Source organism: Leucoraja erinacea, chromosome 26 (assembly GCF_028641065.1).
Source record: "Leucoraja erinacea ecotype New England chromosome 26, Leri_hhj_1, whole genome shotgun sequence".
Lineage (NCBI taxonomy): Eukaryota > Metazoa > Chordata > Chondrichthyes > Rajiformes > Rajidae > Leucoraja > Leucoraja erinaceus.
The window spans coordinates 29,424,354-29,492,004 of record NC_073402.1 but is presented as its reverse complement, the minus strand read 5'-3'; the positions used below and the strand labels follow the sequence as shown (position 1 = coordinate 29,492,004).

Below are 67,651 nucleotides of genomic sequence, written 5' to 3'. Positions count from 1 at the left end.
GTCTACCTTCGATTTTCCAGCATCTGCAGTTCCTTCTTAAACAGGTGAAGGATCGAACATTTAGTGCAAATTAAAGTCCAGTGAAGTTCAATAAAAGATCGCCCGAGGGTCTCCAATGAGGCGGACGGCAGCTCAGGACCGCTCTCTAGTTTGTGGTAGGATGGTTCAGTTGCCTGATAACAGCTGGGAAGAAACTGTCCCCGAATCTGGAGGTGTGTGCGTTTTCACACTTCTGTACCTCTTGCCTGATTTTTTTTAAACCCCTGTCCCACTGTACGAGTTCATTCCAAGAGCTCTCTCCCGACTTTGCCCTGATTCGAACTCGGAGATTTACGGTAATGGCCGCTCGTCGGTACTCGGGGCACTCGTGGACATTTTTCAACATGTTGAAAAGTCTTCACGAGTCTTCCCGTGCTTGCCTGCCATTAGCAAGCCTTCCCGCGCACCTGCCGTTAGCGTTACGAGCCGCTAAGAGACGCCCCCCCGAGCTCCGACGTACCCGCTACGTTCATTCTCCGTGCTTACCACGAGTTTGATTTTTTAAAAACTTGGTAGAGCTCTTGGAATGAACTCGTACAGTGGGACAGGGCTATAATATTCTGGATGGAGCTCTTCACACATGGAGAACAATTGTCAGGACAGCATGTATCAGGCCAAGAGGCGTGATGGTAATGAAGAACCGAGCTCTATTTTAGCATTGCTAATCTATTTAAGGAGTATATTAATGTATATCATGTATCAAGTGGAGTTGTTCTAACTGATTATACTGCTGGACCTAGACATAGAGTCAGACAACATCAGTAAATGCATGGATGATATTTAATAGGAGAGAGAAATTATATCATCTGAGGACACAAAGTGCTGGAGTAACTCAGTGGTTACAAATAAAAGAGTCTCAACCCGAAAACGTCACCCATTCCTTCTCCCCAGAGATGCTGCCTGTCCTGCTGAGTTACTCCAGCATTTTGCATCTATCTTCGGTTTAAACCAGCACCTGCAGTTCCTTCCGACACATAAGGCTCCATATTAACGTGCCATATAGATTTGCAAAATGTTCTTTCATTTCTAGTAATGCAAGTTTATTGAGTCCAGAAACACAATGCAAGTGTGTTTAGAAGTTAAAAAAAAAACAGTTACTGACTTATTAGGAGAAACAATTGCTCAATAATTTCAATTATATTGCAGATCACAAAAGAAATTAAGATTTTCTTCCTTAATTCTTGGAAAATATACTTTCAATTATTTTTATAAATGAATTAATGGTTCAGTCTCGACACGAAACGTCACCCGTTCCTTCTCTCCAGAGATGCTGCCTGTCCCGCTGAGTTACTACAGCTTTTTGTGTCTATCTTCATCTGAAGTGATAGGTGTATACAGGTGAGGGAGCTTTGAATGGCAGCTGGGAGGAGTGAGTGACCAAGGCTAGAGTTACTCCAGCACTTAGAGTCATAGAGTGATACAGTGTGGAAACAGGCCCTTCGGCCCAACTTACCCACACCGGCCAACATGTCCCATCTACACTAGTCCCACCTGCCTACGTTTGGTCCATATCCCTCCAAACCTGTCCTGTCCATGTACCTGAAGAAGGGTTTCGGCCCGAAACGTCGCCTGTTTCCTTCGCTCCATAGATGCTGCTGCACCCGCTGAGTTTCTCCAGCAATTTTGTGTACCATGTACCTGACTAACTGTTTCTTAAACGTTGGGTTAGTCCCAGCCTCAACACCCCTGTTAGATCACCCCCCATCCACCTGCGCTCCATGGAATAGAGTCCCAGCCTACTCAACCTCTCCCTGTAGCTCACACCCTCTAGTGCTGGCAACATCCTCGTAAATCTTCTCTGAACCCTTTCAAGCTGGACAATATCGCTCCCATAAACGGTGCCCAGAACTGAACACAATACTCAACATGCGGTCTCACCAACGTCTTGTACAACCTCAACATGACTCCCCCCAACATCTAACTCAGGGGGGGGGGGGGGGGGGGGTTGGGGGGGTGTGGGGGGGAGGTTCTCAAGATTCCAGCATCTGCAATTCCTCTGTTTCAGATCTCCAACCAGCCAGATTGGCTGAAACGGCTTGTCTCGCTCCAGCAACTAACGTAGACCCTAGGTGCATTTTATAATTGTTCTAGCAGAAGCAATCCAAACGGTACGGTTCTCTGGCTAGCAGCTGTTGTTATACCAGCAGGCTGCAGGCTGCAACATCAGAAAGGTAGACTGGTGCCCCTATGCAGCATTATCTCTCCTACGGTGCAGAGCCTTCTGCTGAGCAGGCCCAAGTGCTTGTAGACATGTACCTAGTAATGTGGAACGAGACTGTGAAAGGACTCCCACTACTGTCATGGATTTTCACAAATAGCAGCAGTAATGAAGCATAAAACTCCTTTCCACTGGTTAACAGAATATTTATAGTTCATGCTAAGAAACTTGATTTTATTTGTTGATAATAAACATAATTTTTTCTAAACCCGCTGCCACATTTCATTACACTGCCTATAATTATGTACTCGCTGGAGCCAGGCGCCAGGATCAACTTGTCACCCTTGTGGCAAGGTCTGAGCGGGCGGGTAGCACACTGCTGGCACAGGGTGGCACAGACAGCCACGGACATCACTGCCACGACAAAGCCCAGGGTATAACCGTGCCAATACTGCCACCAACTCCACACGCTGGGTACAGCACCCTGCTGTGTGGCCTGGAATATCCTGCGCACCTGGCAGCAGGAACACGGCAAGATCCCACACACACCACTGCAGCCCACACGCACCACTGCATCTAACACACACCACTGCAGCTAACACACACACCACTGCAGCCCACACACACACCACTGCATCCCCCACACACACCACTGCAGCTAACACACACACCACTGCAGCCCACATGCACTACTGCAGCCCACACACACACCACTGCATCTAACACACACACTGCAACTAACACACACACTGCAACTAACACACACACTGCATCTAACACACACACTGCAGCCCACACACACCACTGCATCTAACACACACACTGCAGCCCACACACACCACTGCATCTAACACACACACTGCAGCCCACACACACCACTGCAGCCCACACACCACTGCAGCTAGTTTTATTACTACTTTACGGAAACCCTCTCTCCACTTTTACCTCTTTTTCTCTCTCTCTCCTTTTTCTTTCTTTTCTCTTTCTCTCTTTATCTCTCAATTTTTCCTTTTCCCTCACTCTTTCACTCTCTCTCTCTCTTTTTCGCCCTCTCTGGTTCTCTCTCTCTCTGTCATTTTTTCTCATCCACTTTCTCTTTATCTTTCACTTTCTCCCTCTCCCTCTCTCTCTCTTTCCTCTCGTTCTCTCCCCCCCCCCCCTCTATATATATATATATATCTATATTACTAAATCTCTGATCTTGACCATTTTTGGCCGACTTTTTCCGTCGATGAAAAATGAGAGAGATCTTAATGTTTTTACAAAACTCCCCATTCTCTCTGCTGCCCCCGCTGGCAGCAGGGGCAGGGGCTATAAAACCAGGAAGTGTTGTGCCTCACTCAGTCTCTGCCAGACCCAGGAAGCGAGAGGGTCTGGCAGAGACTGAGCAGCGAATAACATTGAACGCACGTCTACTCCACGGTGAGTCCCCTCGATGAGGCTGTAAAGTTGCTGCAGCCCTTTTTTAAAAGTTTGTGTTCACAAAATGAATTTTGGTGGTCGGGTGTCTGCAGCCCAATTGTTTGCCTTGGCTTGGCTTTTAAAATCGTTGCAACAGTTGGATGCCTGCCCAAGCATCCATACGGCCCACAATGTCTATACTAGCCCTCTGGAAACCAGTACCTTCGGCCCGCAACACCTATACTAGCGCAACAAACAGCCCCCCCCCCCCCCCCAATGGTGAGCAGTATTGGAATTGGAGGAGGGGTGGAATATTGCGTTGGTGACCAGCCCTCCCATGTGATGCTGGGACCCAATGGGTCCCACTTAGTCTAGTATATATATATATATATATATATCTCCTCTTTCTCTCCCTCTCTCCATCCTTCCAATCCACCTCTGTCCTTAGATCTAAACACCATGTAAACAGGTCCTGCAGCCCATCTAGTCCACACCAACCATGTTGGTATATTGGACTAGTGCGCATGGCCCTTTACATTCTTGTGGTGTTTCCCACACACACCCCCCCCCCCCCCCCCCAAACCCTTAACAATCTTATGTTTCAATAATGAAATTCAGCCATGATCATATTGAATGGCGGTGCAGGCTCGAAGGGCCGAATGGCCTACTCCTGCACCTAATTTCTATGTTTCTAATAAGATCCCCTCTCATCCTTCTAAACTCCAGAGTGTACAAGCCCAGCCGCTCCATTCTCTCAGCATATGACAGTCCTGCCATCCTGGGAATTAACCTTGTAAACCTACGCTGCACTCCCTCAATAGCAAGAATGTCCTTCCTCAAATTAGGGGACCAAAACTGCACACAATACTCCAGGTGAATCACCTGACTGTTTTTTCTCCTGACTGGTTAGCACGCAACAAAAGCGTTTCACTGTACCTCGGTACACGTGACAATAAACTAAACTAAACAAAAGTAATTGCTGGAGTAAATGTCGCCCATTCCTTCTCTCCAGAGACGCTGCCTGTCCCGCTGAGTTACTCCAGCATTTTGTGTCTATCTTGGGTGTAAACCAGCGTTTGCAGTTCCTTCCTAAACTAAACCAAACCTGATTAATGTATGATCAATATCAAAGGACAATGGGCGTGAGTCAATGATGGGAGTGTGCCATTTGTAAGACAATTTATTTCGTAGGAACCCACACGAGATGCAAGTTGAGTGAGTTCCTGGTGAATGTTAGACTCTCCCACAGCCCACTGTCTCCACCTCTTCCTTTCTTTCCTCCTCCCCCCCCCCCCCCCCCCCACATCAGTCTGAAGAAGGGTCTCGACCCAAAACGTCACCTATTCCTTCGCTCCATAGACGCTGCCTCACCCGCTGAGTTTCTCCAGCATTTTTGTCTACCTTCGATTTTTCCAGCATCTGCAGCTCTTTCTTAAACATTGTGTAGAATGTTGGTGTGCCGAAAAATGTCATTCTAATCCAGGCATTAAAACGTTCAATAGACAATAGACAATAGACAATAGGTGCAGGAGTAGGCCATTTGGCCCTTCGAGCCAGCACCGCCATTCAATGTGATCATGGCTGATCATCCCCAATCAGTACCCCGTTCCTGCCTTCTCCCCATATCCCCTGACTCCGCTATTTTTAAGAGCCCTATCTAGCTCTCTCTTGAAAGCAGTCGGCGTATCCGGGGCAGAAATGTGACTGGAGGAAGAATAATTTGACCTGCGTCGAATCCATCTGGACGATTCATGCTCGGAGCTGGAGCTGGAGCCGAAAATCTGCTCTAATCCTCGGAGGTTATGAGCTGCGGTTAATGAGGCCATGTCTTTGGTGTGGAATCAGATGTGATCGATGGCAGATGACAGGGGGTAGCGTAACACAGTCGGGACATTTACCGCGCAGATAAAACAGCTTTACACGCGGCCTATCCTCCTTTAATCAGGATTAACCAACAAGAGCCCCCCATGAGTTACTGTTCAGCCTTAAAAGAAGGTAATGCTATCTGGAGTTTTTTGTGTGTGATCTGTGCATGGGAAGTTACTTTAGTAAAATTTGATTGGATTCAAAGCTGGATTAAAAGATTATTGATTTGAGTCTAATTTTATAGTCCAAGACCATTATGGGACTTTACTGGCCTGTGTTAGTCAGATCCCTCGAACCAGAGAAACACAGAAACATGGAAAATAGGTGCAGGAGTAGGCCATTCGCCCTTCGAGCCAGCACCGCCATTCAATATGGTCATGGCTGATCATTCAAAACCCCTTAGCCCCTAAGAGCTCTATCTAACTCCCTCTTGAAAACATCCAGTGAATTAGCCCCCACCGCAGATAATTATTTTTCACACAGAGAGTGGTGAGTCTGTGGAATTCTCTGCCTCAGAGGGCGCTGGAGGCCGGTTCTCTGGATACTTTCAAAAGATCGCTAGATAGTGCTCTTAAAAATAGCGGAGCCAGGGGATATGGGGAGAAGGCAGGAACGGGGTACTGATTGGAGATGATCAGCCATGATCACATTGAATGGCTCGAAGGGCCGAATGGCCTACTCCTGCACCTATTGTCTATTGTTTATTGTCTAATTCCACAGATTGAAAACCAGAGGTTTAAGATAGGGGGGAGGGGAGGGGGAAAGATTTAATTGGAACCTGAGGGGCAACATTTTTACATATAAGGTGGTAGTCATATGGAACAAACTGCCTACGGAGGTCGTTGAGGCTGGCACTACAACACCATTTAGATAGTCACCTGGGCAGGTACATGAATAGGACAGGTTTGGAGTGATATGGGCCAAATGCAGGCAAGTGGAACTAGTGTAGATGGGACATGTTGGTCGGCGCAAGCAAGTTGGGCCGAAGGACCTGTTTCCACCCTGTAGGAGCCATAGTCATCGAGACACACACTGTGGAAGCAGGTCCTTCAGCCCAACTTGCCCACAACAACCAATCCATCTACTAATCTGACTGAATCACTATAGTAAGCAAAGACCCTACAGCGAGCAAGATGGCCCACTCGACGAAAAATATGTAATACGGTCATGGGCAGATTCACGGGTCATTTTCGGCCCCATTTCCGTAACCGGCTTCCGTCTCCGCACCAAGGATCCCGTAGCGGAGCAAGGATACTGGCGCGGAGACGGAGGCCGGTTACGGAAACATCCTCGTAAAAATAAAAGTTATTTGGTAAAAATCTTCCCCTCATTTTCAGAATTTTAATTTATTAACACAAACTGTTCCCCCGCAACGTTGATTACACTGCGGGTCGGGTCGGGTCGGGTCGGGTCGGGTCGGGTCGGGTCGGGTCCGCTTACTGAAATGGATGAAAAAAAGGCCCACGTTCCGCTCCGTTGCGTACTACACGTCAGCCCATTGTCTCCCCCGATCAGTCTCAAGAAGGGTTTCGGCCCGAAACGTTGCCTATCTCCTTCGCTCCATAGATGCTGCTGCACCCGCTGAGTTTCTCCAGCACTTTTGTGTACAGCCCATTGCATTTAGCAGGAGTGGTCTATCTTGCTCCGCTGTAGGATCTTTGGTTAGGAGAACTGGGATGGGGGAGGGGATGGAGAGAGAGAGATAGCAAGGGCTACCTGAAGTTCGAGAAGTCAATGTTCACACCGCTAGACTAAAATCTTTCTCAAAGTAATTGCAGCCGCATCGGAAGTGAGGACATGCTCCAGCTACCAGTCTCGCAACACTCTGAAACGGAGGCGACTCTCTTAATTGTTTATAAACTCAGTTTTAGTAGTATTATAACAGGCACTGCAGGGTGTTGTGTCTGTACTCTGCGAGCTGCCTGAGTCTGTTTGATAATCATTTGGGTCGCCCTGCTGCACAAACGACTGTTTCTGTATGTTTGTTACCAGCTCATTCAATCAACTCCTCCTCCACACCACTGACTGCTGCTTTACTAGGGATAAAAATCCAGCACATAGCTCCGATTCCCAACCTCCCCGCTGAGTTTATGCAAAAACCTCTATTACAGCTTCGTGTTCTGTTTGATGTGCTGTGCCAGCATCATTTATTTCAGCGCGTATGATAAATATTGTGGTTAGAAATCTACATTAAATGCTGAACGGATCTGTCTTCCAGAAGGAAATAATGCAATCCCTTTGAAGTCGATGGTAAAGACTTTGCCTCCTTTCACCATAATGGATGATAATCAATGCTAAAGGATTTGCTCCTCTCCATGTTAGTGCAGAGGAGCGCTGCTGCTGCTGCTGCTGCTGCGGCCCGACCGGAGAGTCGGAGGCTGCAACTGCGGGTCTGCGGACGGCGGCACCGGGAGCCCGCGGGTCCCTGGAGGGAGACCGCTTTTCAGGGCTCTCGCAACGGCGACTTCTCCCGCCCGAGTTGCGGGGTCGAAGAGCTCCTGGAGCGGGGCCTGACATCACCGCCCCGCGCGGCTTGGAATGGCCGTGGGACTCTGCGAGCGCACGCCGGGGGCTCCAACACCAAGACCCGGTGTGCGACCTCGCACCACCCAGCGTGGCTTTAATGGCCGCAAGACAATCGCCATCGCCAGCCGGGGGCTTTGACTTTGATTCTGACATCGGGGGGGGGGGGGGGGGGGGGGAGAGTGCAGTGGAGAGATAAGTTTATTTGGCCTTCCATCACAGCAATGTCATGGATGTTTATGTAAATTATGTTGTGTCTGGGGTCTATTTGTTTGTAATGTATGGCTGCAGAAACGGCATTTCGTTTGGACCTCAAGGGGTCCAAATGACAATTAAATGTATCTTGTATCTTGTAGTGAGGCCACAGTTGGAAAACTGTTTAAGAAGGAACTGCAGATGCTGGAAAATCGCAGGTACACAAAAATGCTGGAGAAACTCAGCGGGTGCAACAGCATCTATGGAGCGAAGGAAATAGGCAACGTTTCGGGCCGAAACCCTGAAGGAAGTAGGCAACGTTTTGGACCGAAACCCTGAAGGAAATAGGCAACGTTTCGGGACGAAACCCGGAAGGGTTTCGGCCCGAAACGTTACCTATTTCCTTCGCTCCATAGATGCTGCTGCACCCGCTGAGTTTCTCCACCATTTCTGTCGACCTTCACGGAATCATTTAGTTTAGTTTAGAGATACAGCGCGGAACCAGGCCCTTCGTCCCCACCGAGTCCAAACCGACCAGCGATCCCTGCGCACTAACACTATCCTACACACACTAGGGACAAGGTTCACATTTACACCAAGCCAAGTAACCTACAAAGCCCGCACGTCTTTGGAGCGTGGGAGGAAACCGGCGATCTCGGAGAAAACTCACGGGGAGAACGTTACAAACTCCGTGCCGACAGCGCCCGTAGTCAGGATCGAACCCGGGTCTCTGGCGCCGTGAGGCAGCAACTCTACCGCTGCGCCACCGAGCCGCCCATTCGACAAATAGACTATTTACCTTTTACTCCAAATAAAGATCTTCAAATATATTAGAAGCCACAAACATGCAGTTGTGGGATTAGAATTAACTCATATAATACATTGGAGAAGATTCTGTCTGAAAATGAGAAGGATGTTCAGCTATTACTGCTGTAACTGTTCACTGGTGTAACTCCTTCATCCTTCCTTATCCGGGCAAAAATCCGGCAGCTAAAAGTCTGAAGAAGGGTCTCGACCCGAAACGTCACCCATTCCTTCTCTCCAGAGATGCTGCCTGCCCCATTGAGTTACTCCAGCATTTTGTGTCTATCTTCGGCTTAAACCAGCATCTGCAGTTCCTTCCTACACTTATCATTTGCCAGGCTTTGTCCTGCCCCCAGCTCCCTTTTCCAGCTATCTCCCCCCCCCCTCCCCCCCCCCTCCCCTACTCCAAACAGCCTGAAGAAGGGTCCCAACATGAAATAGGCACAAAAAGCTGGAGTAACTCAGCGGGTCAGGCAGCATCTCTCTGGAGAGAAGGAGACATGGAGATATTTCTACACACAATACATTTGTAAATTGGCATCTGAATTTTGAAATGTTAAGCTAATGTTAGGATGAGAAACATAGAAACATAGAAATTAGGTGCAGGAGTAGGCCATTCGGCCCTTCATCCAACTCAGTATCCCATCCCTGCCTTCTCTCCATACCCCCTGATCCCCTTAGCCACAAGGGCCACATCTAACTCCCTCTTAAATATAGCCAATGAAGTGGCCTCAACTACCCTCTGTGGCAGAGAGTTCCAGAGATTCATCACTCTCTGCGTGAGGAGGGATCTCAGTGAAACATACTGAATAGGGAAAGGCCTGGATAGAGCGGATGTGGAGAAAACCTTCCCACTAGCGAGAGAGTCTAGGATCAGAGAACACAGCCTCAGAATAAAAAGACATACCTTCTAATGGGAGATGAGGAGGAATTTCTTTATCCAGTGGGTGGTGAATCTGTGGAATTCATTGTCATAGATGGCTGTGGAGGGCAAGTGATTGGGTATTTTTAAAAGCAGAGATAGCTAGGTCCCCAAGAAAGTGTCCCGACCCGAAACGTCACCCTTCCTTTATCTCCAAAGATGCTGCCTGACCCGCTAGACCCGGTGTCATGGGGTCTCACAGCTTGGAAACAGGCCCTTCGGCCCACCTTGCCCACACCGGGCCAACATATCCCATCTACACCCGTCCCACCTGCCTGCATTTGGCCCATACCCCTTTAAACCTCTCCTATCCATATATACCTCCCGAACCAGTCTGTACAAGGGTCTCAACCCACAACGTCACCCATTCCTTCTCTCCACAGATGCTGCCCGACCCGCTGAGTTACTCCAGGTTTTTTGGGTCTATCTTCGGTGTAAAGGTTTAGTATGCATCTTCCATCCGATGAAAAAGAAAAGTAAAATAAATAAATAAGCTGTGTGTCGTGACCATCCGAGGGAGACAGTCCAGGGGGGGTGGGGGGCACTCAGCAGGGCCGGTTCAGAGCCGCTATAGCTCTTGGAATGAAGCTGTTTCTGAGTCTGGAGGTTCGGGCGTAGAAGGCCTTGTAACGTCTGCCGGAGGGAAGTAGTTGGAACAGTCCATTACAAGGGTGTGAGGAGTCTTTATGGATGCTGACGGCCTTCCTGAGGCACCATGTGTGGTAGATGCCCTCCAAGGCTGGTAGCTGTGTCCCAATAATCCTCTACGCTCTGTGGACGACGCGCTGAAGAGCTCTCCTCTCCGCCTCCGTGCAGCTGAGATACCACACAGAGATGCCATACGTTAATATGCTCTCTGTGATGCAGTGGTCAGCAGCTTTCAGGGCAGACCAGTCTTTTTTAATGTCCTCAGGAAGAACAGTCGTTGCTGTGCCTTCTTGACCAGCGCAGCGGTGTTGGTGGACCATGTGAGGTCCTCTGAAATGTGAGTGCCCAGAAACTTAAAGCTGGACACTCTCTCCACACTGTCCCCGTAGATGGAGATTGGGGCGTATTCTCCATTATGGGACCTCCTGAAGTCAATGATCAGCTCCTTGGTCTTGGAGGTGTTTAGTGACAAGTTGTTACGTGCGCACCAGTCCACCAGGTTCTGAGGTCCTCATAAATGAAGAGTCGGCCTGTCCGCGTGAATTCCTCACATAAACCTGGCAAATATCACAAGTAAAATACTAATTATCAGCTTATGAATGTATTGGTATAACCACAGCAGGCTGTGATGTTATACAGATCAGTAAGATGGATGGATCGGGCTTCTCCATGGCAGCAGGGAGACACTTGAGTGGAGATGGTGGGCAGATTTTTAAGCAATCTTTCCTCTGGGCTTCCAACCCAAATTGATCAAGTGCTGGCGATTTGTACATCGCTTCTGCAGCTGTATGCGGGCTAATTGAATAGTGAGAGCCTTTATCGCCACACTGCCCTGTCCCTCAATGAGTACTGTTTATCATTCACTTCTCTCGATTGGAGATATGGAGTTGGGGCTGGCAGTGGAAGCTCACTCCAGTTGTATCAAACGCATAAAGTAATGAATCACTCAAGGGCCTGTCCCCACTTGGTCATCATTTGCACGCCATTTACACCAAAGACCCTACAGCGAGCAAGATAGTCCACTCGATGAAACAGACGTAGTACGGTCATGGGCAGATTCATGGGTCATTTTCGGCCCCATTTCCGTAACCGGCTTCCGTCTCCGCACCAAAGATCCCGTAGCGGAGCAAAGATACTGGCGCGGAGACGGAGGCCGGTTACGGAAACATCCTCGTAAAAATAAAAGTTATTTGGGAAAAATCTTCTCCTCATTTTCAGAATTATAATTTATTAACACAAACTGTTCCCCCGCAACGTTGATTACACTGCGGGTCGGGTCGGGTCGGGTCCGGTTACTGAAATGGATGAAAAAAAGGCCCACGTTCCGCTCCGTTGCGTACTACACGTCAGCCCATTGCATTTAGCAGGAGTGGTCTATCTTGCTCCGCTATAGGATCTTTGGTTTACACGACCTGAGTAGCGCGGGACGGGCGAACGGAGTGGCGTGGAGGAGTGTGGAGTTGCGCGCGGTATCGTGCAGCGCCCCAGGATTTCGTTCTGCACAAAATCTTCACGCGCCACCGGCCTGTCGCATAAATGACGGCCAAGTGGGACAGCCCTTCACTCTTAGTGCTTCTAATAACGTTAATGCCAATGCTGGATAATATATACTCGCGCTTTCATCGCACCTTGCAAACTTCCAAAAAGCCAATCAGGGTAGTTTAGTTTAATTTAGTTTAGTTTAGAGATACAGGTACAGCGCGGAAACTGGCCTTCGTGCCGACCAGTGATCCCCGCACATTGTTGTGGGTCTGTGGAATTTTCTGCTTCAGAGGGCGGTGGAGGCAGGTTCTCTGGATACTTTCAAGAGAGAGCTAGATAGGGCTCTTAAAGATAGCGGAGGCAGGGGATATGGGGAGAAGGCAGGAACGGGGTACTGATTGGGGATGGTCAACCCGTGACTTGCGAGGGTTTTCTCCGAGATCTTCAGTTTCCTCCCACACTCTAAAGACGTACAGGTTTGTAAATTAATTGGCTTGGTGTAATTGCAAACTGTCGCTAATGTGTGCAGGATAGTGTTAGTGTGCGTGGATCGCTGGTTGCTGTGGATTCGGTGGGCCGAATGGCCTGTTTCTTCTAACCTAAACTAAACTCAACTACAAAATTATATAATTTGTAGCATTGAAAGAGATAAAATCCCATTAGGTTAAATGTTCAGAGCCAGAACTATGTACAGCCTTGGGGCTTGTTGATGAGGATGGAGGATTGCAGCATTACATTTTAAATAAGGGGCTGAAATTCTAATCTAGTCCTGGGTTAAACAAGGATAATGGCTTCTACCCTTTGATAACTCATTCGCACACCTTGCACTTCCTTATCTCTGAATCTCCCCCTCCCCCGACTCTCAGTCTGAAGAAGGGTCTTGACCTGAAACGTTGCCCATTCCTTCTCTCCAGAGATGCTGCACAAACTCTATACACAGACAGTACCAGAAGTTACCAGGAGTGGCACGGTGGCACAGCGGTAGAGTTGCTGCCTCACAGCGCCAGAGATCCATGTTCGATCCTGACCTCGGGTGCTGTCTGTACGGAGTTTGTACCTTTTCACACAGAGAGGTTGTGTGCGGGGGTCGTGTGTTGCGGAGAGTGGTGAATCTCTGGAACTCTCTGCCACAGAAGGTAGTTGAGGCCAGTTCATTGGCTTTATTTAAGAGGGAGTTAGATGTGGCCCTTGTGGCTAAAGGGATCAGGGTGTATGGAGAGAAGGCAGGTACGGGATACTGAGTTGGATGATCAGCCATGATCATATTGAATGGCGGTGCAGGCTCGAAGGGCTGAATGGCCTACTCCTGCACCTATTTTCTATGTTTCTATGTTTCTATGTTTCCCGTGGCCCACGTGGGTTTTCTCCGGGTGTTCCAGTTTCCTCCCACACTCCAAAGACGTGCAGGTTTGTAAGATGAATGGGCTTGGTATAAATGTTTAAAAAAATCTCCCCAGGATGGTGTTAATGTGCGGGGGGTCGCTGGTCGGCGCGGACTCAGAGGGCCGAAAGGCTGGTTTCAGCGCTGTATCTCTGAAACAAAATGAGAGGTCAGGATTGATCCCGGGTCTCTTGCGCTGCGAGGCAGCAGCTCCACCCGCTGCGACACCACCGTGACATCAAGCGTCAGATCGCTGACAGGCTGTTGGACGAACAGCGCAGACACACAGGAAATTAATTGCTCACAGAAGTATTAGCAAATCCATCTGTCCCTACTGCTCCCGCCTGCAACCATGTACAACACTCACCCACCCTTGTTCAAAAAAAATACTGCTCCCATTGAAAATCTCCCCCAAAGGCCCGCGTGAGTCAAGAGCTTCCCGGACGGTAAATCGAATGTTTTGTGCATCTCTGACTGAAATAAGTGGGGAAAAATAGAGCGTAAATCGATGAAAGATATGGTGGTGAAGGATATGAACAAATTCTTGGCTCCGATTCACTTCTCGTGCCTTTGCCACCTGTTTATTCTCCGAGTCTTTGGTTTCACAGATGATGGCCAATATTTACATGTTGTAAATCCTTTCCAGTTGATGCCGTGCATCTGTAATCGCTGTGTTTTTCAGAATGTTTCACTAATTTGTTTTTATATAATAGGTCTCAGTCGAGGCCTCCATTTATTTCCAAACATCTGTTCCCTCTGATTCTTCCGCTGGTAGCCAAGGCACATTAATACTGTCGACAATGATTACATTGGATTTGCTCTCTTGTCAATTCCCTCGGAAGGATTTGCGTCTAAAGATCGCTCATCAGCTACAAGTGTTTCAGCTCGTTGTACACACTTAGCCGCAAAGCGATTCCAATCTCCACGTCGGCGCGTGACTCCATTCGGGGGAGGCTAGAAGCTGCCTTACTCCACCCATATGCTTATCGAGAACCTCCCTCGCCTGTATCTACCTATCACTCGACAGGCTTTCTCCACCCACCCCATCCTCTCTTCCAGCTTTCTGTGCAGTTGTACAGAGCCCTACTGGGACCACACCTGGAGTATTGTGTGCAGTTTTGGTAACCCCTAATTTGAGGAAGGACATTCTTGCTATTGAGGGAGTGCAGCGTAGATTTACAAGGTTAATTCCCGGGATGGCGGGGCTGTCATATGCTGAGAGAATGGAGCAGCTGGGCTTGTACACTCTGGAGTTTAGAAGGATGAGAGGGTATCTCATTGACACATATAAGATTGTTAAGGGCGTGGACACACTAGAGGCAGGAAACATGTTCCCGATGTTGGGGGAGTCCAAAACGCTGCCCGTCCATGTTCTCCACAGATGCTGCCTGACCCGCTGAGTTACTCCAGCACTCTGTGAAACGTCACCTATCCATGTTCACCTGCCTGATCTCCAGCACTGTTCACCTATCCATGTTCCCCACAGATGCTGCCTGACCCGCTGAGTTATGGTGCAGCAGCATCTATGGAGCTAAGGAAATAGGCAACTTTTCGGGCCGAAATCCTTCTGGAAATAGGCAACGTTTCGGGCCGAAACCCTTACGGGTTTCGGCCCGAAACGTTGCCTATTTCCTTAGCTCCATAGATGCTGCCTGACCCGCTGAGTTACTCCAGCACTCTGTGAAACGTCACCTATCCATGTTCTCCACAGATGCTGCCTGACCCGCTGAGTTACTCCAGCACTCTGTGAAACGTCACCTATCCATGTTCCCCACAGATGCTGCCTGACCCGCTGAGTTATTCCAGCACTCTGTGAAACGTCACCTATCCGTGTTCTCCACAGATGCTGCCTGACCCGCTGAGTTACTCCAGCACTCTGTGAAACGTCACCTATCCATGTTCCCCACAGATGCTGCCTGACCCGCTGAGTTACTCCAGCACTCTGTGAAACGTCACCTATCCATGTTCTCCACAGATGCTCCCTGACCCGCTGAGTTACTCCAGCACTCTGTGTCTCCAGTTAGGTTTCGGTTTATTATTGGGACAGTGAAAAGCTTTGTTCCGCATGGTTTTCAATCAGATCAAATAATCTGCCCGTCCCGCTGAGTTACTCCAGCATTTTGTGAATATTTGTTTGACGGTGGGGTATTTCTCCCGGCCTCCAGAAGGAGCTTCATCATGTATGCTGTCGTTGTGAGATTCTCCATAGCCTGGTGGTGGCTCAGGGAGGAAGCAGGAGGCTGCACGGTGCTGTGATAATCAACCCTTCATGACAAGTACCTTCCAAGGACCCACTAATTGTAGCATTAGAGAGAATTAGCAGCTCTTATTGAAACCAACATGAAAATGTAGCTCTTTCTCCCCAGAGTCTCCCCGTCCCAAGGACTAAGCTGTGGTCCAAGGTGAACTATGTCAATGACTAAAGTGCTGCACTCACTCCATGCTCAGCATTAGACAGCAACGGATGGCCTGGAGTCAAGAGTGTCTCATTGTACAGACAGACAGACAGACAGACAGACAGACAGACAGACAGACAGACAGACAGACAGACAGACAGACAAGCAGACAGACAGACAGACAGACAGACAGACAGACAGCCAAGCAGACAGGCAGACAGACAGACAGACAGACAGACAGACAGACAGACAGACAGTGGGTTTGAAGACGGGGGGGAGGAAACTAGTTTAGTTTAGAGATACAGTGTAGAAACAGGCCCTTCGGCCCACCAGCGATCCCCATAAATTAGTACTAGCCCACACACTAGGGACAATTTACCATCTTTACCAAAGTCAATTAACCTGCACATCATTGAAGTGTGGGAGGAAACTGGAGCACCCGGAGCAAATCCACGCAGGTCCCAGGGAGTCAGGATCAAACCCGGGTCTCTGGTGCCGTGAGGCAGCAACTCTACCGCTGCGCCACCGTGCCGCCCATTAATGTCTCCAAAGAGACATCAATGTACTTTGAGGGTTTTTCCAACGTTGAACAGTAAAATGTTGCCACAAAGAACTGCAAGTGCTGGTGCAGGAAATAAAAGCGCGTCATTTAGAAATGGATTCAATTGCCAAAGTGCTCCCTCTGCCTTTGCAGGTTGTCGAATCTTGGGCAGCGCATGTGGCTGATGCATTTCCTGCTTAATTACATGGACTAGGTTTCAAAGAACGACCTTCATCTTCTGTACATTGCAAGTTCTTGTAAAAAGTTTTCTTGTCTCCCTTCTTTCCATCCGATATTTGACCTGGCGTTTGGTGTGAACTGGTTTTTGTGGAGGAAGGAACTGCAGATGCTGGTTTACACCGAATGTGGACACAGAGTGCTGGAGTAACTCAGCGGTTCAGGCAGCACATCTGGAGAAAAGGAATAGGTGACGTTTCGGGTCATTAGTTCATAAGGTCATAAGTTATAGGAGCAGAATCAGGCCATTCGGCCCATCAGGTCTACTCCACCATTCAATCATAGCTGATCTATCTCTCCCACTCAACCCCATTCTCCTGCCTTCTCCCCGTAACCTCAGACACCCGTCTTCAAACTGCAACTGGGTTTTGCATTGTTTGTGTATGTGTGTGAGAGGGATGTGAACCAAACTCGGGTAAATGGATTTGTGTTAGAATGGGCTGCTTGGTCAGTGTGGGCAAGTTGGGCCGAAGGGCCTGTTTCCACGTTGTGTGACTGTTTGATTCTTTGTTGTGTGTGTGTGTGTGTGTGTGTGTGTGTGTGTGTGTGTGTGTGTGTGTGTGTGTGTGTGTGTGTGTGTGTGTGTGTGTGTGTGTGTGTGTGTGTGTGTGTGTGTGTGTGTGTGTGTGTGTGTGTGTGTGTGTGTGTGTGTGTGTGTGTGTGTATGTGAATGTGAGTGTGTGTGTGTGTGTGTGTGTATGTGTGTGTGTGTGTGTGAATGTGTGTGTGTGTGTGTGTGTATATATGTGTGTGCATGTGTGTGAGAATGTGTGTGTGAATGTGTGTGTGTGTGTGTGTATGTGTGTGTGAATGTGTATGTGTGTGTGAATGTGTGAGTGCATGGGTGTTTGATGTGTGTGTGTACATATCCCTGTACATGCATGCATACATGTATATTCCAGTGTGCGTGTACATGTGCATCCTGTGCACGTATGACCCCGGTGTATGTGAACACACAGTTCATCTTTGAATGTGAAATTAATGGCAGGCAGCTAATGAATATTCAGACTGTGTGCTGGTTTCATCATTAAAGCTGACTGCTATTTCAGAAATAAAAGGGTTGAAGCTAAATGACTTTTTTCTGCCTTTGAGAATCTATTAGTCTAATTGCACACGAGACACTTGGCTGCTCCGATTTTTGCCCAAAGATCCTTCATTCGGACAGCGCTCTGACAAGCTAATTTTCTTAATACAGACTACATAATGATGTTTGCTTAAAAACCAGGACATTTGATAAATGTTTAATCCTATAAATATGTCATTGCTCTGTTACAATTCGTCAGATTTTTTTTCGGTTGAAAATTTCAAACGAGGAATGGCCGATTTATCCAGAGATTGTTGGTTGCATAGAAAATAGGTGGAGAAGGAGGCCATTTGGCCCTTCGAACCAGCACCGCCATTCATGGTGATCATGGCTGATCGTCCACAATCAGTAACCCGTGCCTGCCGTCACCCCGTATCCCTTAATTCCACTAGCCCCTAGAGCTAAATCTAACTCTCTCTTAAATCCATCCAGTGACTTGGCCTCCACTGCCCTCTGTGGCAGAGAATTCACACATTTCCACAACTCTCTGGGTGAAAACGTTTTTTCTCACCTCAGTTTTAAATGGCCTCCCCTTATTCTAAGAATGTGTGGCCCCTGGTTCTGGACTCACCCAACATTGGGAACATTTTTCCTGCATCTAGCTTGTCCAGTCCTTTTATAATTATATAATTTTATACGTTTCCATAAGAGCTAAAAAATCTTCATGTCTTAAATCTGAGTGTCTTGATTATCAACAAATAACATGGTTTAGTTTAGTTTAGTTTAGTGTTAATAGTTTATTGTTAAAATATTCATTGACTTGGTCTCCACAGCCACCTGATCCTGTTCTATGTTCTATTTAGAATCTGAAACTTTAACTAGTTTTTTTCTCCACAGATGCTGCCTGACCTGCGGAGTGATTCTTGAATTTTTTTGTTTCTAAATCAGATGTGCAGAGTCTGCAGAGGTTTTATTTTTGATTTTCAAAGATTTCAAAGGTCCTTTTAATAAATACTATATTGATCCCCTCAGGGCAGCAATTCAGATGTCCATGAAGCCCCCAACCAACAAACCCACACATTCAAAACTAACGCAGACAGAAAATACAATGTGGACACTACCTGAGAGCAATAAATACTTAAAAAGACCAATAATTAACAATTAAAAATAAAAACATGCAAGAATGCATCCCCCTACAGCCTAGCGGTCCGAATTGTAAAAATCTAATGGCTGCAGGGGTGAAGGATCTCCTGAACCGCTCCGTTCTACAGGGCAGGGAGAGGAGCTGGTTGTTGTTCTGAGTGCTCTTTTGACTCTCCAGAATTACATGGAGGGGATGCCCGGGGTTTTTCAGTCACATGTGCAGTGATATGTGAATTACCATACAGCCATAGGGAATAAATGCACCAGAGGTGAAATACAACATCTAATCATTCGGTGACCAGCGATCTCCCAGGGTAGAAGATTCTAAAACTAGCATTGGTATCATGTGGGCCGAATGGCCTGTTCCTGTGCTGTACTGTTCAGTTGCGTTGAGTTTAGTTTATTGTAATGTGTACCGAGGTACAGTGAAAAGCTTTTTGTTGCGTGCGATCCAGTCAGCGGAAAGCCAATTCACGATTACAATCGAGCCGTCCACAGTGTACAGATACATGTTGAAGGGAATAACCTTAATAACATTGAGTACAAGATGATGTCTGATCAAAGATAGTCCGAGGATCGCCAGTGAGCTAGATAGTAGCTCTGGCTTGCTCGCTAGTTGTAGGTAGGATGGTTCAGTTGCCCGATAACAGCTGGGAAGAAACTGCCCCTGAATCTGGATTCACACTTCTGTAGTTTTGTGTTCTGTAGCTTTGTGTAGGAAGGAATACTGGTTTAAACTAAAGATAAATGTAAAATGCTGGAGTAACTCAGTGGCACAGGCGGCATCTCAGGAGAAAAGCAACAGGTGACGTTTCGGGTCGAGACCCTTCTTCAGACTGTCCATGTACCTGTCCTCAGGCATTCTGTGTTCTATAATTGCAGAGCATGTTTCCAGGCACAGATACAGAGATATTTTCTGGCAACAGATATCACCTATTATTAACCCAACATGTTCTTCTAATTCTGTTAACACGGTAGTCACGGTGTCACGGTGGCGCAGCGGTAGAGTTGCCGCCTTACAGCGAATGCAGCGCCGGAGACCCGGGTTCGATCCCGACTACGGGTGCTGTCTGTACGGAGTTTGCACGTTCTGCATTGGTTTTCTCCGAGATCTTCGGTTTCCTCCCACATTCCAAAGACGTGCAGGTTTGTAGGTTAATTCGCTTGGAAAATGTAAAAATAAATGTCCCCCAGTGTGTGTAGGATGGTGTTAGTGTGCGGGGATCGCTGGTCGGCACGGACACGGTGGGCCGAAGGGCCTGTTTCCGTGCTGTATCTCTAAACTAAACTAACAACTAGGGAGCAGTCCTGATCTACTAGCTACCTCCTTGGTGAACCTCGGATTATCTTTGATCGGACTTTACTGGGTTTTATCTTGCACCAGTAAACCTTATTCATGTCCATGGTATTCTTATACTGTGTACATGTACAGAGTGAGTGACTCGATTGGAATGCTTAAGAAAGAACTGCAGATGCTGGAAATATCGAAGGTAGACAAAAATTCTGGAGGAACTCAGCGGGTGAGGCAGCATCTATGGAGCGAAGGAATGGGTGACGTTTCGGGTCGAGACCCTCTTCAGACTGATGTAGGGGTGGGGGGGGGGGCGAGAAGAAGAAAGGAAGAGGCGGAGACAGTGGGCTGTGGGAGAGCTGGGTAGGGGCGGGGAAAGAGGGAGAAAGCAGGGACTACCTGAAATTGGAGAAGTCAATGTTCAAGTCAACAGTCTATCCAGTCTGTCTTATGAAGAAAGACTGGATAGACTTGGTTTATACACTCTAGAATTTAGGAGATTGAGAGGGGATCTTATAGAAACTTACAAAATTCTTAAGGGGTTGGACAGGCTAGATGCAGGAAGATTGCTCCCGATGTTGGGGCAGTCCAGGACAAGGGGTCACAGCTTAAGGATAAGGGGGAAATCCTTTAAAACCGAGACGAGAAGAACTTTTTTCACACAGAGAGTGGTGAATCTCTGGAACTCTCTGCCGCAGAGGGTAGTCGAGGCCACAGTTCATTGGCTATATTTAAGAGGGAGTTAGATGTGGCCCTTGTGGCTAAGGGGATCAGGTGGTATGGAGAGAAGGCAGGTACGGGATACTGAGTTGAATGATCAGCCATGATCACATTGAATGGCGGTGCAGGCTCGAAGGGCCGAATGGCCTACTCCTGCACCTAATTTCTATGTTTCTATGTTTCTATACCCGCTGGAGTGTAAACTACCCAAGCAGAATATGAGGTGCTGCTCCTCCAATTTGCGGTGGGACTCACTCTGGCCTTGGAGGAGGCCCAGGACAGGAAGGTCGGATTGGGATTGGGAATGGGAATGGGAGGGGGAGTTGAAGTGCTGAGCCACCGGGAGATCGGGTTGGTTATTGCGAACCGTGCGGAGGTGTTGGGCGAAGCGATCGCCAAGCCTGCGCTTGGTCTCACCGTTGCAGAGCAGCTGACACCTAAAGCACGTGCGTTGTCTTTCTTCAGACAGGCTAGCACACAACCAAAAGCTTTCCACCGTACCTCGATACACGTGACACTAAACTGAACTGCACTGAGCATTCACCGCTGCAGCAGATGGTGAGCTTTGACAAGGGGGATGGGCACATTCCTGCCCATTGCTTCCCTGCCCACCTACAATAGGGCGGTTAATAGTCTCGATAACAGCTGAGGAAACACCCACACTGACTTGCACTGTTTCACAGGCCCATACACATTACTGCTCAGTAATACCAAGAGGATAACCCCTGTAATGTTTTTGTTCAAGAAGGAACTGCAGATAGATGCTGGAGAAAATCGAAGGTAGACAAAATTGCTGGAGAAACTCAGCGGGTGCAGCAGCATCTATGGAGCGAAGGAAATAGGCAACGTTTCGGGACGAAACCCTTCAGGAAGGAAATAGGTTCAAAGGAAATAGGCGTTTCGGGCCGAAACCCTTCAGGAAGGAAATAGGCGGCGTTTCGGGACGAAACCCTTCAGGAAGGAAATAGGCAACGTTTCGGGACGAAACCCTTCAGGAAGGAAATAGGTAACGTTTCGGGCCGAAACCCTTCAGGAAGGAAATAGGTAACGTTTCGGGACGAAACCCTTCAGGAAGGAAATAGGCAACGTTTCGGGCCGAAACCCTTCAGGAAGGAAATAGGCAACGTTTCGGGACGAAACCCTTCAGGAAGGAAATAGGCAACGTTTCGGGATTCAGGAAAAATAGGCCCTTCAGGAAGGAAATAGGCAACGTTTCGGGATGAAACCCTTCAGGAAGGAAATAGGCAACGTTTCAGGACGAAACCCTTCAGGAAGGAAATAGGCAACGTTTCGGGCCGAAACCCTTCAGGAAGGAAATAGGCAACGTTTCGGGACGAAACCTTTCAGGAAGGAAATAGGTAACGTTTCGATTTCCTTCGCTCACATAGATGTTGCCGCACCCGCTGAGTTTCTCCAGCACTTTTGTCTACCTATAATATTTTATTGGCAATGCACATGGCTCGATGCCGCAGATAGGATCGGTTTAGTTTAGAGATACAGTGTGGACACAGGCCCTTCGGCAAGTTGATCGGCCAGCCTCTGTGCTAGCCATCTCCGACTGAACCGCCATGTGATCGTGACGGGCACAAGCAGCTGGAGCGACTCAGCGGGACAGGCAGCATCTCTGTGGAGAAGGAATGGGTGACGTTCCGGGTCGAGACCCTTCTTCAGACTAGTTAGGGAAAAGGGAAATGAAAGATCTCCTATTTCACTTGGGCAGTGGTATGAATATTGATTTATCCAACTTCAAGTAATCGCTGCGGAATTCCCTCTCTCTCTCCATCCCTCCCCCACCCAAGTTGCACCAGCTTCTCGTTCTCACCCAACACACAGCTAACAATGGCCTGTTTCCTTTATATCGCGGTTACTTTTTTGCATATCTTTCATTCATTTGTTCGTTATCTCTCTACATTACTGTCTATATCTCTCGTTTCCCATTTCCCTAACCAGTCTGAAGAAATGTCACCCATTCCTTCTCTCCTGAGTAACCGCTGAGTTACTCCAGTACTTTGTGTTTTCTTTTATAAACCAGCATCTGCATTTCCTCGAAGATAGACACAAAATGCTGGAGTTACTCAGCGGGACAGGCTGGAGAGAAGGAATGGGTGACATTTCGGGTCGAGAGCCTTCTTTAGACTCAATGGGTGACGTTTCAGGTCGAGACTCCTTTCCAGAGATGCTGCCTGTCCCACTGAGATACTCCAGCTTCTTGTGTCTATCTTCGGTTTAAACCAGCATCTGCAGTTCCTTCCACCACAATGCGATCATGTTAATGGCTTTGTGTGCAAACAGTGACCCCCTGTGCCGAAACAAGGAACTGCAAACAAAATGTGTAGGAAGGAACTGCAGAAATCTGAAGAAGGGTCTCGAGCTGAAACGTCACCCATTCCTTCTCTCCAGAGATGCTGCCTGCCCCGCTGAGTTACTCCAGCTTTTTGTGTCCATCTTTGAGGAAATGCAGATGCTGGTTTATAAATGAAAACACAAAGTACTGGAGTAACTCAGCGTTTCAGGCAGCAAGAGTCAGGTCAAGAGTGTTTTATTTGTCATATGTCCCAAAATGGAACGATAAATTCTTACTTGCAGCAGCACAACAGATATATGTATGTATAGGGTTGCTCGGTGGCTGTGGTAGAGTTGCTGCCTCACAGCGCCAATGACCCAGGTTCGAATCGGACTATGGGTGCTGTCTGTACGGAGTTTGTACGTTCTCCCCGTGACCTGCGTGGGTTTTCTCCGAGATCTTCGGTTTCCTCCCACACGCGCAGGTTTGTAGGTTAATTAGCTTCAGTAAAACTGTAAATTGTCCTTAGCGTGTGTAGGATAGTGTTAGTGTGCGGGGGATATGGGGAGAAGGCAGGAACGGGGTACTGATTTGGGGATGATCAGCCATGATCACATTGAATGGCGGTGCTGGCTTGAAGGGCCGAATGGCCTACTCCTGCACCTATTGTCTATTGTCTATCACTGGTCGGCACAGACTCGGTGGGTTGAAGGGCCTGTTTCTGGGCTGGAGCCCTAAACTAAACTAAATATAAATGCTGATTTTTTTTAAAAAATATATATAAAACAGACAAATAAATAAACAATAATAATGCAAAGTCAAAGATGCTCCCAAGTTTATATAGATCAGAGCGTATTTGGAGGTTGTTGTGTTTAATAGCCTGATGGCTGGAGGAAAAAAGCTGTTCCTGAACCTGGGCGTTACAGTTTTCTGGCTCCTGTACCTTCTTCCCGCTGGCAGGGGTGAAATGAGCGTGTGGCCAGGATGGTGTGGGGTCTCTGATGATGCTGGATGCCTTTTTGAGGCAGCGACTCCTGTAGATCCCTTCGATCCATGCCCCACCACCGTGCCGGAGATGCTCCAAGCACCGCTGATCCTATTATGTGTAGGAAGGAACTGTGGATAGTATAGCTGAACGGATCAGGCAGGAACTGTAGATAGAGTAACGCAACGAGACAGGCAGCATCTCTGGAGAAAAGGAATAGGTAACGTTTTGGGTCGAGACCCTTCTTCAGATCGGCCTTTTTTGGCCTTTTCACCTCTGGTCTTTACCCAACCTCACCTGTATCCATCTAACACTTGCCTGTAAAAGACGCAGAGTGCTGGAGTAACTCATCGGGTCAGGCAGCATCTCTGGCGAACATGGATAGGCGATGGTAAACAAAAATGCTGGAGAAACTCAGCGGGTGCGGCAGCATCTATGGAGCGAAGGAAATAGGCAACGTTTTTCGGGCCCAAAACTTTCAGGAAGGAAATAGGAAACGTTGCCTATTTCCTTCGCTCCATAGATGCTGCTGCACCCGCTGAGTTTCTCCAGCATTTTTGTCTACCATCGACTTTTCCAGCATCTGCAGTTCTTCCTTAAACATGGATAGGTGATGGGTTAGGGTCGGGACCTTTCTTCAGACTGGGTCTTGCCCCGAAATGTCACCTATCCATGTCCTCCAGAGTTGCTGCCTGACACTCAGACCTACTCCAGCAGCGTGTGTGTGTGTTTCATTACTTCATCGATCCTTCCAGATATTGTCTGGGATCTAATTATTACCACGATTATCACTTACAGATTTCAGATAGGGAGGAAATGTAATTACCATTGAAAGCAGCAATTAAACCTGCCATTAAAACTGTAAATAGGAAGGTAATTGTTCTGGCAATATGTAAAAGCATCTGTGTGAAAATTTACAGCACAGTGGCTGATAAGCCATAAGATCGTAAGTGATAGTAGAATTAGGCCATTAGGCCCATCAAGTCTACTCCTCCATTCAATCATGGCTGATCTATCTCTCCCTCCTAATCCCATTCTCCTGCCTTCTCCCCATAACCCCTAACACCCGTACTAATGGGGATCATGAGCAAACAAACCTCCACTGATCAAGAATCTATCTATCTCTGCCTTAAATATATCCACTGACTTGTGGCCTCCACAGCCGTCTGTGGCAAAGAATTCCACAGATTCACCACCCTCTGGCTAAAGAAATTCCTCCTCATCTCCTTTCTTAAAGAACGTCCTTTACCTCCGAGGCTGTGACCTCTGGTCCTAGACTCTCCCACTAGTGGATACATCCTCTCCACATCCATTCTGTCCATGTAAAGGAGCAGGATGGACAGGAGTGGTTTGAACATTGACTTCACTAATTTCAGGCAGTCCTTACGTTCTTCCTCCCCTTCTCAGCTCTCCCTCAGCCCACTGGCTCCACCTCTTCCTTTCTTCCTCCCGCCTCCCCCCCCCCCCCCCCCCCTCCCTACCCCCTCTCTCACATCAGTCTGAAGCAAAGATCCTACAGCGAGCAAGATGGATCACTCGACGAAAAAGACGTAGTACGGTCATGGGCAGATTCACGGGTAATTTTCGGCCCCATTTCCGTAACCGGCTTCCGTCTCCGCACCAAAGATCCCGTAGCGGAGCAAAGATACTAGTGCGGAGACGGAAGCCGGTTACGGAAACATCCTCGTAAAAATAAAAGTTATTTGGTAAAAATCTTCTCCTCATTTTCAGAATTATAATTTATTAACACAAACTGTTCCCCCGCAACGTTGATTACACTGCGGGTCGGGTCGGGTCGGGTCGGGTACTGAAATGGATGAAAAAAAGGCCCATGTTCCGCTCCGTTGCGTACTACACGTCAGCCCATTGCATTTAGCAGGAGTGGTCTATCTTGCTCCGCTATAGGATCTTTGGTCTGAAGAAGGGTTTTGACCCGAAGCGTTGCCTATTTCCTTCGCTCCACAGATGCTGCTGCACCCGCTGAGTTTCTCCAGCACTTTTGTCTGCCTTCGATTTTCCAGCATCTGTAGTTCCTTCTTAAAGGAGCAGGAATGTTGTTTGTGTCGACCTCAGCAATATCAGTTGACTGGAGTGGGGACAGGACATTCATCTGATGCTGGATATTATCCAAGAGCCTGATTCCCGTCTGTACCTTCCCTGACTTCTATTACATGTGTAACTGGTTTTACAGATTTACGGCTTGTGAATAAGCACTTAAGAGGAATCCAGAGAAGACAAATTGCAGCTGTACAAGTTTTAGATTCAAAGTCAAATTCAAGATGAGTGTGGGTGAGATTACAAAACGCCCTTGTTGCAGCCCGGGAAAGTAAAATATTAACGCTGCAACCGTTAGAGAGGCGATGAGAAGCCAAGTGCTGAAGAGGAAATCACTGTACTGATATTATCTGCTTAATGAAAAGAAGGCAGCAGCGAATTATAGGTGTACCGTTGGAGGGTTAAGGGATCATTCGCTGGTATTTAGCTTGTGTGACAGACAGCAGGAACTGCAGATGCTGGTTTACACCAAAGACAAGCACAAAATACTGGAGTAACTCAGCGGGTCAGGCAGCGTCTACTGGAGAAAAGGAATGCGTGACGTTTCGGGTCGAGACCCTTCTTCAGACTGAGAGAAGGCAGACGGCTGTGGAGGCCAAGTCAATGGATATTTCTAAGGTGGAGATTGATGAGTTTGGGTGTCAGGGGTTATGGGGAAACTTTATTTCAATCCCTTACTTTGCCGGAGTTGCGATTGTTTTACGGATCGTATCTCCGGTCCCTCTGCGGCCGAACATCATGGAGCTGGCGGCCTCGCTCGGGACTGACGTTGAGCCCCACCGCGGGGACGTGGACTTGGATCGGAGCTGATCCCCTGCCTGCGATTGACGCTCCAACCGCGGCCAGTGGGTTTCAACATCGCGGAGCTCGCAGTCTCGGGTAGAGACCGATGTCGGGAAGCTCCAGAGTCGCAGAAGGTTCGACTAGCCCCGACACGGGGTCCGATGGCCCGGCGCGGGGGAGCTGACATCCCCCCCCGATACAGGAGCTTGATCGCCCCGACAAGGAGGCCTGCCGCCGGCTACGGGAGTCAAGATCGTCCCGTCAACGGAAGGCTCGAGGCCCCCGACCGCGGGAGAACAACGGGAAGAGATTGAATTTTGTAGGTTAACTGGCTTGGGTTTGTGTACTTTCCCAATGTTTGCGGAACAGTTAGACACGTGCATGGATAGGACTGATTTGGAGGGATATGAGCCAAAGAAAGACAGGCTGGAATATTGTAGATGGGACATGTGGGCTGGTGTGGGCAAGTTGGGCCGAAGGGCCTGTTTCCACGCTGTACGACTCCTTGACTCTAATGTTCCTATGAACTAAATCTGGAATCAAAGTGGGTTGTAAAATTCCCAGGAATGATTGGGTTAACATATGATGAGTGTTTGTCGGTGCTGGGCCTGGAGCTCGCTGGAATTTAGAAGGATGAGGTGTCCCCTCATTGAAATTTACCGAATAGTGAAAGGCCTGGATAGAGTGGATGTGGAGAGGATGTTTCCACTAGTGGGAGAGTCTAGGACCAGAGGGCACAGCGTCAGAATTAAAGGACATACGTTTTGAATGGAGAGAGGAGGAGGAATTCTTCAGTAAGAGGGTGGTGAATCTGTGGAATTCTTTGCTGTGGGGGCCGCCAATGGATATTTTTAAAGAGGAGATTGACAGATTCTTGATTAGCAAGAGTGTCAAAGGTTATGGGGAGAAGGCAGAAGAATGGGGTTTGGAGAGGGAAGGATAGATCAGCCATGATGGAATGGCAGAGTGGACTCGATGGGCCGAATGGCATAATTCTGCTCCTATCACCTATGAACTTACGAACTTCTGAAACTCACACAGGCACAGGTAGAAGCCACAAACTCATAGCAGGGAGCTGTACAAGTGATGAATGAGGCCGCACTATGAGGCAGCAGCTCTACCCGCTGCAGTTCCTTCTGGGATCTGGATCTGGGCCTGGATGTAGTACGCTGAAAACCCCTAGGTAGACCATCACTCAGCACTGGACAATATTTTTCTTACATTTATGAAGCCAATTAACAACCAGGTTCAGGAATAGCTACTTCCCCACAGCCATCAGGCTATTAAACCTGGCTCGGACACAACTCTGAACATTAATAGCCCATTATCTGTTATTTGAACTTCATCAGTTTATTTATTCATGTGTGCATATATTTATATTATGGTATATGGACACACTGATCTGTTTTGTAGTCAATGCCTACTATGTTCTGTTGTGCTGAAGCAAAGCAAGAATTTCATTGTCCTATCAGTAGGTATGTTACAAAACCTACCTGAATCGCCATTGGGAATCTGCCCTCAGCCATGTCGGCGATTTTGGCACTGTTTGGAGGGGGCGGGTTTAAAACGCGATTTTTACTAGGCTGTACTAATCGCAGATGTTCAGCCTAGTAAATCATTAACGAAAAATCGCTGCAAGACCCGGTCGCAAAAGGTATTATTAGTTTTATAGGCCTCGATAATATAGTTATGATAAATTTAAAATTACTGTTTTATTCCGCGACCTCTCGCAGCCCCAGGGTTTTATAGAGCAAACAATTAAAGGTATGTACCTTATTTTTACATTAAATGGGGCATATATATAACCCTGTAATTAAAGTTATCTATAGCGAGTGGTTCATTTTGGGCTTTTTATATCCCGCAGTATTTTTCTCGGCATTTGAGGGCACTAATCCAGCGCGCTGTCAACATTCTAAACCAGCGCGTTCACAGAAACCCACTGGAAAGCCGATTTAAATGGGCATTTATTTACAGCAATTGAACACTAAATTCCTTCCATTTGGCCTATAAATTAATGTAAATTAGATATAAAAATCATGTTATATTGTGAATTATTTGTGAATAATCTTTGGACACTTAGGCTATTTAAAAATGTTAATCTTTCCTTAAGAAATGGCCTGTTGACTATCCAAGATCACAGCTTTTTTGTAATGTCCATTGAAAATCAATAGGGAACAAGATGCTAATTTCCGAGTATGAAAATGGCCATAACTTTTTTAATACTTGAGATATGAAAGTGAATTTGGTGTCAAATTAAACTTATTGTTATGCTTTATCTGATGGGATAAATTGCAGACTTGATTTTTAAAATCTCAAAATTTTGTAACATTGCTACTTTCAGAGACACGTGACAATAAATTCTCTTGAATCTTGAATCTTGAACCTACAAACCCGCACGTCTTTGGAGTGTGGGAGGAAACCGAAGATCGCGGAGAAAACCCACGCAGGTCACGGGGAGAACGTGCAAACCCGCTCACCTCTGGCAGTGCTCTCCATCTGAACAGTGAGGGGACCGGCTCAAGAGCAAAGATCATAGAGTGGAGCGGTTCAACGGTCGATGGATAACAGGACAGCGGGCAGTGGAGCTTACTCCTGTGTCAGCGCAAACAAGGGAGCAATTGAGGTTACTCACACTGACACATGGAGTAAGCTCCACCGCCCGCTGTCCTGTTATCCATCGCCCGCTGACCCGCTCTTGATCCCCGACCCCCTCCTTCTCAACGCTCCTGCCCTCCCCGCAACTTTACCCCTGGCCAGACTCCCCACACACTGTAAAAGGAACTCTCCCCTCCCCCCCACACCCCAGCGGCACTGTCCTTTTACAGCTTCCCACTTGCGCTGCACATGACCACTTGAAATTGACGGCTTGAAGCAGCGTTGACGGCACGTGGGCTGCACACACTTTCCCGTATTACATGTACGGCACGGAGAATTATGCCTACCTGAGAGATCGAACTCTTAGCTAGGCATAATTCTCCTGTGCCTTTATTATTAATATTTAATAATTATAATTTTATAATTTTAGTCAGGGTAGGCAGTGCCTGCATTACAGTATGTTTTGTTTTGTTTAGTTTAGCTTAGAGATACAGTGCAGAAACTGGCCCTTTGGCCCATCAAGTCCACGCCGACCAGCGGTCACCCCGTGCACTAGGTGAGATCTATCTCTCCCTCCTATCCCCATTCTCCTGGGAACTCCTATATATCGGCGAGACCAAGAGCAGACTGGGCGATCGATTCGCTGAACACCTTCACTCATTCTGCCTGGGCCCACGCGATCTCCTGGTTGCCGAACACTTTTAACTCCCCCTCCCGTCCCCTCCACCGACCTCTCTGTCCTGGGCCTCCTCCATTGTCAGAGTGAGTGGTGACATGTCGCGAGAGTGACGCCTGTTTGGTGGCGAGTAGTCGCCCGAAGAGTCGTACATTTTTCTGGTTGCCGCTGGATTTTCGACACGTTGAACGTTTTCAGCCACCGGCTGCGACTATGACGGGTGCCGGCAAGTCGCAGAAAAAATCACCTAAGTGGGACAGCCCTTTATGCCATCAGCATGAATAGTCAGCCAAGCAGACCGAAGAACTCTCACAGACATCAAGCAGGATAAAGCAATAGATGTATTTAATTGTTGAAATGTTTTACAGAAATGAAAGAAAGATTCGATAAAAGTTGAAACTAAAATACTGTAAAATTAACTTTAAAAAAAATAACTTCTAATGATTTTTAACAAGTTTTCAAACTTTCAATAACATACCACAAATATTAATAAAGTCACAAATCGCTGGTGTAATTCAGCAGGTCAGGCAGCAACTCTGGAGAACATGGACAGGTGCCTTTTTGGGACAGGCTTTGTCCCTTAGAAACATAGACAATAGGTGCAAGAGTAGGCCATTCAGCCCTTCGAGCCAGCACCGCCATTCAATATGATCATGGCAGATCATCCAAAATCAGTTCCCCGTTCCTGCTTTCTCCCCCCCCCCCCATCCCTTGATTCCGTTAGCCTTAAGAGCTCTATCTAACTCTCTCTTGAATACATCCAGCGAATTGGCCTCCACCGCCGCCTGTGAATTCACCCAGAGAATTCCACAGATTCACAACTCTCTGGGTGAAAATGCTTTTCCTCATCTCAGTCCTAAATGGCCGACCCCTTATCCTTAAACTGTGACCCCTGGTTCTAGACTCCCCGAACATCGAGAATTTTTTTCCTGCATTTAGCCTGTCCAATCCCTTAAGAATTTTATATGTTTCTATAAGATATCCTCTCATCCTTCTAGATTCCAGTGAATGCAACAAACCCAGTCGATCCCACCTCTTTTCTAGCTTGCTATCCCCTACTACAATCAGTCCAAAGAAGGGTCCCGACCCGAAACGTCGCCTATCCATGTTCTGCAGAGATGCTGCCTGAGTTATTCCAGCACTTTGTGGCTTGTCTATTTACAAACCAGTACCCGCAGTTCCTTGTGACTGCGCAAACATAACATTAGCTTTTCAATGCCAGAGAGGTCGTTAAACGTCAATTATGTTGTCGCACTCTGTTGAAAATTGTGAGTGGAGTGTTGCAGCCTAGAAAGTCAGCCTTGCACAGTTGCATGGGCTGCACCTGAAAGTGGTGCATGTGGACGGAATCCGTAATTCAAGTCACTGAATTACAAAATGCTGATATATCCCCTGACTGGGTGAGTGCTAAAGATATGTGACTAGGGTTATTGGATAAGCAGCATACAGCATTATATCTTTGCAAAAGACAGCATGTCTCCAACTAAAGCTACACTTTCGAGTTTAATTACACATAGGCTTAAGGTGAGGGGGAAAGATTTAATAGGAATCTGAGCGATAACTTTTTTTCACACAAAGGTGTATGGAATGAGGAGGTAGTTGAGGCAGGTACAATCCCAACGTTTAGGAAACATTTGGACAGGTACATGGATAGGACAGGTTTAGAGGGACATGGGCCAAATGCAGGCAGGTGGGACATGTTGGTCAGTGTGAGCAAGTTGGACCGAGGGGCCTGCAGTCTGAAGAACCAAAACATCGCCTGCCCATTCCCTCCACAGATGCTGCCTGACCCGCAGACTTCCTCCAGCACTTTGTGTTTTGCTCAGAACTTCAGCATCTGCGGTTATTTATCTCTTACGTCTATCAAACGTTGCTGCAACTTTGCAAAAGGTGCAATGGCGGGATCGTAACTGGTGAGATCTGTAATGTTTGCAGATTAGCTGTGCAACTGGTTCTGCAGCTCCACCACGAACGCTGCTGACTATATGTCAAAAATAATTTGATAATTTGATAAATTTTTGTAGAAAAGCTCTATAAAAAACAAGCAATATAAACAATTATTATGTTTAAAGAAAGAACTGCAGATGCTGGTAAATCGAAGGTAGACACAAAATGCTGGAGTAACTCAGCGGGTGAGGCAGCATCTACGGAGAGAAGGAATTGGCGACGTTTCGGGTCGAGACCCTTCTTCAGACTGGCTATCGTGTTTTTGTGTCTACCTTCGGTTTAAACCAGCATTTGTAGTTCCTTCTTACGCTTTATATCACCGGAGAGAGGCAAGGGATCAACCCTTCTGCTTCTATCCCTCCCGACACCGTCCAGTCTCAACGCAGGTTAAAAAATGTTCTCAAAACCTATCTTTCACATCATCTAATTTGGTCTTTATATCTTCAGATCAGAACTGAGAATTTAACACCATGTAAGTTGCGTTATACTTGACATAGTGTCCCAATATCCCAAAGACCAGTGATGTCAGGACTGTCTTATGAAGAAAGACTGGATAGACTTGGTTTATACTCTCTAGAATTTAGGAGATTGAGAGGGGATCTTATAGAAACTTACAAAATTCTTAAGGGGTTGGACAGGCTAGATACAGGAAGATTGTTCCCGATGTTGGGGAAGTCCAGGACAAGGGGTCACAGCTTAAGGATAAGGGGGAAATCCTTTAAAACCGAGATGAGAAGAACTTTTTTCACACAGAGAGTGGTGAATCTCTGGAACTCTCTGCCACAGAGGGTAGTTGAGGCCAGTTCATTTGGCTATATTTAAGAGGGAGTTAGATGTGGCCCTTGTGGCTAAGGGGATCAGGGGGTATGGAGAGAAGGCAGGTACGGGATATTGAGTTGGATGATCAGCCATGATCATATTGAATGGTGGTGCAGGCTCGAAGGGCCGAATGGCCTACTCCTGCACCTAATTTCTATGTTTCTATGTTTCTAACATAAACTTTATAATTCATTAAAACTGAACATCACACCATGGAACCGGGGTCAAGGGAAGAGCATTCACGTACGCGGCCCTGCCTCCACCAATCTTCCCACCACCACGTACAAGAAGCAATAAGGCAGACACCGTTGTGTGCAGATGCCGAGACTTGCGTCCAGCTCTGGCTGAACATCTTCTAATCTTGTGTGTGTGTGTGGACTCGACAAGACTCGGCCATGGAACTGGAAGTGCACCATGAAGTACACCAAGGCTGCTAAACAGCCACTCCACCTGATTCTGCTGCTTTTGCACTGACAATTTAATAACTGGCACCGAGTAATAACTCTGGCACTGGCTCAGGCAGGTGGAGAGATGGTGGGAAAAAACGGGAGCACACCGGGACAAGTTGAATCAGTTGTCATCTTATTGAAGGACAATACTAGTTCAAGGGACCAATTGGGGGGAGAGTTCCTTTCACAGCTCGTGGGGAGTCCGGCCAGGGGTAAAGTTGCGGGGAGGGCAGGAGCGTTGAGAAGGAGGGGGTCGGGGATCATGCCAGTAACCCACTCACTCACCATCTGCTGCCCTGGACATTTTATGACTTTTTTGTTTGTACTTGTATTTTAATGTGTCTTTTTTTACCTGCACTTTTTTTAAACTATTCGTACTGTTTATATCAGGAACTGGATTGTTTTTTATTTCTGCGTGAAATGTTTTAAGTTTTTATGTGCGATGCTCCGGTATTCCCTGGGAAACAGCTTCTCATTTTGCACTGACAATTGTTGCTTTGCATGATGCCAATAAAAGGATGATGATGGTAATGATAAGAACGATGTCGTTGCCACACTCACCAACTCTGTAATACTAAGGGTACACAAAAAAAGCTGGAGAAACTCAGCGGGTGCAGCAGCATCTATGGAGCGAAGGAAATAGGCAACGTTTCGGGACGAAACGTTGCCTATTTCCTTCGCTCCATAGATGCTGCTGCACCCGCTGAGTTTCTCCAGCTTTTTTGTGTAACCTTCGATTCTCCAGCATCTGCAGTTCCTTCTTAAACACTGTAGTAGGCGGTAGGCGGCGCGACTCTGGTCAGCAGCGGCCTCTGCAGCCTGTCCGCGTTTTTATTATTTTTTGTCTGTGTTTTTATGTAGTTTTTGTTATTTTATGTTGGGGTGTGTGTGTGTGGGGGGCGGGGGTGGGGTGGGAGGAAGGGGGAAACTTTTGAATCTCTCCCTGCACTGGAGACCCGACTTTTTCTCGTCGGGTCTCAGTTGTCGTTGGGGCCGCAACGAGGAGCGGCCTCCAACAGGAAGAAGCCGGGGACTCTGGTGCTACGACTCACCGTCGCCGTCGCGGAGCTGGCCGAGACCGGAGCGGGTGGAGCGGTGGAGGAGCGCTGCCGCTGCTGCCGCTGCTGCTACTGATGCGGAGGCTGCTACTGCGGGTCTGCGGACGGCGGCACCGGGAGCCCGCGGATCCCTGGAGGGAGACCGCTTTTCGGGGCTCCTGCAACGGCGACTTCTCCCGTCCGAGTTGCGGGGTCGAAGAGCTCCTGGAGCGGGGCCTAACACCACTGCCCCGCGCGGCTTGGAATGGCCGCGGGACTCTGCGAGCGCACGCCGGGGTCTTTAACACCAAGACCCGGTGTGCGACCTCGCACCACCCGGCGTGGCTTTAATGGCCGCGGGACAATCGCCATCGCCAGCTGGGGGCTTTGACTTTGACTCTGACATCGGGGGTGGGGGGGAGAGTGCAGTGGAGAGATAAGCTTTTTTGGCCTTCCATCACAGCTATGTGATGGATGTTTATGTAAAATGTAATTATGTTGTGTCTGGGGTCTATTTGTGTGTAATGTATGGCTGCAGAAACGGCATTTCATTTGGACCTCCAGGGGTCCAAATGACAATTAAATAGACTATTGACTATTGATAGTACTAAGACTGGATTGGAAAAGTTTACAGGGATATGAGCCAAACGTGGGCAGGTTGGACTAGCTTAGACATAGTTCATCTTGGTCAACGTAGACGAGGTGGGCCAAGGAAGGGCCTGTTACCCTGCTGTGTCACTCTTTGACATCCGATTCTGGGCCCATGACAGGTCATCTGAGAGACGCGATCACCCTGGAATTCGAGGCTACTAACTCTCTCCATAGCCGACCCTCCAGAGAAAACTGACAGACACAGGGAACTGCAGATGCAGGAATCTTGTCCACAACACTATAGTGCTGGAGTAACTCATTGGGACAGGCAGCATCACTGATGGATCTGTTCATCCCTAACCAGTCTGAAGAAGGGTCCTGACCCGAAACGTCACCCATCCCTCCTCTCCACAGAGATGCTGCCTGTCCCGCTGAGTTACTCCAGCATTTTGTGTCTACCTTCGGTTTAAACCAGCATCTGCGGTTCGTCCCTCTACACCCCGGACACTCCGGAATCAGATTTATCGCAGGGTGCTGTTTTGTTGGCCCATTTCTCCCAGATTTGTGTCATTTACGGTCATGGTGCGGAAGCTCTTCGGAGTGGAAGTCCAGCCCTTCATGCTGCGTTGGATGAACTTCCTGAACTTGTGGGTGATGAAGCAGTATATGATGGGGTCCAGCACGCAGTTCAGGCCCATCAGGCACAGGGTGATCTGGTGGGCAACGTCCACCTTGCTGCGGAAGAGGCAGTCATCCTTCCGCCACAGCCTCAGCACGGTTAGCGTCCATGGCCCCTGCACCAGGTGGTGGGGCACAAAGCAGACCAGGAAGACCACGATCACACTGCACACCAGGCGGAAGGCTTGCCTCCGCACCTTCCAGCTCTTCTTCGGCTGAACTGCCCGCAAGGACAACATGCAGAGGATGCGCGCGTTACACACGATGACCACCAGGAAGGCCAAGAAGAATGCGCCGATCAGCAGGAAGTGAATGGTCACCACGGGCGTGGAACCTTGAGTCTTGTACCCCTCGAAGCATCGGATGACGTTGCCAACTTCTTTGTTGGTCCCCGGATGAATCAGGAACTGCAAGGAGCTGGCAATGATTATCAGCCAGATGACCATCGATATGATGCAGCCCCTCTTCCTGCCCGACCTCAGGCTGGTTTCAATGGGATAGGCCACGGCACAGTACCTGTTGTAACTGATCACTGCCAGGAACGCTATGGAGCAGTAGGTGTTGATAAAGAACAGACAGCCAGCCAAGCGGCAGGAAAAGTCGGAGAAGGTCCAGTTCCCCTTCTGGACGTAGTAGACCACCCAAAAGGGAAGGGTCAGGATGAAGAGCAGGTCGGCAACGCTGAGATTCACCATCAAGATCCTGATCTCGTTGATGTTGGAGTTGGGGGTGAGATATTTAAAGATCCACAGCACGTAGCAGTTCTCCAGGATCCCCAGGATGAAGACCACGGTGTAGACCACGGGGAAGAGCACGTATCGGAACTCCGAATCCACGTGGCAGCTGTCTGTGGAGTTGTAGTCACGTGAGCCCATGGCTGACCAAAACGGCATCTGACTCTTTCACCGACTGACCTATACGGGTTTATCTGCAAACCTGCTGAAACAAGCGGTGAAAAATTGGCAAGTTTCAGGAGACGTAGAAACATAGGAATTAGGTGCAGGAGTAGGCCATTCGGCCCTTCGAGCCTGCACCGCCATTCAATATGATCATGGCTGATCATCCAACTCGGTATCCCGTACGTGCCTTCTCTCCATACCCCCTGATCCCCTTAGCCACAAGGGCCACATCTAACTCCCTCTTAAATATAGCCAATGGACTGTGGCCTCAACTACCCTCTGTGGCAGAGAGTTCCAGAGATTCACCACTCTAGAGACGCATTAGATGCAGTGGCGGACTGGGTCTAAACATATTGGTTGCCAGTGGACAAAGGGGGCCCATCCACAACTACAACGCTATCATTTAACAGGGGCCCACTTGCCATCACTTGCAATCACTTCATCAGGGGCCCACTTGCCATCGGGCAAGCTGACACCCTGGCCAGTCCGCCACTGATTAGATGCAAGTCTTAAACTTAGTTTAACTTAGTTCAGTTGAGTTAAGTTGAACTTAATTTAGTTTAGTTTATTGTCACGTGGACTGAGATACAGTGACAAGCTTTTGTTGCATCCCATCCAGCCAATGGAAAGACTATACATGATTATAATCGAGCCGGCCACAGTGTACACATACAGGATAAATGGGATTATGTTTAGTGCCAGATAAAGTCCAATGTAATCTGATCGAAGATAGTCTGAGGGTCTCCAATCAGATAGTCGCAAATCTCACCACCTCTTAGCGCAGGAAACAGGCCCTTCGGCCCAACTTGCCCACGCCGACCAACATGCCTCAACTACACTAGTCCCACCTGCCCATGCTTGCCCCATAACCTTCTAAACCTGTCCCATCCATGAACCTGTCCAAATGTCTCCTAAATGTTCTGATAGTACCTGCAATATATATACTGTCTCAACCCGAAACGTCACCCATTCCTTCTCTCCAGAGATGCTGCCTGTCCCGCGGAGTTATTCCAGCATTTTGTGTCTCATTTCTATATATATATATATATATATACAAACATATACATACATAAATACATTTAAAAATATATATATATATATTTATATACAAACATATATATATACATTCATATACATACATATACATACACACACACACACATATGTGTGTGTGTGTGTGTGTGTGTGTGTGTGTGTATATATATCATACATATACATACATATATACATACATATATATATACATACACATACATACATACACACACATATATATATGTGTATATATATATATACATATACATATATACATATACATACATACATACACATACACACACACACATATATATATATATGTATTTGTATATATACATACATATATATACGTATACATATATATATATATATATACATACATATACACACACACAGAACTTTGTTTTCTCATTTATTATATAGTTTACATATTCTGCTGCACTCTTGTCTATAATAACGATGAAAACTGAAAACAACGCTCCAAACTCCCTGGCATTTTACATCTTGTACAAGTGTAACCATAACATCGCAACTTCGATATTCAGTGTCCAGGCTGATGAAGGCCAATGTAGCGAAAGCCTCTTGACCACCCTGTCTACCACTGCAGTTCAGGATGTTCTCTGCTCTACAACACTCCCAGCAACCCCGCCCGTTCACTGTCGAGCCTCAGGTTCCGAGCTTTGCTTTCTATGATTGATTTCTGCTTTGTGAAACTTCTAATTTCCCCACCTTAAAATTGCAATATAACTGTGGTATTGCAACATAACTATGGGGGGGGGGGGGGGGGGGGGGGGGGGGGGGGGGGGGGGGGGGGGGGAGGGGGGGGGGGGGGAGGGAGGTTTGAACTGCAAGTTCTGTGGGAACGGAAACAAGACTTTGCAGATTGCCACAAGCATGCACGTGCCTCATAGCAGTGTGAGAAAAGGGTTTATAGGGATGGTTGAATTATACTAGAACTCTGAAAAATATAACTTAGAAAGAAATTAGCTTATCAGCAGAAGCCAGACTGCTGGTAGAATAAAGTAACAATATACAGAACAGAGAGAAATTCTAGATAAAAAGTAGCAAACAGATAAAAACTTCAGCAGAAGCCTTGGGAGTCTTTGACGTCAGGAGATGGTCCGAGACATTCCTGGACTTTCTCGTGGGAATGTGGGCTTTATGTTATGATTGGACGAAACTCGATGGGGAGACATGAGGTAGTGACCATAGTGAAGAAGGGTATAAAGATAGAAAGCATCTCCATTTTCTGTGTGCCTCTAGGGGACATCAGAGGAGAGGCACCTATTCTGCAGAATATGAAATTAATAAAAACACTTCTTTGTCTGAATTTGTCTCAAGAGCATTTGTGATTTTTGAATCTCACAGCAGTGAGTCAGGTAGATTGGAAATTGCTGCCTTGAGCTGACACGATATAAGGAGAACTGTGCAGGAAGGAACTGCAGGTGCTGGTTTAAATCGAAGATAGACACAAAAAGCTGGAGTAATGCCCCTGTCCCACTTAGGAAACCTGAACGGAAACCTCTGGAGACTTTGCGCCCCACCCAAGGTTTCCGTGCGGTTCCCGGTGGTTTTTGTCAGTCTCCCTACCTGCTTCCACTACCTGCAACCTCCGGCAACCACCTGCAACCTCCGGCAACCGCACGGAAACCTTGGGTGGGGCGCAAAGTTTCCCGAGGTTTCCGTTCAGGTTTCCTAAGTGGGACAGGGGCATTACTCAGTGGGACAGGCAGCATTTCTGGTGAGAAGGAATGGTTGACGTTTCGGGTCGAGACCCTTCTTGATCTGAAGAAGGGTCTCGACCCAAAACATCACCCATTCCTTCTCGAGAGAGAGATGCTGTCTGTCCCGCTGAGTTACTCCAGCATTTTGTGTATATCATATGAGGAGAACATAGGCAGCTTGCAAGCCAGCGTTATGAATTTTGATTTCTCCTTGCTTTCCCTCTCTCTCCATCCCTTCCCCACACTCGTTCTCCGACTAGTTTCACCATCCTCCTGATTAATTTCACTGTTTGTAAGCAAGGGTCACCTTCCCCTCAGCCTTGATCATCGTCTGCTTTGATATATTGTTTTCACGCCCTGATTCTCTTTGTCTCCATCCATTCTCCAGTTTCCCTCACCCCTGCCTCTCTGTCCGAAGAAGGGTTTCGACCCAAAACGTCACCCATACCTCTTAGTTTTTAGTTTAGAGATACAGCGCGCAAACAGGCCCTTCGGCCCACCAAGTCCGCGCCGACCAGCGATCCCCGCACATTAACACACTTAGGGACAATATACACATGTACGAAGCCAATTAACCTTCATACCCGTACGTCTTTGGATTGTGGGAGGAAACCTGAAGATCTCGGTGAAATACCGACGCAGGTCACGGGGAGAACGTGCAAACTCCGTACAGACAGCACCCGTAGACGGGATCGAACCCGAGTCTCCGGCGCTGCAAGTGCTGTAAGGCAGCAACTCACTCCCTTCTCTCCAGAGGTGCTGCCTGAGTTAAGGCCCTGTCCCACTTTCCCGAGTTACTCACGAATTCTCCCGAGTTTTCCCCTTGATTCAAATGTCCGTGGAGTCCGTAGATATATCGTAGCGGCCCGTTAAGCCCGCTGTAGGGACTCGGGGCATCAGGTAAGTCGGGACGTTTTTTCCAGCAGGACAAAAAATGTCCACAAGTAAAAAGATAGTCGGGAGGAGGAATTCGTAGATCACAAAAATTTTTAAGGTCCTTTCAACATGGCAGAGGACTCGGGAAGGTGGGACAGGCCCTTTACTCCAGCAATGTGCGTTTATCATGGGCATCAGGAGTGGAATGGGCATCCCATCATTCGGAAACCGCGCCCCGAATTCTACACAAGCCAATGAGTGAAAATATCTTTTAGTTTAGTTTAGTTTAGTTTAGTTTAGTTTAGTTTAGTTTAGTTTAGAGATTCAGTGCGGAAACAGGCCCTTCGGCCCATCGAGTCCGTGCCGACCTCGTACACTAACATTACCCTACACACACCAGGGACAATTTTTACATTTACACCAGACCAATTAACGTACAAAGCTGCACGTCTTGGGTTTCTGTTGCCTGGGTTTCAACAACTAAGTTACAGAGATAGGTTGAATAAGTGAGGTCTTTATTCTCTGGAGCGCAGAAGGTTAAGGGGGGACCTGATAGAGGTCTTTAAAATGATGAGAAGGATAGACAGAGTTGATGTGGACAAGCTTTTTCCATTGAGAATAGGGAAGATTCAAACAAGAGGACATGACTTCAGAATTAAGGGACAGAAGTTTAGGGGTAATATGAGGGGGAACTTCTTTACTCAGAGAGTGGTAGCGATGTGGAATGAGCTCCCAGTGGAAGTGGTGGAGGCAGGTTCATTGGTATCATTTAAAAATAAATTGGATAGGCATATGGATGAGAAGGGAATGGAGGGTTATGGTATGAGTGCAGGCAGGTGGGACTAAGGGGAAAAAAAAAATTTGTTCGGCATGGACTTGTAGGACCGAGATGGCCTGTTTCCGTGCTGTAATTGTTATATGGTTATATGGTAATATGGTCTTAGGAGTGTGGGAGGAAACAGAATATCTCGGAGAAAACCCACATAGGTCACGGGGAGGACATACAAACTCAGTGCAGACAGTTCCTGTAGTCAGGATCGAACCTGGGTCTCTGCCGCTGTGAGACCAGTAGCTCTACTGCTGCGCCACCGTGCGCCACGTTTATTAATGTAATGTGTACCGTGCTACGCTTGCTATCCAGTCAAAGAAAAAACTGTACATGATTACAATCGAGCCTTCCGCAGTGCATGGATAAAGAATAAAGGAGACAATATTTAGTGCAAGGATATGACACTTCAGTCTAATAAAGTGCGATTAAAGATAGTCCAAAGGCCTCCGGTGAAGTCAGGGCCGCACTCGAGCCGATGAGAGGTCAGTTGTAACAGCTGGGGAGAAACGGTCCCTAAATCTGGAGTTGTACATTTTCAAACTTCTGTGCCTCTTGCCTGACGGGAGAGGGGAGAAGAGGGATATTTGTAGACAATAGGCAATAGGTGCAGGAGGAGGCCATTCGGCCCTTCGAGCCAGCATCGCCATTCTATGTGATCATGGCTGATCATCCCCATTGTATTTCTGGTGATGCTGCTGATATTTATTTCGAGGAACTTGATATCTTTAGCGGGTCACCCCTCAACCTCTTACCCTCCAAGGAGAAAATACCCAACTTTATTTTAGTCTAGTTTAGTTTATTGTCACGTGTACCGAGGTACAGTGAACACATTTGTTGTTGCCTGCTATCCAGTCAGCGGAAAGACTATACATGAATGCAGTCGAGCCGTCCACAGTTTAATTGTTTTTGCCTACTTCCATCGTACAGATATTTTCTTTGCTCTCGTCTCCCTTTCTTTGCACCGTGAAACTTGCATTGATTTTTTTAGAAGTGGTTCTTTAGCAGAATCGTAGAATCTCTGCTGCTTCTTGCTTTCCTGTGCATTTGAAGTGCTGTGTCGTGGTCAGGATAGTTTTCCACAGCGCATCTGTAGAGGTTCGTAGAATATTCGGTAACACACGCTGTATCTATTTAAACTTCTAAGGAAGTAGAGGCACTGGCGGCTTTCTTCATGATTACATCTCGGTGTTCTTTTCATGTAACCACAGAGGGTGTTTAGTTTAGAGATACAGCGCGGAAACAGGCCCTTCAGCCCACCGAGTCCGTGACAGCCAGCGGTCCCCATACACCAGCTCTATCCCATACACACTAGGGACAATTTACAATTTCCGGAAGCCAATTTACCTCCAAACATGTACGTCTTTGGAGTGTGGGAAGAAACCGGAGCTCCTGGAGAAAACCCATGTGGTCACGGAGAGAAGGTAAAAAAAACTTTGTACAGACAGCACCACTAGTCAGGATCGAACCCGGGTCTCTGGCGCTGTAAGGCAGCAACTCTATTGCTGTGCCACCATCCCGGTAGATGGGGTGATCAAGAGGTCTTTTGACACATTGGCCTTCATTAGCCAGGGGTGCTGAATATACAATGTGCAGGAAGGAACTGCAGATGCTGGTTTAAACCGAAGATAGACCAAAAAAAAGCTGGAGTGACTCAGCGGGACAGGCAGCAACTGTGGAGAGAAGGGATGGGTGACGTTTTGGGTCGAGACCCTACTTCAGCGTCTGAAGAAATGTCACCTATTCCTTCTCTCCGGAGATGCTGCCTGTCCCGCTGAGTTACTCCAGCATTTTGTGTCTATCTTGGTACTGAAGAGAGAAGTTGGGGTGTGATGTTCTAGTTGTACAACTCACTGGTGAGGCCATGTTTGAAGTACTGTGTTCAGTTTTGATCACCCTGCTATAAGAAGAATGGCGTTAGGCTGGAATAAGTGCAGAGAATATTTACGAGGATGTTGACAGATCTCGAGAGCCTGAGCTACAGGGAGAAGTTGGGCAGGTTGGGACTCTATTCCCTGGAGCGCAGGAGGATGAGGGGTGATCTTATAGAGGTGTATAAAATCCTGAATGCACACGGCCTTGTATCCAGAGTAGGGCAATCAGGAAGCAGTGGACATAGGTTTAATATGAGAGGAGAAAGATTTAGGAACCCGATGGGTAATATTTTCACACGTAGGGTGGTGGGTGTATGGAATAAGCTGCCAGAGGAGGTACTATAACAACATTTGAAAGACATTTGGACAGGTATGTGAATGCAAAGGTTGCAAAGGATATGGGCCAAACATAGAAACATAGAAACATAGAAATTAGGTGCAGGAGTAGGCCATTCGGCCCTTCGAGCCTGCACCGCCATTCAATATGATCATGGCTGATCATCCAACACAGAATCCCGTACCTGCCTTCTCTCCATACCCTCTGATCCCCTTAGCCACAAGGGCCACATCCAACTCCCTCTTAAATATAGCCAATGAACTGGCCTCGACTACCCTCTGTGGCAGAGAGTTCCAGAGATTCACCACTCTCAGTGTGAAAAAAGTTCTTCGCATCTCGGTTTTAAAGGATTTCCCCCTTATCCTTAAGCTGTGACCCCTTGTCCTGGACTTCCCCAACATCGGAAACAATCTGCCTGCATCTAGCCTGTCCAACCCCTTAAGAATTTTGTAAGTTTCTATAAGATCCCCTCTCAATCTCCTAAATTCTAGAGAGTATAAACCAAGTCTATCCAGTCTTTCTCTTAAGACAGGACTGTCTTTCTATAAACAGTCCTGACATCCCAGGAATCAGTCTGGTGAACCTTCTCTGCACTCCCTCTATGGCAATAATGTCCTTCCTCAGATTTGGAGACCAAAACTGTACGCAATACTCCAGGTGTGGTCTCACTATTTCACGGCGTTCCTCAGGGCTGTCGGCGTTCCTCAGGGCTGTGTGCTGAGAATCCTCTACTCCCCTCTTCACCTATGACTGCACACCTGTACATGGTACTAACACCATGATCAAGTATGCAGATGATACAACGGCCATTGGCCTCATCAGGTCAACGATGAGCTGGCCTACAGGGAGGAGGTCCAGCACTTAGCAGCATGGTGCGCTGACAATTACCTGGTGCTCCAAGAATCCAGGAGCTCATTGTAGACTTCAGGAAGTCCAGAGGCGGCACCCACCCCCATCCACATTAACGGGACGGAGGTGGAACGATTTCAGCTTCAGGTTCCTCAGTAAACGTCTCCGATGACCTCTCTTGGACCCACAATACCTCTTTGGTCTGATCAAGAAGGGCTCATCAGCGTCTCTTCTTCCTGAGGAGACTGAAGAAGGTCCATCTGTCTCCTCAGATCCTGGTGAACTTCTACTGCTGCAGTGTCGAGAGCATCCTTACCACTGCATCACAGTATGGTAAAAAACTGCTCTGTCTCCATCCGGTTTGCAGAGGGTGATGAAAATTGCCCAACTTATCACCGGTTAACGCTCCCCTCCATTGAGTCCTGTCCCTGACCAAAGCAAGCGCTGTCTGCGGGAGGGCCTGTCTCAGCATGCACCTGGACTGCTCTCACAGTCCACCCCTGGACTGAGTTCATTCGTAACTACTATCCGGGAGGCGCTACATCCAATCTCTTGCAGAACCAGCAGGTCGAGGAAACCGCTTCTTTCCATGCGTCATCTACCAACACCGTACCCCGTCTGCCAATCTTCCCCCCCCCCCCCCCCCCTGACCCCCCCCCAGGAACTTATTAGTCTTTTTTTTTACCAAATCGTTTGCACTGTCGCTCTGGGAGATGCTAATGCTCTGTTGTCCTCTGTACTGTACACTGACAATGACTTTTAAAATTGCAAATCTGAATCTGAATCACCAAGACCCTGTACAACTGCAGTAGAACCTCCCTGCTCCTATACTCAAATCCTTTTGCTATGAAAGCTAACATACCATTCGCCTTCTTCACTGGGCAGGTGGTATCTGTGCAGGTAAGTCATATGTCATAAGGTCATAAGTGATCGGAGTAGAATTAGGCCATTCGGCCCATCACGTCTACTCCGCCATTCAATCATGGCTGATGTATCTCTCCCTCCATTCTCCTGCCTTCTCCCAATAACCCCTGACACCTCCACTAATCAAGAATCTATCTATCTCTGCCTTACAAATATCCACTGACGTGGCCCCCACAGCCGTCTGTGGCAAAGAATTCCACAGATTCACCACCCTCTGACTAAAGAAACGTCTCCTCGTCTCCTTCCTAAAAGAACATCCTCTTTGGTCGGCATGGGCAAGATGGGCTGAAGGGCCTGTTTGTCGCTGTATGACTCTATGACGAATGCCAAGACGGCGGAAGCTGTTGTGTATGCGCTGAGTTCCTCTTTAAAGTCACCGCTGGGCGCGGGACAAAGCAACAGCCACCTAATGCACTTCCTCTTTCATCAACAACCACTGGCTACAGAGAACTGGAGCCAACCGAACTTCAGGAAGGGAAGTTGGCCTTCCGGGCATGGGAGATTGACCACCAGAATGGGGAAGTCACTGAACAGACGTTTCCTGTCATCAGCATTGAACCTGGGTTTCTGCGTTCTCACAGTGCTGTCCCATGGTACGAGTTCATTCAAAGAACTCTCCCGAGTTTGCCCTGATTCAATAGACAATAGGTGCAGGAGTAGGCCATTCGGCCCTTCGAGCCAGCACCGCCATTCAATGTGATCATGGCTGATCATCCCCAATCAGTACCCCGTTCCTGCCTTCTCCCCATATCCCCTGACTCCGCTATCTTTAAGAGCCCTATCTAGCTCTCTCTTGAAAGTATCCAGAGAACCTGCCTCCACCGCCCTCTGAGGCAGAGAATTCCACATCTACCTCACAACTCTCTGTGAGAAAAAGTGTTTCCTCGTCTCTTTTCTAAATGGCTTACCCCTTATTCTTAAACTGTGGCCCCTGGTTCTGGACTCCACCAACATCGAGAACATGTTTCCTGCCTCTAGCGTGTCCAAGCCCTTAACAATCTTATATGTTTCGAACTCGGTGATTTACTGTAATGGCCACTCGCTGGTACTCGGGACTCCGTTAGCGTTACGAGCCGCTAAGAGACGTCCCCGAGCTCCGGCGTACCCGCTACGTTCATTCTCCGTGCTTACCACGAGTTTGATTTTTTTTAAACTCGGGAGAGCTCTTGGAATGAACTTGTACAGTGGGACAGGGCTAAAGCAGCAACTCTACCACTGCACCACCGTGTCCCCCCATTTCCCTCTAAACACCATCTGTCACGGACTGGGTGAGCTGAAGGGCCTGTTTCCGCGCTGTATCTCTAAACTAAACATCCTCTGTGGTTACGTGGAAAGAGCACCGAGATGTAATCATGAAGAAAGCCGGCTGTTCTTCTACTTCCTTAGAAGTTTAAAGAGTTATAGCGTGTGTTACCGAATATTCTACGAACCTCTACAGATGCGCTGTGGAAAACTATCCTGGCCACGACACAGCACTTCAAATGCACAGGAAAGCAAGAAGCAGCAGAGATTCTACGATTCTGTTAAAGAACCTAAAAAAATCAATGCAAGTTTCACGATGCAAAGAAAGGGAGACGAGAGCAAAGAAAATATCTGTACGATGGAATTAGGCAAAAACAATTAAACTGTGGACGGCTCGACTGTAATCATGTATAGTCTGGATAGAATCATAGAAACATAGAAAATAGGTGCAGGAGTAGAGGCCATTCGGCCCTTCGAGTTGATCATGGCTGATTCAATATGATCATGGCTGATCATCCAACTCAGTATCCCGTACCTGCCTTCTCTCCATACCCCCTGATCCCTTTAGCCACAAGGGCCACATCTAACTCCCTCTTAAATATAGCCAATGAACTGTGGGCCTCAGCTACATTCTGTGGCAGAGAATTACACAGATTCACCACTCTCTGTGTAAAAAATGATTTTCTCATCTCGGTCCTAAAAGATTTCCCCCTTATCCTTAAACTGTGACCCCTTGTCCTGGACTTCCCCAACATCGGGAACAATCTTCCTGCATCTAGCCTGTCCAACCCTTTAAGAATTTTGTACGTTTCTATAAAATCCTCCCTCAATCTTCTAAATTCCAGCGAGTACAAGCCGAGTCTATCCAGTCTTTCTTCATATGAAAGTCCTGCCATCCCGGGAATCAGTCTGGTGAACCTTCTCTGTACTCCCGCAATGCAACACACGCAACAAAAAAAGGTGTTCACTGTACCTCAGTGCACGTGACAATAAACTTAACTAGACTAAAATAAATGAAAGAAAAACAAACTCAAAACTAAACCAAGTCCAAGCCGACCATCTGCTGTTATCAGGCAACTGAATCGTCCTACCACCCAGACAGCAGTTCTGAGCTGCCATCTACCACAGTGGAGACCCTCGCACTATCTTTGATCGGACTTTGCCGATGTTATATAATCTTGCACGAAGCGTTATTCACATTATTCCCTTGATCATGTTTATGTACACTGTAAATCGTGTAGACAAAAGTGCTGGAGAAACTCAGCGGGTGCAGCAGCATCTATGGAGCGAAGGAAATAGGCAACGTTTCGGGCCGAAACCCGTTAGGGTTTCGGCCCGAAACGTTACCTACTTCCTTCCTGAAGGGTTTCGTCCCGAAACGTTACCTATTTCCTTCATGAAGGGTTTCGTCCCGAAACGTTACCTATTTCCTTCCTGAAGGGTTTTGTCCCGAAACGTTGCCTATTTCCTTCCTGAAGGGTTTCGTCCCGAAACGTTGCCTATTTCCTTCCTGAAGGGTTTTGTCCCAAAACGTTGCCTATTTCCTTCCTGAAGGGTTTCATCCCGAAACGTTGCCTATTTCCTTCCAGGTTTTGTCCCGAAACGTTACCTATTCCTTCCTGAAGGGTTTCGTCCCGAAACGTTGCCTACTTCCTTCGCTCCATAGATGCTGCTGCATCCGCTGAGTTTCTCCAGCACTTTTGTCTACCTTCGGTTTTCCAGCATCTGCAGTTCCTTCTTAAACACTCTAATCATGTGTTGTCTTTCCGCTGACTGGTTAGCACGCCAACAAAAGCTTTTCACTGTACCTCGGTACACGTGACAATAAACTAAACTGAACTCAACTAATCCCGACCTGAGACGTCACCCATTCCTTCTCTCCAGAGATGCTGCCCGTGTTAGTCTAATCTAAACTAAATCCGACCTCCCATCTACCTCATTGGAGACCTTTAATCAATCGTTAATTGTACTTTTTCTTGCACCAAACATTATTTTCCCTTTATCTTGTATCTGTACACTGTGGACGGCTGGATTGTAATCATGTATTGTCTTTCTGCTGACTGGTTAGCACGCAACAAAAGCTTTTCACAATACCTTAGTACACATTCCCCAGAGCTATAGCTGCTCTGAACCGGCCCTGCTGAGTGCCCCACACCCCCACGGACTGTCTCCCTCGGATGGTCAAGTCGCTGAGGTACATCTGCACTTTAGTCTGTTTTGACTGTATTACTGGTGTAATGTTCTTTGTACAAACCATGTTCTCCGGGTATCTAAACCTAAATTTTAGTAGTTACTTAAGTTACGATGTCGGATGGAAGCGGCATACGCAAATCTTGTTGCACTTATGTGTAATGACAATAAAATATATTATTATTAATAGTAGTATTATTATGACAATAAATGAAACAAAGCTAAACTAAGCATTTCGTTGTCTCTGTACTGTACACTGACAATGACAATTAAAATTGAATCTGAATCTGAATCTGAATCTAACCTGAAGTTAACTAAGCTTAACTTAACTGAACTAAACTAAACTAAACATTTAACTAACCGGAACTAAACTGCATTAAACTAAACTAGAATAAACTTAACTGAACTAAACTAAACTAAACATTGCAGCAACAAAAGTGTATAAAGAGACCTGTCACGTCTCCAGTGTTACTAGTTCCATTGAGTTCACCCACCTGAATCATTTACTTCTGTCGACACTGAAAGACTGCCTGACCCCTGAGCGATGCCAGCGTTTCTGTGTTTGAATTCTTTAATGAAGTGCCGTCTTGTGCACTGAGCCCAGCGGGGAAGGAGGAAGTGAAGAAATGTCTGAGGAAAGACTGTTTTTTTTTAATCAGCTTTAAATCTTGTGAAGGCGGTGTCAATTGTCGTTTATTTCCTTCTAAGGCAGTTCCGCTAATGAACCCACATCAAATCCAGCACTTTCCTGATTACCAGCATTGTGTTTTGGACATGAAAAGTATTTACTTGATCGCATCCAATTATCTGACCTGGATTTAGGGAAGAAAGTAAAACCTAAAAAAAAAATCAGAAACTCAAGCTTCAGTGCGATGTCGTTAAAGTGTTACGCTTCCTCTAAATTAAAATGAATCTTCATTAGCGATTAGAGTGCGTTGGGGAATTGCTTTGTTTATTGTCTCTGCTTCAACTGTGTGAAGCCCTGTCCCACTTTCACGACCTAATACACGACCTCTGCCGAGTTTGCCCTTGACTTATACTCGCAGCATGGTCGTCGTGAGGTCGTAGGCGGTCGTAGGTAGGTTGAAGGTAGGTTGTGATGCTAGTCGTAGGTACTCGTGGCATCAAATAGGTCGCGGCGTTTTTTTCTAGCCTGATATAAAATGTCCACGAGTAACAAAATGGTTGGCGTGGAAAAAATGGATACTTTTTACTCGTAGGTAGGTTGTAGTAGGTTGGGATGCTAGTCGGAGGTGGTCGGAGGTAGTCGGAGGTGGTCGTAGGTGGTCGGAGGTAATAGCTCCGGGGTGAAAAAAAAGGTCAGTAGAAAAAAAGTTGATTTAAACAGCAGAACGCCACCTCTGTCACTCGAAGGCCATGTTCATTCATAGCTGGAGAGTTTTTTGGAGAGGAGACTTATGTTTTAGAGATGGCACCAAAAAGACAGCAGCGCAGGGTAAGGGCACAACTCTCGAATAAAAAAATGGCGCGGCCCTGTCCAGTCGCCGTTGTGGCAGCTCCGCGAAAATTGTGTGTGTTTTTAACTTTCATGTTCCTTTTGAACTTATTTCTACGTTCTAACTCAATCAATTCAATTCAATTCAATTCAATTCAATTTAATTGTCATTTTGACCCCTTGAGGTCCAAACGAAATGCCGTTTCTGCAGCCATACATTACAAACAAATAGACCCAAGACACAACATAATTTACATTTTACATAAACATCCATCACATTGCTGTGATGGAAGGCCAAAAAAAACTTATCTCCCCACTGCACTCTCCCCGCCCCCCCGATGTCAGCGTCAAAGTCAAAGCCCCCGGCTGGCGATGGCGATTGTCCCGCGGCCATTAAAGCCACGCCGGGTGATGCAAGGTCGCACACCGGGTCTTGGTGTTAGAGCCCCCGGCGTGCGCTCGCAGAGTCCCGCGGCCATTCCAAGCCGCGCGGGGCGGTGATGTCAGGCCCCGCTCCAGGAGCTCTTCAACCCCGCAACTCGGGCGGGAGAAGTCGCCGTTGCAGGAGCCCTGAAAAGCGGTCTCCCTCCAGGGACCCGCGGGCTCCCGGTGTCGCCGTCCGCCAGACCCGCAGTTGCAGCCTCCGAATCTCCGGAGGTCGGGCCGCAGCAGCAGCAGCAGCAGCGCTCCACCACCGCTCCACCCGCTCCGGACTCGGCCAGCTCCGCGACGGTGAGGTGAGTCGGCACCAGAGTCCCCGGTCTTCTCCTGTTGGAGGCCGCTCCACATTGCAGCCCCAACCGTGCAGGGAGAGATTTAAAAGTTACCCCCTCCCTCCCACCCCCCACACACACACACACACACCCCAACAAAAAATAACAAAAACTACATAAAAACATAGACAAAAATAATAAAAACGCGGACGGGCTGCAGAGGCCGCTGCTGACGTGAGTCGCGCCGCCTACCAGACTCCCTAGTACTAACAAAGTATGACAGAGAAACCCTCTTAGATCTAACGGACTGTAAACGCCTTTCCCACCAGGGACTAACTGTACTGAATGTTTTTCCTTCCATTATTTATTATGTAAAAGAATGTGTGTGTTTATCATTGTGTTTATAGTTTGTTTGGTTGTTTGTCGTTTTGCACAAAGTCCGCGAGCATTGCCACTTTTCATTTCACTGCACATCTCATATGTGTATGTGACAAATAAACTTGACTTGACAGGTGTTGCCCACCCAGGAGGAGGAGTGGCAGGAGGTGATAGTACAGGAGGGGGTAGCCCTGCATGAGGGGAGGAGGAGACCAGGGTGGGAGTATACAGCATGTCCCCACCACCACCCCATCCTTCACTGCCTCATTGAAAGCAGCCAAGCAGCCCTTTCTCCTGTGTCAGACAGACACAGCATCAGAGGCAGATGCCCCATTGGTGGTGCGGGAGGGCTGGAGGAAGGTTTTGCCCTACACGGTCTCTGGGGAGGAAGCGGCCGCTCCAGACATTTCCAAGCCGCCGAGGAGTGTTCACCCGATGCCGGCATTCCAGCTTTCTGGCAGGAGGGCCTGAAAACATCGGACTGGCTGCGGAGGCCACAAATCACTTATGACAGGAACATGGATAGGAAAGGTTTGGATTATTTCCTTCGTGTGAAGAAGGGTTTCGGCCCGAAACGTTGCCTATTTCCTTCGCTCCATAGATGCTGCCGCACCCGCTGAGTTTCTCCAGCGATGCCTTTCCCCACAGTGGAAATTTTTTATTCTGTTGTGGGGGGACGTTTGTGTTGAATTATACAATATGTTGTGTCATTTTTTGTTAATTTTAATTTTTCTATGTATGTACGGAAGCTTAATTATTAATTTTTCTATGTAAAGCACTTTGGTCTCAACGCGAGTTGATTTAAACGTGCTATATAAATACATTTTACTTACTTACTTACTTACTACACCTTCACTGGGCAACAGGAGGGGACCTTGGGGAATGGTTCCAGCAGAATGCCAGCCATCCTGTACGAAAAGGAAAATGAGGGGGACAGGGACAGGGACAAGAATGGCATGCATGCCACCCACTGCCCCTACATGTGTGCTTGAATGTTCCATCTTTTGTCAAAGCCCAGCGCCACTCTCTTCCAGTCATCACATCATCGCCATTCACCCATTGAGACATCTTCTGGTGCTCACACCCTTGCTCTTCCCCTTTCTTCAAAGGCTGCTGAAGCAAAAGGGCTGCTGCAAACAGCAGTGAAACGTACATGGTCGAAGGAGGTCCTCAACATAGTCGTGGGAGGCCGCAGACATAGCCGAACACCACCTCATATATCACTTGGGCAGCTCATACAACCCAGCGGTATGAACATTGACCTCTCTAACGTCAAGTAACCCTTGCACGCCCTCTCTCTCTCTCTCCATCTCTCCCCCATCCTAGTACTAGTTTCACTGTCGTCCCGTTGAGTTTCATTGTCTGTATAACACGTTATCATCTTCTTTCGCAGCCAACAATGGACCATTGTGGGCTCCACCTTTCCATTATCGTGGGGTTTTTTTAAAAAACTTTTTTGCATATCTTTCATTCATTTGGTCCTTACCTCTCCATATCACCGTCTGTATCTCTCGTTTTCCCTCTCCCCCGACTCTGTCTGAAGAAGGGTGTCCCATTCCTCCTCTCCAGAGATGCTGCCTAACCCGCTTTGTAAAACCCCTGTCCCACTGTACGAGTTCATTCCAAGAGTTCTCCCCGAGTTTCCCCAGATTCGAACTCGGAGATTTACGGTAATAGCCGCTCATCGGTACTCGGGGCTCTCGTGGACATTTTTCAACAAGTTGAAAAATCTTCACGAGTCTTCCCGAGCTTACCGCGTTTCCCGAGTGCCTGCCGTTAGCGTTACGAGCCGCTAAGAGACGTCCCCGAGCTCCGACGCACCCGCAACGTACATTCTACGTGCTTACCACGAGTTTGATTTTTTTTTTTAACTCGGGAGAGCTCTTGAACGAACTCGTACAGTGGGACAGGGCTATTACTCCAGCACTTTGAGTGTCTATCTTCAAGAAGGCTCAAATCAACAAAGGGGCAAGAAAAAGCACGGTCTCGATTTAGAACATTGCCTGTTCTAAGATTATCTATTTACACTTTTGCTGGGAAGATTGCAGAGAAAAGTTACCAAGACATTGCGAGGACTCAAGGCCCTGGATTGTAGGGAGAGGTTGGGCAGGCGAGGATTTCCTTGAAATACTAGAACCTAAATAGTGATCCAATCGAGATCCACACAATCATGAAGGGTATAGATAGGGTGCATTCACATGGGTCTTTACCTAAAGTTGGGGAATCAAGAACCAGAGGACATTGAAGATCCACACAAAATGCTGGAACAACTCAGCGGGACAGTCAGCATCTCTGGAGAGAAGGAATGAGTGACTTTTCAGGTCAAGACCCTTCTTCAGACGCCTATATTTTTGTTATAAACCAGCATCTGCAGTTCCTTTTTATTATATTTAATAACATTTAAAAGATATTTGGACATATTTGGATATTCGTCATTGGTACAGATTACGGGGAGAAGGCAGGAGGATGGGGTTAGGAGGGAGAGATAGATCAGCCGTGATTGAATGGCGGATTAGACTTGATGGGCCGAATGGCCTAATTCTACTCCTATCACTTATGACAGGAACATGGATAGGAAAGGTTTTTGGATTATTTCCTTCGTGTGAAGAAGGGTTTCGGCCCGAAACGTTGCCTATTTCCTTCGCTCCATAGATGCTGCCGTACCCGCTGAGTTTCTCCAGCACTTTTGTCTACCTAAGGTTTGGATGGAGATGGGCCAAATGCGGGTAAATGGGACTAGCACAGATGGGGCACCTTGGTCAGCATGGAGGAGTTGGGCCGAAGGGCCTGGTACTGAGACGCATGTCTCTGTGGCTCTGTATTGTGTGGCATAGCACGTGACAAGACAGCGAATCTCCCCAGCGCCACGAGCACAGGGTGATGCGGATATCATCGACAATCTACGACAATGTCCTCTGGTCAATCAGGCTCGAGTTTCTGGGGTGTGATATTTTGCAATCTTTGCAATCAGAAGCAAGAAGGTGCCCTGCCTGGATGACAACTGAATGCCAGAGCAACATCGGAGTCTGAAGAAGGGTCTCATAGAAACATAGAAACAAATAGGTGCAGGAGGAGGCCATTCGGACCATCGAGCCAGCACTGCCATTCATTGTGATCATGGCTGATCGTCCCCTGTCAATAATCCGTGCCTGCCTTCTCCCCATATCACTTGACTCCACTAGCCCCTAGAGCTCTATCTAACTCTCTCTTAAACCCATCCAGTGACTTGGCCTCCACTGCCCTCTGTGGCAGGGAATTCCACAAATTCACAACTCTCTGGTTGAAAAAGTTTTTTCTCACCTCAGTCTTAAATGGCCTCCCCTTTATTCTAAGACTGTGGCCCATCTTCCAAGGTACAGACTTTTTTTTTTGTGCATGCAGATGAGTAAGATTACAGCCATACGTGGGTACAATTCCCGGTTAAGCTCATGTCATTGAAGCTCGCTGGGTGAAAAAGTTTTTTCTCACCTCTATCTTGAATGACCTCCCCTTTAGTCTAAGAATCTCCCCTTTATTCTAAGACTGTGGCCCCTGGTTCTGGACTCGCCCAACATTGGGAACATTTTTCCTGCATCTAGCTTGTATAATTTTGTATAAAAACTGTAAAAATAGACAAGATACAAGTTGTGGATACGTGTAAAGTGACAATGCGTCAGGGTTCATTTGTCCATTGTTCATTTTTTATTTAAGCTGTTTATGGCAATGGGTATGAATGAGTTTTTGTGGATGTTTTTCTTGGATAGGGGGACTTTATATCGGCGGCCTGATGGCAGAAGTTGGAAAGACTTGTGCAGGGGGTGGGTGGGATCCTGTGTAATGAGGTTGGCTTTCCTTTTAACTGCCTAGGTGTGGAATACTGATAATTGATTTTGAGTTTTGCCAGTTATTTTGCTTGCCTGATTGATGATCCGGGAAAGCTTTGATTTGTCTTTGACAGAGGTGAGGGTGAACCAGGATGTGATGTTAAAGGTGAGTACAGATTCTATAAGTGATTTATAGACAGCTGTTAAAATGTCCTGTCTGACATCAAAGCACCTGAGTTTCCTCAGCAGGAACAGGTGAACAGGAGGGACATTTTGTCTTCAGGATGCAGAAAATTACACCAGCAGTTTTGACCGAGTGAAAAACCCTTTAACAGTTGAAGTTTTGCCAGGTAACTAGGAGATCTAATTCTGAATGGACATCCACATCACAACACACAACGACTTATTTCTCCAATAGATATCTTTAGTTTAGTTTAGAGTTACAGCGCAGGAACCAGCACTGACATGATACCAAACTAAACACAGCCCGGCCAATATTTGCAATCCGTCAGAAAGATCGCAAAGACTTTAGACTTTAGAGATACAGCACGGAAACAGGCCCTTCGGCCCACCGAGACCATGCCCACCAGCGATATCCATACATCAACACTATCCGACACACACCAGGGACAATTTTACAATTTTACCACAGCCAATTAGCCTACAAACCTGCACGGGTTTGGAGTGTGGGAGGAAACCGGAGCACCCGGAGTAAACCCACGAGGGCCACCACTTTTCTTTTTTGATCGACAAAGCCGGATCCATTAGGGAATAACAAGTAAACCTCTTCCACATGTGGAGCAAAGAGCGGATTGTATTTACCCGCTTGATTAAGATGGCAGGAAAACGATAGAATGGGTCTTATCTCTAACCTTTCACAATTCTCACGAAAAAATAGACGCAAAATGCCCGAGTACCACAGCTATTAACGACAGATTATTTACTAACCAGTCGTTTGGAGAATCCCAAAATATTTTCACCATATTTGGATAGTGTGCTCCCGTATTTACATTGCATATTTGTCCCATGACACGTTAGCTCTGTTTCAGATAAAGCACAATTTCATCTCTAGTAAGGCAAAACTGCCATTTGAGGAGGAAGTAACTGAACAGGACATGGTGGTTTTAAAGGTCTTGTAATTTTAAAATTGTAGCATGTTTCCACTCTGTCGTTACATTAGGAACATGGATCTTGTTTTATTAATTTAATACTCTGGAGTTTAGAAGGATGAGAGGCGATCTCATTGAAACGTATAAGATTATTAAGGGTTTGGACAGGCTAGAGGCAGGAAACATGTTCCTGATGTTGGGAGGAGTCCAGAACCAGGGTCCACACACAGTTTAAACCTGGGTTTTAGGATGGACGGTGATTTTAAACTAGATAAACAAATATGCGCGGTGGTTAAGTCCAGCTTCTTTCACCTAAGGAAGCTGGCAAAGGTGAAGCCCATTCTCGAGCGGCAGCATTTTGAAACAGTAATCCATGCCTTTATTACATCTAGGCTGGATTACTGTAACGCACTCTACTCTGGAGTCGCACGAGCTTCACTGGCTCGTCTCCAGCTGGTTCAAAATGCTGCCGCTCGCCTCTTAACAAGAACTCGAAAGAGGGAGCACATTACGCCAATTTTGGCCTCCCTTCACTGGCTCCCGGTGCACTTTCGAGTTCATTTTTAAATTATTTTATTTGTTTTTAAATCGTTGAATGGGCCTGCCCCGCCTTACCTCTCTCTCTGAGCTGCTCCACCCATACGCTCCTGCCCGTGCCTCAGGTCAGCTGATCAGCTGCTCCTTGAGGTACCAAGGTCTAAGCGGAAGCTCAGAGGGGATAGAGCCTTTTCTGTTGCTGCTCCGGCACTCTGGAACACCCTGCCGTTGCACATCAGACAGGCCCCTTCACTGTCCATCTTCAAAACCACCCTAAAAACTCATTTTTATTCACTGGCTTTCGACACTGGCTGAGACATTGCTCCTGTTTTTAGTGCTTTTAATGTCTTTTAATTTTTACTGTTTTATAGTCCTTTGTTTTACGGTTTTTAATGGTTTGTAATAACTTCTTGTCCATGAGTTCTCATGTACAGCACTTTGTGGCAACTGCAGTTGTTTAAAGTGCTTTATAAATAAAGTTATTATTATTATTATTATTATTATTAAGATTAAGGGGTAAGCCATTTAGAACGGAGACGAGGAAACACTTTTTCACCCAGAGAGTTGCGAATGTGGAATTCTCTGCCACGGAGGGCGTTGGAGGCCGGTTCTGTTTATTCAAGGGAGAGCTAGATATAGGGCTATCTTCTATCTTCTATCTTTGGTTTAAACCAGCATTTGCAGTTCTTCCAACACCTCCCCATCTACCGCATTGGAACAAAACATCTTTTCACTGCACCTCAGTACATGTGGCAACAATGAGACATTAAATTAAACTATATTAAAACTTGAGCAAACGTGACCAGTTTAGGTTGGGCACTTCTGACTCACTGGCTACTTCCAGAGACCCACTGCTCTTGGCCGCGGTTCATAGTAACTAACCATCAGGGTACGGCACGGTGGTGGCTCAGCGGTAGAGTTGCTGCCTCACAGCGCCAGAGACCCGGGTTCCATCCTGACTACAGGTGCTGTCTGTACGGAGTTTGCACGTTCTCCCCGTGACCTGCGTGGGTTATCTCCGAGTGCTCACATTTCCTCCCCCACACTCCAAAGACGTTGTTAGGATTGGGAAAGGTTAGAGATAAGACTCATTGCATTTGTAGGTTCATTGGCTTTGGTAAAATTGTAAATAGTCCTTAGTGTGTAGGATAGTGCATGTGTATGGTTCATCTAGGATCGGCACAGACTCAGTGGGCTAGGGGGACTGTTTTTGCTCTATATTGTATTGTATTGTAATTAGTTTATTAGCCAAGTATGTAAAATTATACAAGGAATTTGATTTGCCATACAGCCATATCAAAAAAAGTAACAAGACACACAACAATATAAACATCCACCACAGGGGATTCCCCACACTCCTCACTGTGATGGAAGGCAAAGTCTTATCATCTTTCCCACCTTGTTCTCCCACAGTCGGGGCGATTGAAGCTCCCGTGTCGGGACAGTCGAAGTTCCCGCGATCGGTCGGAGCTCCCGAAGCCAGTCCCTAACGAAGGGACCGCGAGCTCCCCGGTGTTAAAGTCCGCAGGCTCCCGTGATCGGTTGGAGCTCCCGAGATCGATCCGCAGCAAGAGGCCGCCAGCTCCCTCCACGATGTCAGGCCGCAGTGCGGACGGAGATACGATACGATACGAAGAAAGTCGCATCTCCGTCGAGGAAAGAGATTTTTCCACCACCCCCCACATTCCCTCCACCCCGCACTTAATACAACACTATACAAGCGACTTAATACAACACAATACAAGCGACTTCACCCTCTCCGAAGACTACGTAAAGCAGGCCTCCCCACTACACACCTACTGACTTTTTATAGGGGGACTGTCGAGAGCACACTGACATACGGCATCACTTCCTGGTTCGGGAGCTGCAAGGCGTACGAACGGCACCAACTGGACAGGATAGTGAAGACCGCAAGCAGGATTATTGGTGCTCCACTCCCCTTCCTGCTGGACATATACAGGAAGAGATGTATCAACAAAGCCATCTCCATCATCAAAGACCCTTACCACCCATCGCATGACATTTTCTCCATCCTCCCATCTGGGAAGAGGTACAGGAGCATTAGCTGCAAAACCAGCAGGATGCTCCTCAGCTTCTTCCCACAGGCTATAAGACTGTTAAATGGATTTTGCCCCCTGCCAAATATCGCGCACAAAACCCCCACACTGCAGCAGAGCCACTGTTGTGCCACTGCCGGTCGGAACGGCTGTTGAATGTTTAGTAGAGTGTTAAATTTGTTCATGACATGTATTTTTTATTTCTATTTATTTTTTCATGCACACTGAATGGACACTGGTTGAGCAACGTTTTTTTGTTTCCTCTGGGTATGTGAATACTCAGGAAATGACAATAAAGATATACAATACAACACTAAAGATACACTAAAACATACATTGAACAACAGACTAAAAACAGAGAGGAAAAAGGACCAGACAGGCTGTTGACGAGGCCGCCTTTCTTTAAAGTCTAAAGTCTACATGTGCTTTGGAGATATATCTAGTCCAATTTATCAAAGTGATCACTCTCTTAACTATCTAAATATTAACACTGGCTCTCCGGATAATAGTTTTCACCAGCTGGCTTGAGCAGCCAATAGACAGGGCAGTGTGAAACATGTTGCTAGCGAGCTTATACGTGTGGAAAAGCACCGCATGTCAAGCAGTGACTGAACAAAGGAGAGACTTTGAACTCTGAGAAGAACCAATGCTGACATGATAACGCCCCGTGCTCCAGGCGAGGCAGCAACTTGGCAGGTTATTCCAGTCCAGCTGCCGGAGGTGGCCATTCGGCCCATCGGCCCCATTCTGGCCGGGAATGGGCTTCAGGGTGAAGGTGAGCGGGGAAAGAACTAATACTTTAAAATACTTTTTATACACAAAGGGTGATGGGTGCAAGGAACGAGCTGTCGGAGGATGTAGTTGAGACAGGTGCTATCACAATGTTGAAGAGACTTGTGCACTATTATTGTTTGTTTGTTTTTATGGCTATGTAGGTGTGTGCGTGTGTATATATATATATATATATATATATATATCGCTCCATAGATGCCGCTGATGAAGCCTAATAAAGTTACAAAAATAAGAAAAAATTAAAATAGGTTTCCGGGCTAGCTTACAGCTTATATTTAGTGTCAAATTAGGCTTGCCTCAGGTTGCAGTGTGTGGGATAATAAATACCATAACATTGTCTCCCAAGTGAGGAAGTGACAGAGAGGAAGAGAGACATAGCTAGTCACATCTTTGAAGTAAGATGCCATAAACCAAATGGCCAATGTTTATGGGGGAGGAGGTGATAGAGGAAGAGAGACATAGCTAGTCGCATCTTTGAAGTGAGATGCCATAAAACCAAATGACCAATGTTTATGAGGGGCGACCAATGTTTATGAGGGGCGAAGTGACGAGAGAGGAACCAGGGAAGGGGAAAGATAAGATGACATAAACCAAATGGCCTATGTTTATGAGGGACCAAGTGACAGAGAGGTAGCAGCGAAAAAGCTAGGGTGATCTCTTTGGAGATAAACTTACCTAATGCAAATGGCCAATGTTTTTAGTATATCTTGTACCATGTAAACAAAAGGCCTTTGATGTGATGCATTCTGTGGAAACCTTTTCCTGTACCTCTGACCATGACTAATGTCTGTGGAATGTGCTAAGGGGACAAAAAAACCCTATTTAAGGCAATGTAATTTCTGTGGTTCAGAGAAGGTGACCGAGGGCAATGTTGAGTGTCTACATTGGTCACTTAGCTGGAATTCTCGCTCCCTTCCATCGGCCGATGTTAAGTAAAGTTTTGAACTGGTCTACCAAACAGTTTGTGTGGTGTCTGTTTATTAAGAAGCGAACCTGGTTTAGTAGTTATAAAAGGGACTTTTTCACCGCCTCACCCACTGGGTTTCTCCAGCGTTTTTGTCTATCTTCCTTTATTGTTACTTTTTATCATATCTTTCATTCATTGTTCTAATAATAAGGGGTAAGCCATTTAGAACGGAGACGAGGAAACACTTTCTCACAGAGAGTGATGAGTCTGTATGGTCCTCGATTCCCCGACTCTGGGTAAAAGACTCTACCCAATCTATTCCTCTCATAATTTTGGATATTTCTATACAAAAGTATAGTCATAGACTGATACAGCAGCCCCTCCAAACCTGTCCTATCCATTGACAAGGATGCATTCCACCCCCCACACCCAAACCCCCCCTCATGGCTGCCCTCCAGTTTACTGCTTCCTTTCACTGTGAGCTCAGGGGGGGGGAGGGGGGGGTGCTCACCGAAACCTCCCCACAGTTGTGGCAACTGAACACCTTGTGCAGGATTGGATACCTTCCAAGCATTGGCTGTTAAGTAGCAGGTAACGTCGCGGCAACAGACAATAGGTGCAGGAGTAGGCCATTCGGCCCTTTCAGCCAGCGCCACAAAGCCAGTGCCGGGCGAGGAGAGGGCCGACAGTTCACGGGACGGTCCAGACGGGGGCAAACGGTCGCTGGGACTGGAAAACGAGAAGCTGGAGACTCATGTATACAGCCTCTGTTTGCTGTTTCTGTGCAATTAGCAGGAGCAGGGAGGACCTCGTTGAACCTTACCGAATAGTGAAGGGCTGGGTTAGAGTGGGCGCGGAGAGGATGTTTCCACGAGTGGGAGAGTCTCCGACCAGGGGGCACGAGCCTCGGAATGAAAGGCGTGCCTTTAGAGAGGAAATAAGGGGGACTTTATTTTGTCAGTGGGCAGTGAATCTGAGGAACCTATTGCCGCAGGCAGCTGGGTGTTTTTAAAGCAGAAATTGACAGGTTCTTCCTGGGTCAGAGTATCTAAGGTTAAAGGCAGGAGAATGGAGTTGAGTGGGAGAGATAGATCACCCATGAATGAATGGCAGAGTAGACTCAATTCTGCTCCAATGCCATGAACTTAACCAGGGATTGTACCCACGTATGGCTATAATCTTACTCATCTGCATGCACACAAAAAAAATGGCTGTACCTTGGAAGGCGGGCCACAGTCTTAGAATAAAGGGGAGGCCATTTAAGACTGAGGTGAGAAAAAACTTTTTCACTCAAGAGAGTTGTGAATTTATGGAATTCCCTGCCACAGAGGGCAGTGGAGGCCAAGTCACTGGATGGATTTAAGAGAGAGTTAGATAGGGCTCTAGTAGTGGAGTCAAGGGATATGGGGAGAAGGCAGGCACGGGTTATTGATTGGGGACGATCAGCCATGATCACAATGAATGGCGGTGCTGGCTCGAAGGGCCGAATGGCCTCCTCCTGCACCTAGTTTCTATGTCTCTATGTTTCTTTGATAATAAAGAACCATTTGAACCATTGAGGTAGGGGACATCTCCTGGGTGAAATTATTCTGTGTTGTTTGCTAACTTGTGCGTTGATTTATGAACAAGGTAATATAACAATATTTTTGGGATGAGTTGGCCTCATCAGCATCGCTTTATGCAATGTTCTATCCAAGGGAGGTGTGATTTAGTTTTTAGTTTTAGAGGCACAGTGTGGGAACAGGCCCTTCAGCCCATCGAGTCCATGCTGACCAACGATCACCCCACATACTAACTCTATCTTAGACACCAGGGATAATTAGCAGAAGCCAATTAACCTGCAAATTTGCACGTTTTCGGAGTGTGGGATGAAACCTGAGCACCCGGGGTAAAACCCACCTGGTCACAGGGAGAACATGCAAACTCCGTGCAGACAGCACCCGTCGTCAGGATCGAACCTAGGACATATGCAGGCAGGTGGGACTAGTGTAGCTGGGGCATGATGGTCGGCCTGGGCACGTTTGGCCTGCTGTATGACTCCGGGACTCTAACTCCACTAGATGAAGTAGAGTGGTACAAAATGACTCACTGCCTTTTCTCAAGGGTTAGTTGTGAAATACAATGAACCCTTGTCCTTGCGGGCAATGTCATCAGCCCACAAAATAATTTCATAATTGCTAATGAGGTCAGCAAGGCACCACATTTGAGGTTTAACGAAATGGTTTCCTGGTTTACTATGTCCATTCCTCTCTCTCTCTCTCTCTCTCTCTGACTCTCTCGAACTTCTACAGGTGCACAGTAGAGAGCATGCTGACCGGTTGCATCATGGCTTGGTTCGGCAACTTGAGCGCCCTGGAGCGGAAAAGATTACAAAAAGTAGTAAACACTGCCCAGTCCATCATCGGCTCTGACCTTCCTTCCATCGAGGGGATCTATCACAGTTGCTGTCTCAAAAAGGCTGGCAGTATCATCAAAGACCCACACCATCCTGGCCACACACTCATCTCCCCGCTACCTTCAGGTAGAAGGTACAGGAGCCTGAAGACTGCAACGTCCAGGTTCAGGAATAGCTACTTCCCCACAGCCATCAGGCTATTAAACTGGACTCGGACAAAACTCTGAACATTAATAGCCCATTATCTGTTTATTTGCACTTTATCAGTTTATTTATTCATGTGTGTATATATTTATACAATGGTATATGGACACACTGATCTGTTCTGTAGTCATGCCTACTATGTTCTGTGTGTTGAAGCAAAGGAAGAATTTCATTGTCGTATCAGGGACACATGACAATAAACTCTCTTGAATCTTGAACTTCCATAAAAAACTAAAGTTCCACCCAGCTCTTTATTGATCTGATCGTTTATTGATCAATGCAACACATTGAATCTTTCACTTCCTGTCTTTCTTTAGTTTAGTTTAGAGATACAGCTTCGAAAGGTCCTTCTGCTCACCGGGACCACGCCGACCATCGATCACCCGTTCACACTAGTTCTGAAGAAGGGTTTCGACCTGAAACATCGCCCGTTCCTTCTCTCCAGGGATGCTGCCTGTCCCGCTGAGTTACTCCAGCATTTTGTGTCTACCAACCCGACAAACCTGTACATAGAAACATAGACAATAGGTGCAGGAGTAGAGGCCATTCGGCCCTTCGAGCCTGCACCGCCATTCAATATGATCATGGCTGATCATCCAACTCAGTATCCTGTACCTGCCTTCTCTCCATACCCCCTGATCCCTTTAGCCACAAGGGCCACATCTAACTCCCTCTTAAATATAGCCAATGAACTGTGGCCTCAACTACCTTCTGCGGCAGAGAATTCCAGAGATTCACCACTCTCTGTGTGAAAAATGTTTTCCTCATCTTGGTCCTAAAAAATTTCCCCCTTATCCTTAAACTGTGACCCCTTGTCCTGGAATTCCCCAACATCGGGAACAATCTTCCTGCATCTAGCCTGTCCAACCCCTTAAGAATTTTGTAAGTTTCTATAAGATCCCCCCTCAATCTTCTAAATTTTAGCGAGTACAAGCCGAGTCTATCCAGTCTTTCTTCATATGAAAGTCCTGCCATCTTTGGAGTGTGGGAGGAAACCGGAGCACCCGGTGAAAACCCAGGCGATCACGGGGAGAACATGCAAACTCCGTACAGACAGCACCTGTGGTCAGGATCGAGCCCGAGTCTCTGGCGCTGTGAGGCAGCAACTCTACCGCTGCACCACCGTGCCGCACATTTAATTATTTCCCTTCACTGGAGAAAGCAGAAGTTCAGTTCCACACAACTCTGTGGTTGCTGACCAGTGGGCCATGTTGAGTCTTTCACTTCACTTCCTGGTTTTGGTTGTTAATAGTTGAACTCAACACACGATGTTCTTGCTGTTTCATCGCGGTTTCCCCGTACCACCAGGGTGAGTGTGGCCATCGCAGTGCAAGGTGACCATGGCTTCCATTGATCAGCCCTCAAGCGTATTGGATCTGCAATAAGGAGATCATAAGATCATAAGTTCTAGGAGCCTGTCCAACCCCTTAAGAATTTTGTAAGTTTCTATACGATCCCCCCTCAATCTTCTAAATTCTAGCGAGTACAAGCCGAGTCTATCCAGTCTTTCTTCATATGAAAGTCCTAACATCCCAGGAATCAGTCTGGTGAATCTTCTCTGTACTCTCTCTATGGCAAGAATGTCTTTCCTCAGATTAGGAGACCAAAACTGTACGCAATAGAACAACAAAGATGATTGCAGTTAAATGTATCTGTCTTTTGATCAGTTTATTTGTTCAGTCGAGCTCCAGAATGCTTTTTGCTCTGGCAGCCTTTTCCCATTGCTTTAATACTTTGATGATTTTGCCCTCCAATCCCTTCCCGCTGCTTCATTTCAAAGGAAATTATTTTATTCCAAACCTTCAAAGCAACAACTAGAGATCAGGCGAAACGTGTAGGAAGGAGCTACAGATGTCGATTAACACTGAAGAAAGACACAAAATGCTGGAGTTACTCAGCAATAAACACTCCGCAGCGCAACTATACATAGAACAGCAAACTGATCAACAGACAGATACATTTAACTGGAAGGTAGACAAAAATGCTGGAGAAACTCAGCGGGTGCAGCAGCATCTATGGAGCGAAGGAAATAGGCAACGTTTCGGGCCGATGCCCTTTACGTGCTGACTGTTTGCATACCTTGTCACGCAAGCAAAGTATTTCACTGTGACAAGAAAGTATTCCACTCTATTCCTATATAACCCCCATAAACAGGTTCTCCACAAACACTGGCCAACATGTCCCAGCTACACAGTTCCCAACTGCCTGCATTTCCCTCCAAACCTGTCCTATCCACAAATTTGTCTGTTTCTTAAACATTGGGATAGCCCCAGCCTCAACTACCTCCTCTGGCAGCTTGTTCCATACACCCACCGCCCTTTGTGTGAAAAAGTTACCCCTCAGATTCCTATTAAATCTTTTCCCCTTCACCTTAAACTTACGTCCTCTGGTCCTCGATTCCCCTACTCTGGGCAAAAGACTCGGTGCACCTACCCGATCTATTCCTCTGATGTTTATATCCACCACCATCAGACTACCCCTCACCTTCCTGCGCTCCAAGGAATAGAGTTCCAGTCTACTAAACCTCTCCCTGTAGCTCAGGCCATCCAGTCCTGGCAACATCCTCAAAATCTTCCCTGTACCCTTTCCAGCTTGAATATAGCATGGAACAGGCCCTTCGGCCCATCGAGTCCACACCTATCACCAATCCGTCATTCACATTGGTTCTATGTCATCCCACTTTTGTTTGCTGCCCATTAGGGGCAATTTATCAATAAACAGAAGCCAATTAACCTACAAACCTGTAAGTATTATTTATATAGCATGTTTTAAGTCAACTCGCATTGACACCAAAGTTCTTTACATAAATTAAATACGTTTCCATACAAACCATAGAAAAAGGTTATAAAAACCTGCACGTCTTTGGAGTGTGGATGGAAACCAGAGCACCCGGAGAAAACCCACGTGGTCACAGAAACATTATATCAGATCAGGATATTTATTTAATATCAGTCTAACCACAGGACAAAATATTTTTGGGTTAAATACATTTCCAGCTGCATCAGAGTGTGTACACTTAGATACATGGATAGGGCAGGTTTGGAGGGATATGGGCCAAACGCAGGCAGGTGGGACCAGTGTAGCTGGGACACGTTGGCTGGTGTGGGCAAGTTGGGCCGAAGGGCCTGTTTCCAGGCTGTATCGTTCTATGACCCTATCTATTCATCTTTTTGGGCATTATATTAAAATTTAGCAATTGCACCATTTCATTTTTGCATTTTCAATATGTGCAGAAAACTGCACATCTGCAAATCTGCTTTGCAAAAGTGTGACTTTTGTGAAAGCTACTAATTCTGTGCAAGAGCGTGAGACTGTACTCGCTGGAGTTTAGAAATCCCATGATCGTAGACATTAAACATTGGAGTAACTCAGCGGGTCAGTCAGTATCTCTGGAGAAGAGAAATATGTGACGTTTCGGGTCGGGACCCTTCCTTCAGACTCAATTCCTTTTCTCCAGAGATGCTGCCTGTCTTTCGGTGTCTATCCTCAGTATAAACTAGCATCTGCAGTTCCTTCCTGCACATTGCACAACCGAATACAAATAAGCTTGGTTTAATATGATTGCATCACCCCTGTAAGGTTACATGCGTGGGTTTTTTTTCTCCGAATATTAGAACTCTTTAAAAAGGAAATAGAAAACTTAGCTGGTGTTTCAGAAGTGCAGAGGATCTTTGCATGGACATGATATTTCCATTAAGTATTCACTTCAGCCCACCTTCCATCAATAATGACTGTGGAGACATATTGTGTGGAGAGTTGTCATTTAAAGTACTATAGAACTAATGGCAGAACAGTGAGGGGTGGGGGGAGAGGCGGGGTGAAGAGAGAGGTGAAGGGGACAATGGAAGGTTTAAAGACAGACACACAGTGAAAAACACCCTAATCTGAGCACCTGTACCTGACCTGCTGGAAAAAGGCACAACAGAGGATGTACTTCCTGCGGCAGCTGAGGAAGCACAATCTTCCCCAGGCAACGATGGTCCAATTCTACACGGCCATCGCAGAGTCTGTTCTCACCTTCTCCATCATGGTCTGGTTTGGCTCAGCCACCAAGCACGACATCCGGAGACTGCAGCGAATAATCCGATCAGCAGAGAAGGTTGTTGGCTGCAACCTTCCCTCCATTGACGAACTGTACACTGCAAGGGCCAGGAAGGGAGAGGGTAAGATCATCGCTGACCCCTCTCACCCTGGCCACAAACTCTTTGAATCACTTCCCTCTGGAAGGCGACTCCGGACTGTCAAAGCTGCCACAGCCAGACATAAAAACTGTTTTTATCCCACGAGTAGTTGCTCTACTCAACAGCCAAAAATCTGTAGCCTCCCATTGATCTGGTATTTTGTTGGTTCACATGCTTGATCAATGATGTTTTATCATTAATGTCTTATTATTATTAATGTTTAGTGTTTTCTGAGTCATTCGTAACTGTCACTGTATGTCATGTTGTTACTTGTGGGCGGGGCACCAAGGCAAATTCCTTGTATGTGAATACTTGGCCAATAAACTTACTTACTTACTTAATGCTTATTATAGTGATGTAGCTCTGTTAGATTAGAGCACTTGCGATGATGGTGGCCCAAACAAGTTTAAAGACTCAAAACGTGCATTATTGCCACAACATCTCAGGTTGCAAGTAGTACCAGCAGAAATAGTCTCTCCACAATTAGTTTAGTTTATCGTATCATAGTTTAGAGGTACAGCGCGGAGACCACTGAATCGGTGCTGACGAGCGATCCACATACACTGACACTATCCTACACACACCAGGGACAATTTAGAAATCTTTAGTACAAAAGTCAATCAACCTATCAACCTGCACGTCTTTGGAGTGTGGGAGGAAACCGGGTAAA

The 67,651-nt window shown here is 47.1% G+C and overlaps 1 protein-coding gene across 1 annotated transcript; it reads right to left on the bottom strand.

Annotated features, from left to right (window-relative positions):
- Positions 1–34,101: 34,101 nt before the first annotated feature.
- Positions 34,102–49,619, bottom strand: ptafr (platelet-activating factor receptor). Its single transcript, XM_055656603.1, has 2 exons — positions 48,944–49,619; positions 34,102–36,606 (listed from the first exon to the last, which is right to left on the bottom strand). The coding sequence occupies exon 2, from the start codon at positions 36,561–36,563 to the stop codon at positions 35,514–35,516; it is 1,050 nt and encodes a 349-aa protein (XP_055512578.1). The 5' UTR covers positions 36,564–36,606; positions 48,944–49,619; the 3' UTR covers positions 34,102–35,513.
- Positions 49,620–67,651: the final 18,032 nt, after the last annotated feature.

Coding starts and splice junctions, on each gene's coding strand:
- ptafr (XM_055656603.1), bottom strand. CDS start 36,563: ATGCCGTTTTGGTCAGCCATGGGCTCACGTGACTACAACTCCACAGAC.